This window comes from Odontesthes bonariensis, chromosome 15, assembly GCF_027942865.1.
Source record: "Odontesthes bonariensis isolate fOdoBon6 chromosome 15, fOdoBon6.hap1, whole genome shotgun sequence".
Lineage (NCBI taxonomy): Eukaryota > Metazoa > Chordata > Actinopteri > Atheriniformes > Atherinopsidae > Odontesthes > Odontesthes bonariensis.
This window is the reverse complement of record NC_134520.1, coordinates 7386628-7458716: the sequence shown is the minus strand read 5'-3', so window position 1 is coordinate 7458716 and position 72089 is coordinate 7386628. Positions and strand designations below refer to the sequence as shown.

At 42.1% G+C, this 72089-nt stretch overlaps 2 protein-coding genes and 2 long non-coding RNA genes across 4 annotated transcripts; all 4 read right to left on the bottom strand.

Moving 5' to 3' along the window:
• Positions 1–24487: 24487 nt before the first annotated feature.
• On the bottom strand, positions 24488–26098 carry LOC142400917 (zinc finger MYM-type protein 1-like). Its single transcript, XM_075486166.1, has one exon. The coding sequence runs from the start codon at positions 26096–26098 to the stop codon at positions 24488–24490; it is 1611 nt and encodes a 536-aa protein (XP_075342281.1).
• Positions 26099–36346: 10248 nt separating this feature from the next.
• LOC142400014 (uncharacterized) lies at positions 36347–37327 on the bottom strand. The gene is made up of 3 exons (XR_012772902.1): positions 37279–37327; positions 36587–36857; positions 36347–36430 (listed from the first exon to the last, which is right to left on the bottom strand). It is a non-coding gene; the product is annotated as an uncharacterized LOC142400014 (long non-coding RNA).
• Positions 37328–54412: 17085 nt separating this feature from the next.
• Positions 54413–58067, bottom strand: LOC142400987 (uncharacterized). The gene is made up of 3 exons (XR_012773027.1): positions 55733–58067; positions 54943–55323; positions 54413–54668 (listed from the first exon to the last, which is right to left on the bottom strand). It is a non-coding gene; the product is annotated as an uncharacterized LOC142400987 (long non-coding RNA).
• Positions 58068–66251: 8184 nt separating this feature from the next.
• On the bottom strand, positions 66252–69064 carry glulb (glutamate-ammonia ligase (glutamine synthase) b). Its single transcript, XM_075486154.1, is given in 6 exon segments — positions 66252–66567; positions 66641–66794; positions 66797–66839; positions 66954–67081; positions 67182–67305; positions 68990–69064. Coding segments are annotated over 6 exon segments (840 nt in total).
• Positions 69065–72089: the final 3025 nt, after the last annotated feature.

Below are 72089 nucleotides of genomic sequence, written 5' to 3'. Positions count from 1 at the left end.
CAAGAAACAGTCTGTCTGATAAGTTCTGTCCATCTATCCAATGAGACGATCAGTGTGTGCGGATTCTGATGTGACTGATGGGCCCATGCATGTCTCGGGCATGGTCCAGATGTGTTCTGGTGGACCCATGTCTGTTTCAGGCATGAGCAGTGTGTAAGGAAAAAAATAAAAAAGAATGGGAGAGACTGAGTCTCTGTATGCGCGCTCACGGCAAAACAAGGGAGAAGCAAAAAAGGCGTTTCTGACTTGGTGCGAGAGAGCTGGTTACGCGCATATTTAAGTTTAGAAAAGAAGCGCTGGAGTTTAGATCCCAAAATATATTGGAAGACATTCATTTTTGGTTAATCGGCTGTTTAATCAATACCAACGGAGAAAATTAGGAGATGAACAGCCTTAAAATTTGAGTTAAGCACATAATCTGATCTAGGATCGGCCGAGTCTCATACCAGAGCAACAAGTGCTTCAGAGGATAACAAAAAATATTTAGATTCTTAGAATACACAGAATGGATAGGAATGGTGGGGTTTAATCTTATTTTCCATGAGGTGAATCTTATCCTGTACTCTGGATTTGGGATGTTTCTGTGATTCCTCGAGTGTGTGGGGGGGTCCAAGCAGACAGAGGGGCTGCGCCCGAGCGATACAAGCTCAGACTTGCCATATAAGGCCAGTGTGATTTATCCACAGGGTCTTTAAACATCAACATACACATACACACACACATACACACACGAGCACTTACACTCCTACGCCCACATATGCACACACACATTTTTGTGCTTGCTGCTTTGTGTTTGTGTTAACAGACTCTGAGTCTCATTGAGAGAACTTTCTCAACAACTAGGTCAACCTAAACAGATCTTGGCACTCTTTCCGCCCCCCAGGGTCGGTGCTGAAACCGTGCACGGGGGAGTGAAAGAATCCTAATGAAAGACCTCCAGCTGAATTGCTGTCAAAGGCCAGCTTCCACTGGAGGGGGGAAAAGTGAGGAGATCATATTCTTTAATCAGTGGCCAGAACACTGCTGCAGTATGTTCAAACAGTAGCATCTATGGCATCAGAAACTATAATGTTACTTCACGCATTAATGATTAAGGTACCTCCTACAGTGACTGTGATATTGTTACTCAACAAAACATTTTATTTGTCTCCTTCCAGACATCTCTCCTGCATAACTGTTGTTCTTTCACAGCCACACCTCGTGGTAGAGAGATGGACTTCACTTGATCCATCCTCACAGCTGCCTGCCCAACGAGATGGAGAGCATCAGGATTGCATATCAGAAATGACTATTAGTGTCTTACCCAGGCCAGACTTGAATGCTATACCTTATGAAAATGCAGAAATAAATATGCTTGTCGACAGGTCACATAGGAAAAACCCTGATGACACAAATACTACAAAAGTTGCTGTCATAACAGAAGCTGAAGTTCTCTTAAAACGACCACAACCAAATAATTGTTCTAATCAAATAGCTGAATTGGTAGTTGTAACTAAAGTTTGTAAGTTAGAGAACAAAAAGGTTGTTAACATTTACATTAGCAATCAGTATGCTCCCTCAAAAGTATGCGGGTTAGCACAGCAAGGGAAAAATAGATGTATGATGACATACACAGGTGAATCTATACATCATAAAGACTTGATTTTAGCATTATTAGATGCTATTCAACGGCTAGTTAAAGTAGCAATTTATAAATGTGCTGGACACATAAAAAGCTTGTTTAAATCATGATGCAGTATTAAGTCATTGACTAGGTCATGTCTCAACAGGGGGGATAGTAACAATAAGAAACAAGGTTTTTACAACATATGGTTTTACTAATTACTTAATAAATAATAAATAAGTAAATAAATTTGTGTCTAACAGGTCAAATATATGCAAAACAGAAGCCACAGGGCTCTCAGGTGAAAATATGAGGATAATTCCTTAAAGCTAGAGAACCCTTTTCATCACGTTTGTATGAATTCTATTGAATTAAATAAATGGGAAGAGAAACGATTCTGCCAAGTGATAATAAATGTTTTTACCAAATGGGTTGAAGTATTTCCATGCGCAGAAGCAGATGCACTCTCAGTAGCAAAGGCACAGGGAAAATAAATATTTCCTAGATTGGGAATTCTGGAAAAAGACCTGCAGTGACAATGGAACACACTTAGTAAACAATGTCGTCTCCCTGATGCCGAAGAACTTAAAAATATACCTTAGAAACCACTAGACATATCACCATATCAGTCAGCAGGATGACTGGAAAGACACAATGGAATAGTTATGTCAAGACTGAAGAAAAATCATAGAAGAAACAGGAAAATGGTTTCACTGTTTACCACTAGTAGTCCTAAATGTCAGGTAGGGCGGATGCGAGGAAGCATGCGGATACAGAATTCTTTCAAAAACTAAACTTGGTTTATTATCAAAAAGGTTTCAAGGAAAAGCGCAGCTGGGCCGGATATCAAAAACCAAACTGTAACAAAAACAAAACATAACTAAGGTTAAACAAAACAGGACTATGACTATGACTGAACACAAGAAGGGTACTTAATTTCAGTGACTAGTGACTAGTGAGGATTTGGCAGTGAACAGGAATAAACCGGGAGACTAAATACTGTGGAGGGCGATTAGTGATTGAGTGCAGTTGATGGCAGGACAGGAGAAGGACTGAGGAAAGGTGGCATGACATGACAAAACTAAATACGAAACCTGAACCTAAACCTTAACAAAACTAAGAAATGGTAAAAACTAAGAAATAAACGGAAACTAAAAACGTGCCAAAACTCCACAGACACGACACTAAACATCCATATCATTTCAATTATTGCAAGATTAATGCCATTTGAGATAATGTATGACCATTTGTACTCCCACAGTGGAAACCATTCACCAAACACGATGAAGAGAGAGAAGAAACCGTTGCCGAATACATGGTTAAAATGTTAAAGGTGATAGAGAATGGTTGAATGGGGCATTAATCCTTGTTCTGTGATGTGATATGTAGCCCCAAAAAAATTGGTTGGGTCTGTAATGGCTCAGAACCTCCCTAAAATGCTCTCTGAAATAGCTGTTACTATGCTGGGTTTAGAATGCGTATTTTTCCCTTATTGGCGTCGTTTCAGAGCTTATCTGGCAACCTCATTATGAAATGCAGGTAGGTGTTGGCGCTATTCGGTTGCCGATGCTTGATTGGCTGCCCTTGCTCTCACTGAAAACAGAGCTATAGAGTAATACACTGACTGAAAAGAAAGCTCATCAGAATCAGAATTCGTTTTATTGCCATTGTTAGTGAACAGTGTTCACTAACTAGGAATTTGCTGCGGCGTAAGGTGCAAACATGTAACATAGGATATAATAATAAAAAATAAAGAATAAAAATATATGAATATAAAATGTACAAGGTGTGTACAACAATACACAGTATACAGAGCAACAACAGTGCAGCTTCATTAGTGCAATTTTAATGATGGTAAAGTGACTGGGCAGGTTATGAGGTGATTATGAAGTCCAACTGCAAGGAGGAAAAAACTGTTTTTGTGACGGGAGGTTCTGGTCCGAATGGACCGAAGCCTCCTGCCCGAGGGGAGTGGTGGAAATAGAGAAGGGTCAGCTGTGATCCGACCTGCTCGCCCCATAGTCCTGGAGACGTGCAGGTCATGGATAGATGCAGCCGATCACCTTCTCAGCGGAGCGTACAGCTCGCTGCAGTCTGTGTCTGTCTCTGTCGGAACTGACCCTCTAATGAGCAAAATTCCGACTGAAGCCTGCTCGGAATCGTGCAAGCTTTGTGAAACTGTACTCCGTAAAATGCGCAGCGCAAAGGAAAAGTCGGCGGTTGTATGTACTGGGGATGCTGTTAAAAATAAATAAAAGCCATTGATCGCGAACATTGCTTTCCGGGGGAAGAATATGTAACGATCGTAGTCCGCTTTCACAGCCTTGGAAGGCACACCAGTTCCTGTTTCTCGCCGAAGGGGCGTGTCTGAAACGGGGTGGCTGTGGATTTGGGTGTGGGGGGGGGGCGATTGCTGAAAAAGTGACATCACTTTTTCACAAAAACGGATTGGGGGATATTCTGGGGGATATTCAAAAAAGGGGAGTACTTGAAACAGAGGTTCTGACACTTGCTGGCACTTCGTGTGTACTCCCCACAGCAGGGAGACTCAGAACTAACACCAAAAACGTGAAAAAGACGATTTTGATTCTCTATCCCCTTTAACAAGGAGAGAGAGATCTCTTCTGCCAATTCTGTTCCAGGTGAACCTGTGGAGGAATCTCTGAAGACAGTAAAACCCGGAGACTGGATCCTCATCAAACCGATAAAGAAAAAGGGAAAAAGAACTGGCCCAGTCCAAAGGGGGAAGGTCCATATCAGGTACTACGTACAACACCCACAGCAGCTGAAAAAGCAGAAAGGACTTCCTGGATTCACTTATCACACTGTAAACTAGTAAGACCACGACCTTCAGAAAAAGGGAAAGATTAGTTACCCACCACCGTTCTCTGAAGCTTAAGTCTGACTACAAAGGGGAACTTTCTCAACAGGAGAGGTTAATCTCAACCTCAGTGAAGAAAACAACGGCTAAAACGAGAACATAGGGTGTGGCTAAAATAAGACAGGAAAATGGACAGACATTGGCCGTGGCATCCATTCAGATTACCAGGATTTTGTGGGTTAAGAGGAACTACCTGTGTATTGTTTATCATTACTCTTATTATAGTATTTCCAATTTTATGGTATGAAGCATGGATTAACAAAAATGAAGATGATGCAGAACAGAGTACCACCACGGCTCCCATGACACCGCGGGTGCCACATAGAAATTGGGTTGAGGCCTCATACACACAGAACAATATCAAGAAATATAAGAAAGACATTCATACATAGAGTCCTTGTATATACGTAAAGGCGTGATACTTGCAGCATTCTTAAGATTTGTTTGCTGCTGATTAATGAAAAAAAAAAAAAAAAGAACAGCTTAGACATAGATGTTCACATATAGGCTACTGAAGGCAGCGAAGACCTGCTCACCCAGTAAAGTTCAATATTAATGTGTACTATTTAACTGAGATCTGCAAAACCGTGAGTTAAAATATTAAGGAGTCCATAGTCAGTGTGAGAAAACTACAGAGATAAATGACTGTATGTACGTTAAAACAGAGATGAGAAATTGAGAAGAATAATTGTTTGTTCGTTTGTTTGTATGTATGTATATGAATGTGATCTGTGCATAAACTGTTTTGGGTTGTAATTATCCAGTAGTGTCTCAGTGAAACAACAGACAGGGGAAACATAACAAAGTCAGCAAAAAAAAAAAAAAACAGTGTTCCACTGATCTGATCAGTTGCTCAAGTGTACTCCATTCAAACTGATTGGCTACTAAAGGGACATAAAATGGGGTATACTTGTTTAAAAGAAAATAGGAATTGAGATGGGAATGTCAAATACATGTTTTAACGGGACACAGATAATATTAAATAGGCCATTTACACGAGATGGCAAAAGAAGTTTGGTTTTTAAGGAAATCTCAGTGCAGAAGGATACACAAAATTATTGAAAGCAATTGAAGAATGCCTTTCTGAAGTACTGTTTACCACAGATAAGTAGCTTTGTGACCAAGCACAGGGTAGATCACTGTAGGGCCCAGTTATATAATCAAATCAAATCAAATTTATTTATATAGCACATTTCATGTACAAACAATTCAAGGTGCTTTATACAAAATAAAAGCATTGCAGCAGGGAGTGGAAGAAGCATTTAAAATACATAAAAGAATATAAAGAGAAACAAATAAAATCATTTAAATGAATTTAGAAACAAGCAACAGTCCAGATAAGTTCAAAGATATCGTGCAGATTTCATGCATTGACACATGAGAAAAGAAATGTTTTTAACCTGGATTTAAAAATGTCTCCATTTGGTGAAAGTTTAATCTCCACTGGCAGTTTGTTCCACTTGTTTGCAGCATAACAGCTAAATGCTGCTTCTCCATGTTTAGTCTGGACTCTGGACTAGACCAGCTGACCTGAGTCCTTGGATCTGAGAACTCTGATAGGTTATATTCTCTGAACATATCACAGATGCACTCCGCGATTTGCAAATGACACCGCATGAATTGGTGACGGGCAGACGAATGCCCACTCCCTTTTTGCGAACAAACGGGAAAGGTCCAAGTTTGTCTCTGTTGGAAGATGAAATTAAGACATACGTTAAGTATATGGTTACTTTACATAGGAACATATCCACGTATGTCATTGACAGGCAAAGACAGGACCACGAGCAGGAGAAACTTGCGGAGCAAAAGAGAGACATTTTGCAGCCAGGGGACAAAGTGTTCGTGAAGGTCTTTAGGAGAAAGTGGTTTAACGAACGCCGGGAAGGACCATTTGAAGTTGTGCGCAGTACAGGGACAGCGGTCCAAGTGAAAGGGTCCCCCACGTGGTACCACCTGTCACACTGTGTCAAGGCAGCAAAAGAAGAAGAGACTCAAACTAAAGGTTCGCAAGACAAAGGACCGCAAGACAAAGGGTCCAACGGAGGGAGCACGGACAGATTCGAAACACCCGAGAATGCTCAATATCAAGGTCCGAGAGAGGAGACTGATGATGTTGCAAACAGCTATGATCCTGCTGTACCTGTTCCTGATGACACCGACCGGGGCCCACCAGTACAAAGATTTGGGGTCATCGATTTGCAACACGTGCCAGAGACAACGGGGGCCTCCTCTCCAGAAAGCAATCCAACAAAGATCAAAGAGAGCAACAATGACTCTTCGAGAAGTGGCACAGAGTCATCCGTACCAAGGAGGCCAAAGTCCGGCCGCAGAAAGACCAAACCCAAGAGATACGGCGATTAAGGTGATAGTGGCCGAGGGTCAGTTGGCCCAGCTTCCATGCGAGTGCAAAGTGGTGGACGTGGGAGGACCCCATCGACCACAGTGGAAAGACAATTACGGAAGACTGATAACCTACTCAAACGCCAACATCACCGCACTACCAAAGTATGTACTGTTTAATGAGGCAAGGAGGGTGAAAAAAGAAGGAGACTGTAGTCTGTTTGTGCGTCATGTTCAAAAAAGGGATCAAGGAATGTATACGTGTATATATTTTGTGCCCCCAACCCAGGGGAAAGAAGGGCGTAATAGAGCTGAACCTGAAGTCAAATATGTGAGGTTAATGTTAAGAAATGGAGGGGCGGACACAAAGACGATAAATCCTGAAGCAACACCCGTCTCAAACATCGCAACACAACTCCCTCCACCAGTACACACATCCAAAGGGGAAACAATTGAAAAGATTAAGGCAACACCAACAGATAACATCAAAGTGGTCATGTTAGGAAGGGACAAGCCTTCTAGTAAGGGGATGGACATAGAACCTGCAACCACTAGTATTTCTCGGGGGACTGTAGCAAAAATGAACTCTGCCTCCAATAACAATAACAGGATAGGGAGTACCACGGCGAAATCTGCTCCGCCAACAAGCGTGGTGGAGAAAAGGGTGGTACCATCGGACACCATTTACCATGTCAATAGGGGAATAGACAAAGAGACACTAGATTTTGAACAGCAACAAAATAATGTAGCTGCTGATGAGCAGACAATTTATAAAAGAGAAAATAAATGGAGGGCATTTGGGTTTGATTCTTCGGTATTGCAAATTACTGACCCATGGTCTAACAAGAACATGTGGTTCCAACAACTGACTCATTCCGTACGGCGAGCCACACTTGATAACTGCCCCTGCTTTATAAAGGTTCCAGCACCAAACACATGGCCGTCAATTCTGGAGACCATACCTGAGCCACTTAGTCCCTTGTGTCAAGAGTATGCGTTATCTTGGTTGTTATATAATCAACAAGCACCAACGGATAGGTGGTTGGCTCTGTCAAAACATCTATTTACACCCAAAAAGGAATGTACATGGTTAAGCGATTTGCCATATCTTAATTTACAAGATCAACAGGAGAAGGGGGCAGCAGCACGGCCCGATCCAATGGAAGTAGTGGCCGTTAGGGCCAAAGTCTGTTTTTGTTCAAACGACACTCACGGTGCTGTAGGGATGTTCGTAGGAATATCAGAGTGCGACAGCTATAAGATGCAAGTCAGGAGAGAAGCAAACAACAAGGTTGAAGGCCAGACAAGGGTAACTTTCCATGCCCCGGATAAACGAGAGAGTAGGACCCTGTGGGTTAAACATGAACTCCTCCCTGTAAATGTGACCATTGGAACCTTTAAAGACATCTGGTGGGTGTGTGGTAATAAGGTATATCTATTTTTACCATATGGATGGACAGGTTGTTGTTTTATGGCTAGTCTAAAACTGCCGTACGAGGTCGTTACAATCCAACAAGAACCACCAGCTGAGGAGATTCACCCATGGACGGTTCTGCGAACAGGAAGAAGAGGGAACTGGCACAATTTCATAACCTGGAATCGTATCACTGGAGGATATCCCTGGGTGAGAAATGGGGAATAGGGATATTTCCGTGGTATGGCGTAACACTTCTGGCTGATCATATTGATAATTTGACTTATACGATGCAGGGTTTTGCCAATGAGACTATCAAAGGTTTTGAGTTGCTGTCTAATACCCAGAGGAGTCACCGTTTGATGTTATTGAAGCATGATATGGCATTGGATTATGTTCTGGCCAAACAGGGTGGCCTGTGCGTGGCCCTGAACCTAACAAGTGACGCCTGTTATACGCTGATCCCCGATACCTCTGACAACATGACTAATGTAATAGACGCATTAAAACTCATAAGAGATGCTTTTGGTCCGTCAGAAGCTTCAGGCTGGTCTGCAAATGCGTGGTTACAAGAGAAATTGGGACCAATGGGAGCATTGTTGGTGCAGATTCTGGGGGCACTCGTTCTGTCGTTGTACGTGATGTTTTGTTTCTGCACACTGCTACTGACATTCGCTAAAGCCATGATATTAAGATGGGTTGGGGTGGTGATGCCGGAGAACCAAGCACAAATGCCATTATTGGAAAGGGGAAGGTGGAATGAAGACACGGAGGAGGTGCAAGCAGAGGATGATATCATTGATATGTATCCACTTTAAAGATACAACTAAGACAATCATGCAGTAGGAGTGGACGGCCATTTTGTTAACCCAGTTTTCTCCTGTTTATATTACTCTAGGGAGGTAAGATGACTGTATTTTGGTTTGCATTAATTTGTCAGGAAAGTCAACTATATTCAAGATAGACCTGTTTTGTTTGTTATTTTGGCCAGGGTCCACTCCAACGCGTGTTCCTAAGAAATGTGCTCATTGCGGAGTTGTCAGTTGAGTGAGGAAAGGTTTTAACCATACTAGGAAAGAGTTTCTGTTCCTAGCACCATGAGAAGCACTCCACTCCTGTGATGGAAGGCTTAGCTAATGCTTTATTACCACAAACCTATTTTATAGTTTTATACTGAGTGTGACGGTTTTACATGGTTTATCACTTATTTCTGACAGTATTCAGTCTTGTTAACCTTGTCTACATTTATTGGTCAATATCGTTACACGTTTTGGATACAGTGTTTTACTTAATGATCTGCTATTGCAGTGGCGTGGCCAGACGCCGAGGTGTTAATTTATTTTTTTTAATTTTATTTCTCTATTTATTTGATATGGACAGCAATTACATTGGACGTACCAGATGCATTGTTTAAATGTTTTAGCACAAGTGCTAATTCTCAACACTTGTCCATAGGCAGCTTTGAGAGGATAGGACAGTTAAGATATAGGACAATAAAAATAAAAAGGAAAAAACAGACAGAAATATGAAGAGAAAAAAACAACAACAACAACAACCACAACAACAACAACAACAACAAAAAATAGCAACAAGACAATGAGGAAATAAGTCAAAGAAATACAAGCAATTCACAAAAAGGAATATAAAAAGGTTCAGGGCAAAGGCAGTATGAGCAAGCAGTAACCAGTTAAGAGCTATTCATGTGTGCACTGTTGATTAGATTTTAGCCACTGTTTGAGACCTTTGTTAAAAACTTTACTATTGGTCTCTAATTTCAATTCAGTGGGTAGAGAGTTCCAAAGTTTGGCCCCTTTTACAGAGAGAGCAGACTGGCAGAAAGAGGTCTTGCATTGTGGGAGACAATTACCACCAGTGGATGCTCGTGTAGTCGCTCTGTGAGAGCTCTGACATCTGATGGCCACTTCAGAAAACAGTGTAGACATATGATTATTTAAACATTTAAAAAAGAATCTTAGAGTACTGACATTAATAAAATTTTCAAAAGTTAAAAGGTTGTGTTTCCTTAAGATGCGGCAGTGATGCCATTTCATTGGTTTTTGGTCCATGATTTTTATTGCTTGCTTGTATATGGAACTCTGTATGGAAGTTTCGACAGGTGTAAGCGGGGAATGACTATGAAGCTGCTGCTAACAGGATAAGAGGGGTGGACATAAATAGATACACATGTCACATACACACTAATATAGAAACATAAAGGGGAATTAGTAAACAACATATACAGGTATACAGGTATACACATCGTGCGACAATTATGTAATCATACAATATACTGTAGCATAAGTTAATTTTCCGGCAAGATACTGGTGGGTGTTTTCTTTTCTTTCTTCTCAGGATGACATTCTGGGAAATGGGAAACGAACTGAGCGACACTGGCTGTCCAGGGACCCCCACTGAATGGACTCAGACTCAAGACGGGATGATGAAAACGGACTGTGGGACCCTGGATAGGAGAATACGTTAAAGGAAAACGGACGTTGGATAACAAAAGATGGAAACTAAGCTGCACGGCTACTCCACTGCAAATGCATTGATATTTTTCAGTAGTACTAGTTTGCTAAAACTTTAGAATTTTTTGGATTGAGTTATAATCATGAAAATTGTAATCGTTGATGTTATAATCTTGGTTGCTGTTATGAACCATTTCAATCTGCATTGTATGCCATAATGGAGTGTGAACTTCTATGTTACTTGTGATATTGTTGTCATTTTGCTTTTGATATAGCCTATTCTCTGTAATACAGTAGGAGCCACGCTTTGTGGACATAATAGGATGAAATTGGACCAAATTGACCATAAAGGTCCTAAAATTAGACGTTAATGGTAATGGTAATTGTTAATATGAAACATGATTGCTTGCTTAGATTGGCACAAGAGTGAGATTCCCTTAGGTCATCCAATCTTTTTCCCCACCTTTTAGATAGGGTGATTTTTAATCGACTGGATGACAACTGACCTGCAGGTTCCCCACAGGGACACACAGATTGCATGGGAGAGCAGGACATGAATGTTTAGTCATGTCAGGAGAATGATGAGCTGTGTGACTGGAGGGAGACCGGTAGGCTGGTTTACTGTAGCCGAATTTGGACTAATTATATGATAGATTTAGCTTACCTAGTCTAAAATAGTTAAAATAATGTGCGCATAGACACGCAAATAGGAGTTTAACTAATCAGTTGACTCAGAAATTGAGGACTTATGATATATCAGGAGATTTAGCAACCAATAATGTCGAACAGTGAAGTCTTTGTTGATGCAGGTTCATGGGTTTGACCATCTACCATGACACATATTGGAGATACCATTTTGTGTTTCGGGACTCTAAGTAGTCCCGAAGGGGGGAATGAAGTGTATGGACTCAGTAGACAAAATGGAGGAGCAGGCCTTACTGAGTTCATTTGAGTACACAGCTACGTAAGTTCATGGAGTGCATAATTGCTGCGCGCGCCTCCGCGCCAGACACGGATGCATAGAGAAATAAACACTTAACACAACCAAATAAGGAAAGATTTGAAGCAAAAGACTTCATCGGCTACTGGTACGAATGGCCTTGAGTATGCACACACCATCTCTTGGCTAGATGCCCGGACATGACAGAGGCTGGGGAGTGTAGCTTGCTCTTCACTAAAAAGAGGAGAGAGGGTTTTTCATCGGGCTAATTGACACACACCCTGTCTCCAGGAGATGCATCTTTTCTGTAAATTTGAGACGGACCTGACGACAGAAATAAAGATTTCTTTGTTCGACTAAGTCCGTGTCAGCAGACTTCTTCACCACTCATTTCTACATCGGCTTGGCGACCTTCCCTCATATTTACTACACTCTCCCAGCATCCCCCTCTTCTGTGCTGCTGCCCTTCTTCTTGCAGCCTGTGATGGTTTTCATGCCATCCCAGACCTCCCTCATGTTGTTCCGCTGCAGCTTCTGTTCCACCTTCCTTCTGTATTTCTCCTTTGCCTCTCTCAGCCGGACCTTGAGTTCCCCCTGTACGCGCTTCAGCTCGTCTCTGTCACCATCCTTGAATGCCCTTTTCTTCCTGTTAAGGATGTCCTTGACATCACTGGTGATCCAGGGCTTGTTGTTCGGGAAGCAGCGTACAGTTTTAATGGGAACCACAATGTCCATGCAGAAGTTCAGGTAGTCAGTAGTGCAGTGGCTGACCCCCTCAATGTCCTCACCATGTGCGTCCTGCAGGACGTTCCAGTCAGTAGATTCAAAACAGTCCCTCAGAGCCTCAGCTGCCTCAGGAGACCATTTCCTGAAGGAGCGTGTGGTTGTGGACTGTCTCTGGATCTTTGGCTTGTAGTGTGGTGTGAGAAGGACCAGTTTATTGTCAGACTTTCCCAGTGGGGGCAGAGGGGTGGCCGTGTAAGCTTCCTTCACGTTGGCATACAGGAGGTCTAAAGTCCTGTTCTTCCTGGTGGGGCAGCTTACAAACTGGTGAAAGTCTTGTAGTGTGGTGTCCAGTGTGATGTGGTTAAAGTCCCCAGAGATGGCGATGAATGCGTCTGGGTGTTGTGTTTGCAGCCTGGATACGGTGTCGTGGATGACATCACACGCGGTCTCGGGATGAGCCCGCGGAGGAACGTAAACACAAACAACAATGGCGTGGGAAAACTCTCTGGGCATTTAATACGGTCTGAGTCCTACCGCCAGCAACTCGATGTCTCTGTTGCACTCAGTCTCCTTCACCTTAACATGCCCCGGGTTGCACCATCTGTTGTTAATAAACAGTGCTAGACCCCCACCTTTGCGTTTTCCGCTGCGTCTGTCCCTGTCCGCTCTCACCGTTGTGAATCCAGGTACATCCACATTAGCATCTGGTGTGTTCTGGGTGAGCCAAGTTTCAGAGAAACACAGTAAACTGCTCTCTCTGAATGTCCTGTCGGTCCTCACGAGGGCAGCCAGCTCGTCCGTCTTGTTGGTCAGACAGTTAACATTTCCCATGATGAACGAGGGAACCGAGGGCTTGTATTTCCACCGCTTAGCCGCAAGCCTAACCTTCACCTTCGCGTTGGCTCTGCGGCCTCGTCGCCTCCTCCTCAGCTCCTCAGGTATGGGGTGAACAATGCCAGCTCGTCCCGCTGTTTGGAGTGCAAGCAGCTTCTCCCTTGAATAAAAAAGTTGTCTGCTGCTGTGTTGCCGATAGGGTTGCCACCTGTCCAGTATTTTCCTGATTGTCCACGATTTTCATGGTCTGTCCAGGAAAATAAAAATAAAAATCCTGGACACTGAATGTCCTGGATTTTTGTACATGATGCGCAAAATGTGTATTTCACTTTAATTGAAGCGTGCCTACGTCCATAATACACAGCCTTATTGGCTCTACAAAAATGACGTAGCATAACATGGGTGGTGGTGGTGGGGGCACGCACCATGGAGGTTCATTAGAAATGGTAAGGTGGAGACGGAGAGTGTGTGTGCCCCCAGGTGTCCACAACTAAAAACTGTTGAAAATATAACAAAATAATAAAGGTCTGCTATTAAATAAAGCAATTAACTAAACAAATAACTAGAAATTGTCATTCTTACTAATTTTAGCTATACAATTGTCGCTTAGAATGACGGTTTTTATCTTGGGTTAGATGTGCGAAACGCGCCGTTGCTTACAAACATAAAGGTCGATTCGATGGTCAAAATGTCCAGGATTTTTGTCAGACACAGGTGGCAACCCTAGTTGCCGATAGAAAGCAATCATATCCTTAGGATATATATAAAGTACTACACAGCAAGTGCAAAAAAACAAAAAAAAAAGCAAAACAAAAACACACTTTAAATGCTAATACTACACTACACGTACAGAGCTACTGGATCAGCGTCCTGCTCACGCTGGTGCCGGAAGTGTTGTGAGAGTCACTGCTGAGAGTTAAAGGAATACCTGGCTCAACAGAACTCGGACTCTTTGTCAGCCTGGCTACAGTGCTGAAAAGAAACCTGGGATTATTTGTCACACCATTGTGAGGTCAAGTGGGTTTTTTGTCTCGTCTCCATGTCATGTCTCGTCATTTCCTGTTTTATTTTGAAATATTAACTCTCCCTCTCGTTTCAGGTCACTTGCCCTTCCTCTCGTGTTCCAGTCTGATTGTCGTATGAATGATTCCACCTGTTCCCTATTATCCCTGTGTGCATAAGAGTCTGCGTCTCCCCTTGTCTTGTGCCAGTGTGTTGTATCAGTTAGTCTTACGTGTATCACTCTCGCCTTTTCCAAGCCTGTTCATAGCCAAGTTCCAAGATTACCTTTTGTTGTATCCTCACCAAGAGAGATTTTTTGTTCCTGTTAACTTTGATAAAATAGTCGTGCTAAAGTACTAGTTTAAGGTTTTTCATAGCATTCTTGTTTTTCCTCCCAGTTGGAGTGAGTTTTTGTTTGATAAATTTTCATAGTTTAGTGCTTCCGATTTTTTAGGAGAGGTTATTTGTTTTTCCTCCGTAACAGGAGTGATATTTAGTTAAAGTTAAATTTTGATAGTCCTTTTGTTCCTCCGTTGTGACGGAGGAGCCGTCATAAGCTAGAACGTAGCACTAGAGTAAAGTCCATTCCGACACACAGATACATACATACACCTGATTTAACTTACTTTTGGTTTCAGTGAAGCTGGAGCGGGTACACACACGGTGTTCCTGCCTCAGTCGTCATACCCATCATAAGTTGTAGTTTAGTATCAAACATTTTTCATGGTTTAAATCTGTAAGATTAGTTGCTTCCGGGTGAGCGCTGCCAGAAGGGAGTCATGTGACAAAGCAATGGTGACGTCATCGGGATGCTTATTAATTTAGTTTGCATTTGTTAAACAGAGTAGATATTTTTGATTACAGGTTTTTTATTTTATTTATTTTTGTACATTTTGACTTTATTTACTGTGAGATGTTTACCTGAATTAGTAGTAATTGTTTAGGGGTTTTCTTGTCTTTTGTTTGTAAAGAGGTGGGGTTTATACCTCGGGGGCGGAGCCTATGGCTATAAAAAGAGGGCTCGGTGCCGCAGTCTGGGTTTAGACTCGCTACAAGTCATACTGAAGGTGATGGACTGTCTGAGTTTAGAAGGTACTGTTGTTTTTTCTATTTTAACCTGCCTGGATGTCCTTTGTTATTCTTTTTTGCACTGCTGCTTCACTTTGTTGTTTTTTTTTCGCCCTGCCTCCACACAGTGTTCAGCGGACCCATTGCTGACTCTAGGCGGATCCGCACATTGTACACGCTCTTTTCAAACCTCGGCTTCAGCTGCATTCGGAGTTGGGCAGCGACACGCCCCGCCCCCAAACAATGTACTGTGAAACAGCGGACGCGCTGCACACTCTAGGCGGATCCGCACCATTCTTTGTTACAGTGTCATTCGAAGTTGGAAAGCAACAGCGAAACGTCTCCTTCAGCAGATCGTACACTGTAAGTAAACTTCCTGCACTGTAAGTAAACTTCCTACATTTTAAGTAAACTGTTAATATGTGCTTGTTTATGCAGATGGAAAGTGGATGAATCTGTCTCTATGATTTAACTTTTAACTTTGTAATATAGCATAGCGATATAGCATATATAGCATATAGCATAGCGAGCGTGGTTAGCTAGCTCACATAGCATATTGCCGGTAGGTAATGTAGATTTGAGTTAACCCTGGTAGTTTTGGTCACTATATCATTCATTCATCACTCATTCATCTAAGTTGACTATACACAGGTTATTTTTGTTACTCTTAAACTGCATTTCTGCGTTTCTCTCCACAGTCGCCTCAGGCACGCTCAGGACGGGAGATTGGACCGAAAAAAGAAAAAAAAATTTCAGTGCAATCTGTTGGTTTCCTTAGCTAGGAAATTGTTTTTGAATTGGCTCTATATGAACGAATTGGATTATTTTATGAATAATTATGATTACAATTAATTGAATTCCAATTGGCTTGAATTGGATTTTATTGTCCAAGTGCCTTGAGATGACATTTGTTGTTTTTGGCGCTATATAAATAAAAATGAATTGAATTGAATTACTATATTTAGAAATTCTACATCTGAAGTATGTGACAGATTGTCTATTTTGGAGTGCATCACTATGTGTATACTGTCACATTACAAATTGTGATTATGATGGCGGATGATGATAACTTTTTTTTTTAACAATATATTTATTAAAGTTTTCAACAGATATACAAAGTACACAAACATACATACACAAACAATATACAAACACTAGGTACATTCAATAAAAGCACTTGAGTCCATGAGAGTACATACAGGTGTTATAAAACAATCTTCAGATTACAGCATATGATTGTGGTCCTGTACAGGGAGTAATTATGCTGTCCCTGTTTCACACAGTAAGTCAGATAAATCTTTGTTCTTAATATACTGGATATAGCACCCCCATATCTTCTGAAACATTTCTTGTTTATCTTTTAGAGTATATGTAATTTTTTCTAACGGTAAACAGAAAGATACTTCTTTAAACCAATGCACAATACTTTCCCAAGTTAAAGCTATCACTCTCTTTGCTTGTAGTATTCCCATATTTATGAAGAGTTTTTCAAATTGATTTAAGTTATGTCCTATAGGCATAGTAGGAAAAGTTTGGGTTCCATCACTAGCCTAACTGATAAAATCTCCTGTATTATTTCTCTAACCTCTTCCCAAAATTCCTTTATTTTTGGACATGACCATAAACAGTGAAACAATGTGCCCTTATCTTCTCCACATCTATTACAGAGGTCAGGAATCTGCATATTAAATTTGTTAAGTTTCTCTGGTGTAATGTACACTCTCATTAGCCAATTAAATTGCAGCATTCTTAGACGTGTGTTACCCATCTGTGTTTGGGCTAATTTGCATGCTTTACTCCATTGTTCCATTGTCAATTCCTCCTGTAGATCAGATCTCCATGCATAAAGCTTAGCAGCAGAGGAATCAGAAGAAGATGTCACCAGCAGATTATACAATTCAGAGATCATACCTCCACCAGAGGGGTTTTTAGTTAGGATTTTCTCTAACGCGGACATTGGGGGAATATGCGTAAAATCATTTTGATAAGACCTGATAAAACTCCTAAGCTGCAAGTATTTGAAAAAATGCTTTCTTGGGATACTAAATTTAGATACTAGTTGTTCAAAGCTTAAAAGTCTTCCATCTCCTCCAAAGGCATCCTTCATCAGTCCCAACCCCAAGTCTGCCCATAGTTTAAAACCACCGTCTGCTCTACCTGGAGCAAAATAATTGTTGCCCCAAATTGGGCTGAAAGTGGAGAGGGGAGATTTTTCTTTCAAATATCTTCGAGTGACATGCAAAATATAAATCATGTTTTTAACTATAGGGTTAAACGTAATCTTTTTGAGTTTATTATATTTATAAGAGTAGATATACGTGGGAAGTGGAAGCCTGAGGGAGAGTGACTCAATACTCCTCCATGTGGGGGGCTTTTCTGCAGCATAATAGAACATTATGGTTCTTAATTGGGCTGCCCAATAATACCAAACCATATTAGGGCATTGCAGCAAGTATAGAAGGGATAAGCAAAGTCTGGGACGCTTGTTATTCCACAATAATCGGTCAAACAATTTTTTGATTTTAAGGAAAAAATCTGATGGAGGTGGCAAGGGGATATTCTGAAATAAATATAGAACCTTAGGGAGAACATTCATTTGAAGTATATTTATTCTACCTATCAATGATATTTGCAGACTCGACCATCTCTCCAGTGACTTGGATATGTCATCCATAATCGGACTATAATTATAATTCACCAGTTCTTCTAGTTTCGGAACAATTTGAATTCCAAGATAAGTAAAATGATCTACATTTCTAAAATGGCAGGTGCAATTAGGTGGATTCACCGTTTCTTCTGAGTTCAAAAGCATTATGGAGGATTTTGATTTATTAATTTTATAGCCAGAAATAGAGCCAAATTTTCCAATTAGATCTAAAATGGCTGGAATGGATTTTCCCAGATTTTTAAGAAAGAGGATTACATCATCAGCATAAAGAGCCCTCCAATCTCTGTACCTGTGATCATAGCGTGTTCTCTAATAGCAATAGCGAGTGGTTCAATTTCAATTATAAATAAAAGGGGGGATAGGGGCAACCTTGTCTACAGCCTCTTCCAATCTCTATTGGTTTCGAAATAATATTATTGGTAATTATTTCTGCATATGGATTATTATATAGGAGCTTGACCCAGTTGCAGAATCCCTCTCCCAAACCAAAGCTACCAAGAAGCTCAAACAAATAGGGCCATTCTACCCTATCAAAAGCCTGCTCTGCATCTAATGCCAGGAGAGCTGTATCTGATGACCCCCTTTGTTCGTGCAAAATATTTAAAACTCATCTAACATTATGAAATCCCTAACGACCAACCATGAACCCGTTTTGATCTTCCTCAATAATATCTGGCAAAAGGCGCTCCAGTCTCTTTGCTAGGATTTTACAAAGTATCTTTAGATCTGAATTTAAAAGACTAATTGGCCGCAGGTTTTCGCACTTATTCATTTTTCCGGGTTTGGGAAGAAGTGTAATAAGGGCCCCTCTTAAAGTGGGTGGGAGTATCCCCTTTTGAGCAGATTCAGAAAACATTTCCAAAAGGGGTGCCTTTAATTTACACGCAAACTTTTTATAGATATCGATAGACAGACCACTTCTCCCCTTGATCAAAAACGGATTGTTTAAGTTTCAGTAAGTTAGCTGTAGCTTTTGAGGCTGAGATTTCATTGTATTGAGCTCTTAATAACAGCAAACTTTGGTGTAGCTTGGGACAGGGACTCTTAGAGTACAAATCCTCAGTGGCTTTAATTTTTGATTCCAATAGTTTCAGCTTTTGTTTAGCCTTCTTAGACTTTGAGCTCGTGAAGCTGATTATTTGACCTCTGATGAAGGCTTTGAATGCTTCCCATCTAATACATGGGGATGTTTCAGAAGTATTGAGCTCAAAGTAATCAATAATTTGTTTGTCAAGGTACGCCATTAGGTCTTTGTCCTTCAACCATTTTTGCTGAAATTTCCATTGAGGGGGATCTCGTACCAGCCCTGAATCCATATAGACTAGACTGGCTGGGGCATGATCTGAGATAAGAACGCTGCCATAATCGCAATCTTTCACTTTGTAAGATAGACTTGCTGAAATTAAAAAGTAGTCTATCCGTGAATACGATTTGTGTACGCGTGAATAACAGGAATATGTTGATACCTCAGGGTTCCTGTCTCTCCATATATCCTTAAAGGTGGGGTCTGTGATGTTTTCTGGAGCATTTTTTATCATATTGTCTGAAAACCTCCTCACGACCCCATCCCCATTGCACCCACTAAAATAGAATGTTTGGAAAAAAAAAAATCTTTTAGTCCATTGTAGAGGGTGTAGCAAGAGGAAATGTCTGACCAATAGAAGTAATGATGAGAGTTACTTCTATTGGATTCTGACACGCCAATCAACCGTCAGCCCCCCTCACCCCTCCCCCCTGCGCGTTCACAGACTTGTGACTCGTTCATGTGTTTTGAAGGCGTGGTTTCGAGGGGTGGGCTGAAGGGAGAGGCAAGGTTGTGTATTTTCAAAAATATAGCTTGCAGGAACCATTTTTCCAAGATCTCAGACCCCACCTTTAAGATTTAATTCCTTAGCAAACCGAAGAATGGTTTCCCTATATGGCTGTGTGATTTGTCTGAATGTGATGATCTATCTATACTAGGGTTGAGAGTACAATTGAAGTCTCTAGCCAAAATATAGTGGCCACTAAGTGATGACAGTGTGCAGAATAAATTATTAAAAAAACATGGTTCATCCCTATTTGGAGCATAAATATTAACTAAATTTAGAGGTTCTGTATAGAGGGTACCCTGAACAATCAGATACCTTCCCATCCTATCTGCAGTTACCTTATGAACATTAAAGGGGATGGACTTATGTATTAGAGTCATAACCCCTCTCGCTTGAGAGGTAAATGGTGTTAAAAAAAATACCTCTCCTCGCCACGTCCTCTTAATCCTTAACTCCTCTTTTCCAGTAAGGTGTGTCTCTTGTATGGTGTAAGCAATGGGCCAAAAAGATTTGTCCATCTGTGCAAGTAATCCGTGCATATTTGGGAAATGTGTGCGTCTTTGGTTGTAGTTGAGCATAAAATAAAATATTTGTGATCTCTAAAAATGAGTCCATCTGTGTTTTTACTGGGTTGTGTTGTAATATTTGTCAGAATACAAACTGAAAAGTTACGAGTTGGAAAGTTACGAATGCAAAAGTTACGAATCAAAAAGTTACACATTCAAAAGTTACGAATACGAATTTCTCAAGTGCAAGGAAAGGGGACACATATACGTCATCACTGACGTCATCACGCCACAGGCATCACCAACAGAAGAAAATTCGGTCGACATCAACCACATCAATGCGCATGCGCAGAGGTTTTGGCGCTAGAACTAAACCTCGAACAAGAAGTAGAACAAACAGAACAACGGCCACCAATATTCCAGTTACATTCTAGCTACTAGTTTGGACGACGTACACTTTGTTTCTCGCCATGGCGGATCAAGAGCAGGTAGGCGTGCAGTGCACTTTGGGTCTTGTAACTTTATTGGTAAAATACTTAATTGTTCTGATATATTGTTGGCGATATATTCAGTAGCGTAATTGATGTCTCTGTTCAGTTAAATGACATCTTGCAGACAGCAAGGAGCCTAGTGAGCCTGCTAGGCGCTATGGGTCAGGGTCAGAGCAGGCAGGTGCAAGGACAGGGCCATGTCCAGACAAGGTATGTGTTGCTTTGTTAAGGGGAGTATATAAGGAACCTGGTGAAGTAGTAATGGAGGTTAAGTTAACCCTGAGGTATTGGTAAATCATCTAATACAAGAACCCAGAGTCCTCATTTTCTCAAGTGACACCCGCTCGTGGGCTAGTTCTATCTATTAGCAGATGTTCCACTTCGTTCAGGTTAACTTAACCAGGTATATTACACAACCATGTTCTTGAAATACTCCCAAGGTAGCCCCTTTGTGTTTTGCTGTTGTCGTTGTCTTTATCAAAAAGAAAAGTATCAGCTAGCGCAACACACTAACTCCATCTACCATCATTCAGGTTGCTGGTTTTAGAACTGCAAAGGGGGTTTTAGAAGTGTGCAGGACTTTTACTTTCTCTACTCAGTTTGTCAGCCTCTGTTTAGGGTATCTAAGTAGCACCAAACAAGCAATGTAAATCAATTGTGTGTATTGCTAGCTATGGCATGTATTAAGATCATTCAATCTGTATATTGCTCTCTTTGTCAGGCAAGGAAATGGGCAGCCTTCTGGGGTTACTCAGGAATTGACGAGGTAAAATAAACCAAAAAAAAAAACCTTTCCATGTTGTTCATGTCTGTGGTCTCAATTATCTGCTATTGTTAATGTATTTGTATAGACCCTACACACATCATACACATCCTGCCCACCTTCACGTTACCTTATCTGTCTACACATGACTGCATTTAATCTGTAGTGTACACAATACATATTTGCCGCTTCCCATCTGTACATGACCCTTGAATTTCCTTTTATAAATTCTGTGCTTGTATCACAATTGCTATTTGCCCTTATTACATGCCAAACACCATGAGTAATGACAACCAAACTGAATGGAATGTAAAATCAATATAATCTTTTAACTGTCAGGTTGTTTTGACCAATTGAGTATAACATCAGTTGAAAGTTTGCAAGTTTGTCTGCCTCTGTTTAGGGTAATCAAGTAACCCCAAACAAGCGGTGTAAATCGGTACATGTGTGCTATATGACATATATTACGATCATTCAATCTGTATATTGCTCTCTTTGTCAGACAAGGGAATGGGCAGCCTTCTGGGGCACAGCCCCAAAATGGGCAGCCTGAAGGCCGTCGCTCTGTTCAGCAGGAGTTGACAAGGTAAGTTTCTTTTTGCTATGGTTATGGAGGTGGGCATCCTGTTCACAATAGCAATGATTCCAGCAATTAGTGAATGTGCCTTAGGTGCAGGTGATAAAGGGATATTCAGACCAGTGCATGCTTAATACTAAGCCTTTTTATTATGTGTGGAGAACATGGAGGTCTTCTGTCTGGACTTGAACACCTCAACAGAGCCCTGACATTAACACTCTGGGGTCTAATGCCCACCGGTGGGCATTTTTGACACATCTCCAAAAACACATCTGTAACTCTGTGAGTTTTTGTCATTGAAACATATAAGTGACACCATTAAAAACCTTGAAACTTCTAGTTTTCAAATATATATATTTTAAAAATAAATTATATAGCTGGCCCTTTTTAAAGAGAGTGAACAGAAATCTTTGGATTTTCTGTACTCTCAGACTGCAGCAGCTTCTTCGGCCACACCTATCGCTATTCACATGTAGAGTACCAGGTGATTGAGTGGCTATTCACAGGTGAGAACACGCCCCATTCAGCCAGCATGTGGGGGAAGGCAGCAATGTCCTGCCAGTGACAGACAATTATCACATGGAGAGTGACAGGGGGGTGGGGGGGAATCAGGGGTGTAAGTCATGGAGTTTCCCAGGGTTCTGTGCTTGGACCGATTCTTTTCACTTTATACATGCTTCCATTAGGTAACATTATTAGACAGCATGGCATAAATTTCCATTGCTATGCTGATGATACTCAGCTGTACTTATCTATAAAACCAGATGAACCCAATAGGTTGGTCAGACTACAAGCATGTCTTAAAGACATAAAGACCTGGATGACTCAGAACGGTCTGCTTCTAAATTCAGACAAAACTGAAGTCGTTATCTTTGGACCTGAGCGTTTCAGGGAGAAATTGTCTAGCTATATAGTTACTCTAGATGGTATTTCCTTGGCTTCTAGTTCTACAGTGAGGAACCTTGGAGTTATTTTTGACCAGAATCATTTGACTCGCATATAAAACAGGATTCTAGGACTGCCTTCTTTCACCTTCGTAATATTGTTAAAATCAGGAACATCTTGTCTCAGAGTGATGCAGAAAAACTAATTCATGCATTTGTTACTTCAAGATTGGACTACTGTAATTCTTTATTATTGGGCTGTCCCACATATTCTCTGAAAAGCCTTCAGTTGATCCAAAATGCTGCAGCCAGAGTTTTAATGAGAACTAACAGGAGAGATCATATTTCTCCAGTTTTAGCTTCTCTTCATTGGCTCCCTGTTAAATTCAGAATAGAATTTAAGATTCTTCTCCTTACATATAAAGCTCTTAATGACCGAGCTCCATCATATCTTAAAGATCTCATTGTAAGATATTTTCCTAACAGAGCACTTCATTCCCAAACTGCAGGTTTACTTGAGGTTCCCAGAGTTTCTAAAAGTAGAATGGGAGGCAGAGCCTTCAGTTATCAGGCCCCTCTATTGTGGAATAAGCTGCCAGTAAATGTCCGGGAAGCAGACACCCTTTCCACTTTTAAGACCAGGCTTAAAACTTTCCTTTTTTATAAAGCTTATAGTTAGGTCTGTTGAATCTGATAGTGTGTCTGCTAGTGTGTCTTGTCCTGCCTCCACCTCTGGCACCCTCTATACTTTCATTACCCCCTACCCGAACCAGGGTTTGCATCCCCACCCCGCTGTGACTGGTGTGCAGTTGGTGAGAGTGAGTTGTATGGCTTTATTTTTGCTGGTATTTTTAGTGATTATAGGACTGTTTAGGTGAGTTTGTCTGCTGAATCTGCTAGTGTGTCTTGTCCTGCCTCCACCTCTGGCACCCTCTATATTTTCATTACCCCCTACCCGAACCAGGGTTTGCATCCCCACCCCGCTGTGACTGGTGTGCAGTTGGTGAGAGGCTGAGGTAGCTTGTGGCTGTAAAAAGATGGTTGTTGCAGTGTGAGGAGCAGATCTTTATAGGGAGTATAGGGAATTACTCACTGAGTCTGGTCCTTTATTTTATTATTTATTTTTTCGTTAGCACAAGTTTCTTGTGTTTACCTTGAATAGGGATGGCTCAGGTAATCCTGAAACATCCCATAGTTAAGCTGCTATAGGCCTAGACTGCTGGGGGGCCTCATCTGTCACACCTTTCCTCACTTTACTCTCTTTGTGTATATGCAGGCCCGTTTCTAGGATTTTGGGGGCCCTAGGCAAAGGGGTTGTTGGAGGCCCTAGGGCTTTCTTTTTTACGTGGGGTCTGGGGGTCCTCCCCCAGAAAATTTTGTATTTCCTACATGCAATTTCGTGCATTTTAATCACAAAAGAGGTCAAACATACTCTGGAAAGTAGTCTTTATTTTTTTTGTGGCTCATTTTAAAAGGGAATGACAAACCACACACACACACAGCCAAAATGATTAAAACTGCTGCTTGGCCTCAGCAAATGCAGACACAATCCCCTCCAAGTCCAAAGACCTGCGGACGTCACTCTCAATTGACATGAGTGCCAGTCCAGAGAGCCTCTCTTGGGTCATGGTCGACCTCATGTAGTTCTTTATGCGCTTCAGAGATGAAAAGCTCCTCTCTCCGGAGGCAACAGAGACAGGAAGGGTCAGAAGTAAGCGCAGTGCAATGCTTAAATTGCTGTACAGGTCCAACAGCTTCTCACTGTATATGTAGTCCAGCATTTTAAATGGGCACCTGGATACATCATCTGGAAAGGTGTGGACAGCAGAGTTGATTTCCAATGCCAAGTCGTCTGCATCAACATCATGGAGGGTTTGTTCCACTTTCTTGCATCTCTCATGCAGTTTTCTACTCTTGATTGTGTCCCTCATGTTATCAACCGTGAACAGAAAGTCATACAGGGCATACACACCTTCCAGTCTGGAAAATCTGTCTGTCAAGCTTGTAATGGCAGTGTCAATCAAAGGCAGGAAGAATTCCCTTCTGAAGGCCTCTTCTGGGGTCGATTGTGTTTCGTCTGTACTCTCGTACAGGAACTGCCTTTTCTTTTTCCGCTGCCTTTTCTCAGGTAATTTCCTCTCAATTTCCAGATCTTCTGCAATCTCCATTGCATCCGTTTGGCTTGATGCTAGTCCATTTTCCCTGAAATCTTCTAGGTACTCTGTCACTCCCTCGGTTTCTTTTTTCAGTGTTTGCATTGAAACATCCGGGCTCTGGAGGAGCTTGCTCACATGGTTAACCTGATACAAAACGTTGTACCAGGTTATTGTGCACAGAAGAAAGGACCATGTTTTAAGCTCACCATGTAAGCTTTTTGCTGAGGACATGGTCTCTGAGTCCCCCTTCTCTGTAGCAGATGTCTGCAGTGCTGACAGTGCGTCTAGTATTTCAGGTAGCTGGTACCGCACTACTTTCACACTGTCAATTCGGGCCTCCCATCTCGTCCCTGAAAGTGGCTTAAGGGTGAGCTGCTTCACATGCTGCTTCAAAATTGCCCAGCGTTGCACAGAAGAACTGAATAGGTTGTACAGTCGTTGCAGCACACCAAAAAAAGACATGGACAACACTGAAGACTTGGCAGCATCTGACACAACCAGATTTAGTGTGTGACTGCTGCATGGGATGCATAGCGCCTTGTTGTTCAGCTCTAAAATTCTTGCCTGCACACCCTGTTTGTGGCCCATCATATTGCTGCCATTGTCGTATGACTGCCCACGGCAATCTGAAATGCTGAGGTTGTGCTTCTCCAACTGGTCAAGCAGGATTTCAGTGAGCCCTTTACCAGTTGTGTCTTCAACATGTACAAATCCAAAAAAATGCTCAGCAATAGAAACAGGTGTTTCACAGTTGACAATCCTGAGAACAACTGAAAGTTGTTCCTTGTGGCTGATGTCAGGAGTGCAATCCATGATCACGGAGAAGTATTTTGCTTTGTGCACTCTTCTTGCAATCTCCTGTAGGATTTTGTCTCCAACCAGCTGAATGATTTCGTTCTGAATGACTCCACTCAGGTAATGCACCTTTGTCTCTTTGCTTTGTATTCGTCTGATGTGTTCATTCATAACCGGATCAAACTGTGCTAGGAGTTCCACTTGAGCCAGAAAATTCCCATTGTGGCGATCATACAGGGTACTGGTAGTTCCTCTCAAAGCCTGGCTGCGTTCTGCGAGATGGCAAATTATGGCAATCACTCTCCGAATCACGCCTTTCCAGTGTTCAACTTCAAGTTGCATCAACTCCTTCTGTCTTTGATCAATCAGTGTACTGGTTTGCAGTCTCCTCTGAAGGTCGTGCCACTTTTTCACATTGTCACAGTGCACCTTTGTGCACTCGTGGTTTTTTAATAGATAGGAAAGGTTCTTCCATCCACTGTAGCCACAGGTCGTTAAGGCATTGTCACGCTTCCCGAAAACAGTACAAGGGAAACAGAACACTCCATCTGTGTGGATGGAATACACCAGCCACGATCGATGTATATTCTCACCATTTTTCATGGTTCTTTTGTAACTGTCCTTTGTGAATCTTCGAGGAGGATTGTCTAAGTTTTGCGGGAATTCAATGTCCATGATTTGCACAGGTCCTTTTTTGACTATTTCACAGCACATACTGCTTGTTATGACACTGGGCCAACATCCTGGGTCATCACTTAATGTGGTGCTTGCAATACCGACAGGTACCTCAGTTCTGGATAGTGGGGTGGTCTCTGCCATGTCAATGTCATCTTCCTCTTTGTCCTCCTCATGAAGTGGAGATGGAGTTGATGGCACTGTTGAAAACATATAGTTACAAATTAATTTATAGCACAATTGTCATGTGGTAAGTACAGCAACTAGGGAATGGTGATCTACTTGTATGATGCTTTAAAAAGAAATGGTCATTTTAATACACTTTCACAGCACATGGGTATGTTAGGTGATAAGTTGAAATTGTGAGGCTTAATGCACCTTCTGTTGAACCACTGTTGGGAAGTGGTGTGGATGCTGTAATGTTTTCTTCCACTTGCTCCTCCTCATAAAGTCGTGATGGAGTTGATGGCACTGCTGAAAAAATATGTAATTACAAATTAATTTATGGCACAGTTTCATGTGTGAAGTACGACAACTAAACGCTTAAGGTATGGTGATCTACTTGTGTAACGCTTTATAGCAAATGGTCATTTTAATACACTTTCTCAGCACATACTGCTATAACTTTGGGTCACTATGTTAGGTGATAAGTTGAAATTGTGCGCCTTAATGCACCTTCTGTTGAACCGCTGCTGGGAAGTGGTGTGGACTCCGCAATGTTTTCTTCCACTTGCTCCTCCTCATAAACATGCGACGAAGACGATGTTGATGGCCCTGGTGCAAAAATAAATAAACAAACAAATAAATAAATAATATTCTTTTTATCTATATTTCACATTTAGCATGCATTGATCTCAACAACTCAGTTATTCATTAACATTAGTGAATGTCCCACATTTTAATATTTGAAATGTCCAGAAGACTCTGTGGGCAAGTGGATTGAATACACACAACTATGACTTGAATTAGAAAAATTTAAAGTCATTTTGATAACATCAAGTGTGTTGATAGAAGGCACTAATAATAGGTAGAAAAAAACTTTACCTTCAGTAGCACCAGAGACAACACTTGGTAGAGCGGGATGAAGAAATTTCAGCAATGCCCCTTGGAGAAAAAATAAGTATGATTAGCTTGGTTATTTTTCAAATGCTTTTGTTGAAATAGATATACACCATGTGCAGAATTATGAGGCAAAAAAGTATTTAGACCATATATTTTATCAACTCTACCACATATTTTACAACTCTAAACTGTATGAACATGAAAACCTACTGGATTTAAGCATTCAAGGTTATGCAGATTCATTTGTAATAATGAGAGGCAGTGTGATCTAAGGAGATAAACACCCCAAATCAGGTGGGCATAATTATTGGCCAACTTTGTTGTCCCCTGAGACAATGGGTCACAAAAGAGGTCAAACATACTCTGAAAAGTAGCCTTTATTAAAAAAAAAAAAAAAAAGAAAAAAAAAAGTGTTTCATAGGGATGTGTCTTGAAATTGCCGAGATATTGGTCACATGATCCCAGACGCACCATTACAAAGCCAACGGGGTCACAAAGAAATGTGTTCACCAACTGCTAAAGACCTTACCAGAAAACTATTAGCCGACTTAGTTCCTATTGACATTTTTGTTAAGCACGTCCCATGCTACAAGTGCATGAACTTTCCGACGCTGTGGGACAGCTGGTAAGCTAGCTTCCACAGTTCCTAGCTAGTCGTCGTTACAACCTCGCTATTCTTGCAAAATACGGTAATACCCTGGCACAATTTTCATGTTGATTGTGTATATTTTACTTACCGGTGTCTTGTTTTTTTTTCTCCTCCTCTTCCCTTTTCTTCTTCCTTTTTTGGTTCCCAGAAAGATAATTTCGCTTCATTTTCAGTTTTAGCTATTTGCACTTGACTTGATGCTGTCACTGATGCAGCCAACCAATGGGAAGAGGGGGCCCCCTCGAGCTGGGGTATTTCGACTACACTGTTGCGCTTTTCGGCCATCGCATGCTCGGGAGGCGCTCTTGCTGCCCTCGCAGCAGAGCCCTTCATACAGATGACTGTGCATTATTATGAAGCTATTTAAAATCGTCATTGCTGTTGAATACATCACCTGTCTTATTGGTATACATGTTGTTTGATTCATGTTGCATTTGTATCAGACTTTTTTTTCAATAAAAAAAAAAAAAAAATTAAATTAAAAAAAAAAAAAAAAAAAAAAAAACTGTCGTCCTTGGGGGGCCCTCTCCTACTCGGGGGCCCTAGGCAATTGCCTACATTGCCTACCTTAACGCAACGGGCCTGTGTATATGTGATATTATTGTGGTCATTAACTTGTGTTTCCCTGTTCCAACAGATATCCTTTGAATGGTGTTACAGTGCCGCCGCCGCCCCCCCCCCCTTTCTGTCTTCTCAAACCCCAGCTGGTCGAGGCGGATGGCCACCCTTCCTGAGTCTGGTTCTGCCAGAGGTTTCTTCCTGTTAAAAGGGAGTCGTTTCTCTCCACAGTCGCCTCAGGCACGCTCAGGCCGGGAGATTGGACCGAAAAACAAAAAGTTTTCAGTGCAATCTGTTGGTTTTCTTAGCTAGGAAATTGTTTTTGAATTGGCTCTATATGAACGAATTGGATTATTTTATGAATTATGATTATTATTAATTAATTGAATTCCAATTGGCTTGAATTGGACTTACTATCTAAGTGCCTTGAGATGACATTTGTTGTATTTGGCGCTATATAAATAAAAATGAATTGAATTGAATTGAATTACACACCCATCTAATTAGTATTCAACTAACAGGGACACTGCCTGGAGTTACAAAAACTTTTTTAGTTTGTGTGAAAACAAAAAAACATTTCTGACTGCACTTTTTACTTTTATGCAGCCAACACTTTTGTTTACAAGGTTCAACCTTCAAAAGTCTTGGCTAGACATATTTATAGTGTGTTTTCTTGCACTGTTTGAAGACCTCTAAAACTTGTTTTTTTGTACAGTTGTGTTTACCCTCAATTTAAATAAAACTTGTTTGTATTACATTCACTTCACTCTCATATTGTTTTTTTGTTAGGCTTTTCAGAATACAACCATATGTGTCACTTTTGCATAGATGTTTACAGTTAGTTGAAATACTTGAAAATGTCAAGGTGGTGACAACTGCCTCAAAGTCTCTGAAAAGGCCTTAGACCCCAGAGGGTTAACAAAGTTCTTCTATTTTTAGGTCTTTTCCTGGACTTTTTCGCAGAGAGGCGAGGGGAAAAAAGAGGTTCGTGCCCTACACAAAGCCCCAAAGAAGTTACATGGTCAACTTCTTCTTGCTGGACGAACAGCGTTCCAGGACCCCCAAGGGTGAGGAGGAAATAGAGCTGATGCTGGCTGGCCTAGGGAAGCGGTCTTTGACTGTAACAGAGGACGCAACACACTCCAAGGTATCCATAGTGTTTTGCTACTTTGGCTGTTTCTGTTCTCCTACGTCCACCAAGGACAAGGTGGCAAGATGATTTAAAGGTAATACGGGTCATACATTAATTAGTATTTGGTAATTAATGTACTGCAATCAATATGCTTCTTAAATATGACTCAACAGTGGGCAAAGTGGATTCATAGCCAGTGTAGCTTCCTGACTGTATTGACTGGTTTCAGAGAAGTATGACTTGGGAGTTGCACTGAGATGTCTTGGTGTTCCCTTTATTGTTGAGCAGGGTATTAAAATGCCATGCACTGTTCAGATGCAAAGCCTTTACATGTTGAAATGTGTTCTGCAAGTTGACAGATTTACTTCTGGAGGCCTTTCCGAAACTTGCCGGAGTCTCTGGAGGCTGGATGTTGCATAAATCCTCAGGTATGAGCTGCTTGTCTATGTTCAGGATAGCTGTGGACTGAATGGATTGGTGTGTTGTGTGTGAGCAAGATATTAACTATGTTTCTATCTTAATGTATTTATTTTTTAAATGGTTCTTGTGTATTTTTTTAGTAGTTTACTTCCAGAATGCATGCTTCCCATTCACAAATGTTATGTTGTTTTTCAGTATTTTCCAATACCATTAATTTCTAAGCATTCAGTATGAGTTGGGAAATGACACTTTTCATTCTCAAAAAAGGTGGATCTTCTCACGGCTGCCATTTTAAATATAAAAGCAGATATACCATTTTGCAGGTGGAGGTGGGCAGCGGAAATTAGTCGTGGTACCGCCGGAATCGGAAGGGTACAGTGGGCAAATTATTAAAGCTGCAAGCAACAGTGGGAGGTACACCCTGTACATTGCCCCGATACAGGAGCAGCTAGATGTGACACCCCTCCCTCCAGATGCGAAGGAGTTTAGGGACATGCCAAAGGCTGCATGCGGAAAATGCGGCCTCATGATTCCTCTTCAGGGCCTACCGAGCCACATCAACAACTGCACCATCGATGTGGATTTATGCAGTGTCTCGGAGGAGGTATTTTAAAACTATGGAATAGGTTGTGCATTATTAGGTCTAATAATTGTAGACCTTATTGAATAATTAAATGTTTTTTCATATGTAGGAAAATGAGAGTGTTGACCATGATTCTCCTGACAGTCCAGACAATCAAACAGAGATGGTGAGATTTGTTTATTTGTATACTGAAAGGGTAAAATGGAAATGGCCAGGGAAATTTCCTTGTTGTAAAATTGCATTGTCATTACTTGCCATGCAGACATTTTTGTTGTTTTATTATTTTTAGACTGCAGAATGTCCAGTGTGTGGCATAGCCTTCCCCACACACACTATCGAGGCTCATGCTGCTGATTGTGGAGATGCCACAAGTTCCACTGAAAGGTAATACCCTTGTCTTGTTTACGCTGATGACAAGTGTAATGATTATAGCCCATTTTTGTACCTTCATATTTACCTTCTATAAGTGTTTAAACATATGTACGTATGGAGGAAGGGCGATGTAGGCAAAGAATATAATGCTGTATTTTAGATGATAGATGATATTGAGCTTTCAAAGTAAGACTGTCTCTTTGTGATAACCTTTTATGTTTTGCATCAAATGTAATATGTGCCTTTTTGCATGTGTGTGTGACTACATAAGTGTGTTTATGCAGCAAGGGAGCTGAGGAGAAATTTGAAAAAATTAAGACAGTTGCCCCATTCTGTTTGTAAGGCGTGATTTGCGGTTAAACGGCAGCTCTGTGAGTAGGTTTTCTTAAAAAGTCAGAAAAGTGAAACGTGCAGTCCAGGATTATTACATTATATACCAGCTTTACTGTCAGCCCTACACAAAGCCTTTTTCATTTCTCCTGTACATGCACAAAACTTAAACATGCCTTCTGTTTTAAATTAGGTCTTCTGACCTCGTCCACACGTTTACCACAGGGGCCAACACTGTACTGAAAAGGTGTGTGTGTGTGTGTGTGTGTTGGTATCATTTTTTAAGTGTAAAATTCTACTGTACATGCCCCAAACATTCATTGTCCCTCTTTTTTTTATGCCATGGTTTATTCATTTCCTTTTCAAGTGCTGAAGATGTGCTTCAGTTCCTGGCCGATTGCGTTGACGCCGGCAAAGAATTTAGACTATTTGCATCGATCGGCAAAATTTGTTGGAGAGCACCCTGGATCAGTGGCAGAGGAAAAAAACAGCATCTCCTGTCAACATTGTTAAGGTGGTGTTCCTGGGAGAAGCTGGAGTGGACACGGGGGCACTCCGAAAGGAATTTCTTACAGGTAAGCCTATTTGGGGGGGGGGGGTGTCAATGGTGTATTGTTGTGCTGTGTCGAGCGTCTCGTACTTTGTTCACAGGCCTAATGAAACTTGTGATTTTCATGAATTAATGCTATAAAGTTTGTGTGTGTGTTTCTGTGTTTCTTTCATAGACGTGATGTCGGCAGTGGAAACTCGTTTTTTTGAAGGCCCTGGGGATCAGGGGAAATGGCCGAAGTATTCCACTACCGACTTGGAGAACGACAACTTCCGGTTGGTGTTACATATTTTGGATGATTAAAGTGTCCGTTTGGAAAGTGTTCAAACCAAAATGACAGTCAAGTGTGTGTGTGTGTGTATTTAGAATGGTAGGGGAAATTATGGCGATGAGCCTGGCCCAGGGAGGACCGCCCCCAGCTTTTTTTAAAAACTGGTGCTACGACGTCCTCTGCAATGGGGAAATGCAACATTGCAACCTCACCGTAAATGATCTGGCCGACTGCCAGTCGGCAGAGCTTATAAAAAACGTAAGTATTTTGTGTAACTTTAATAGCGGCATTCGAACCAAAGGCAGCTATCAGTTCTTTTTCGTCGACAGGTTTGGGGATTGTGCTGTACAAATGTTATTTCTCTATGTTCTATTTAGGTTGAAAACTGCACAGATGCAGGAACTCTGCTGGAGTGGACGGATGAAATCGTCAACTGCGGCTACTCCAGAATTATAAAGTTGGAGAACAAGACAAGCATCATCCGGTTAGTGTTTTTAAATTTATTTTATTTCGAGCACAGACCTTCTACTTTGTTGAGTTCTTGAGACTGGTGCTGCCTTGTCCGTTTTGTTTTGTCATATTGGTCCGACGATTTGATTTGGTGCTTTGGTTTGGACTCCAGGGGCCAGGACTGACGGATCAGTGGCAGCACCTTCCCCCAGCCCTTACAGCCACAGCTTCTTACTTGCATTCCTACTTGCATTTGGCACCCACACTACACACATCTATCAACAACCAACATGCACTCACTACTGATGGCTGACTTTGACCCCCCTCATTCTTTATGGTTTTGTTAGTTAATTTGTGCTTCAGTTTTTACTTTGAAAATCCAACCTCTCGCCTCCCTCTTTTGCTGTGGCCTTTACCTTGGACCATAACACTTGGACCATAACACTTGTAATATCAACAATGTTACTTTAAAACGGAACATTTTTGTGTGCTTCTCTTGTAAGGGCAATTGTGCTTCATTCCACCATGAGGATCATGCCCATGCTGTTGCAGCTCCATAAAGGCCTACAGCTGTATGGTCTGCAGAGCCAAATGGCCGCTTACCCAGAGGCATGCCAGGGACTCTTCCTCCCTGGAAGAGTGGAACAGGTAAATAGTTTAACATGTTTTGGTTTTTTTTTTTTTTTTTTTAGAAAACAAGCTGGTCCACTTCAGAGAGACTGGGCCAAGGATGACTGCAGCACACAGGATACGTTTTTCTGTTATTTTATTGTGGTGCAAGCATGACTAACGTTTCGACGCAGTGCGTCTTCATCAGTCAAACCATACTGGTGTCACAACATAGAATATAAAGACATTATTCCCTCCTCCTTTTCAAGCATTGGCTACTAGTGAGGGGTGGGTCTAAAGCAATCAGCCAGTAAGGGCACTCATGAATAGGTAAATGAATCTCTTGCAATTTACATTTGTGAATTAAAAAAAACAAAACACAATGAACCAAAGTGAAAGTCCCCTCCTTTGGGGAGGTGTGATTCTGGTGCTTCCCCACACTTTCAAAGATGCGCATGAGTTGTGATTTGCCTGGATGTAGTGGTTTGGGGGTGGTGGTTGATCAAGTGTGTACCATTCAGATAAAACTAGGTGTTTCCCAATTTTGGCCTATATGGTAATCTTAGCCTGAAATGCCATATTTTCTGTTAACTGCCTTTACTCTTTACAGCCTGACAGCCTTTTCATATTAATGAACTCAAAAGCTGAGTACAGCGACAGGGGCACTCAAAAGGAGCGAGAAGAGAGGAAGGTCATGAAGTTCCTCCAGGACTTCCTGGAGCAGGTAGAGGAGAAAGGTAATTAACATCACACTGAAATGCATAAAGTGTTTTTTATCCACGCATTCATTCAAGCAGGGATCTAAAAAAATATATATATATGTTTTTCATCACCATCACCAGCCAAAATTGCTAGTAGCTGTTAATCTTACTAGCTAAACACACACTCACTAACAGTGTTGGTTATTGTTACTTTTGAAAGTAGTTAGTTACGTTACAATGTACTATCAATTAAAAGTAATCCGTTGCGTTACTACGTTACCTATGAATAAAAGCAATGCGTTAGAGTAATTTGCCCCATATTTCTACAAGACTAATGTTGTTGAATGATTGTTGTGATCTTCTTATCACAGAAGTCTGGGAGGAGTCTGTGGGCTGTACGGAGGAGTCAACAGCTGCAACAAAGGCTCTGAGACTGACCATAGGGGACGTCCTTAAATGGATGACGGGTCAGTCTCATGTCCCCATCCTCCCAGCAGAAAAGAGGCAATTTAGAATAACCTTTCAATTTGACCATAACTGTACCGAAAACCTGGGGGAGCACAGTGTGTGCTACCCCACAGTGAGTGCGTGCACTCAAACGGTCACTCTGCCGGTGCAGCATCTCAACACTTTTGAAAATTTCACTGTGTTTGGTCGGGCCATCTGTGGCAGTGGTGGCTTCTACAGAGTCTAACCTCCAATGAAATATCACACGGTCAATAGAGTGTTATTTTTATAATGTTCTTATTAATGTTTTTATGTTATTATTTGTTTTTCTTGTTCTTGTTCACGCACATTCGGGCCATTTTGAGGCGGTTGGCTTGGCATGAATCAAATCTGGATTTGACTTCGCACCAGGGTAGGGTGCGGTCCAGGGAATTTTCAATGTGTTGTAAGATAACAAAATTAAATTATTAATTAAAAAACAGGAAATGTGTCACCGATTCTTTTTACAGAGTTACCCGAGCTGTACAACCTCACAGGTGTGTGTATATAATGAATACAAACATTTCTACATGACTGAAATGGCAACCTGGTATAGTGCCACCATGTGGCAGATGAATGAACTGCTAGAAATGTGCAATTTAAAACACTAGACCTAAACAATACACCAGATCTGCCTCATTGTGGTTATACATGAGCTCAAGACATTATAAAAGAGGAATTCAAGGGATATGTTGTATGATGACGAAATGACGGCTTGATGAATTTAGATATCTAATTTAAAAAAACAGGAAATGTGCGACCAATTCATTTTACAGTTTCCCAAGCTGTACAACCTCACAGGTGTATGTATATAATGCACACAAACATTTTTATAAGATTGAAATGGCAACACGGAAACTTACCTTTACTTTTACTTATGACACCTCTGCTTGTTACACGCATGTTTTAGCCATGGGTTCGCCCTTATAGACTACTGTACTTGTTACAGTACTGTAACATAAAACAGGGTCTTTAGTACTGCACTACAACTTGGTCATTGCCATTCTGGTAACAATAACGTAACAGTATGTTAGTGAGTTGAAAGGTAATTTAAGTGATCATGACGTTTAATCACCTTAAGTCTCGGATTGGATTTGGTGACAAAATGGAATGAACTGTACTTAATTAAAATCATTCAGTGTGAAAAGTTGATTTACAATGAATTTATATGGAAAGGGATTCAATGGTCTTTGTAACATGTATGGTTCAAAATGAGTGAAATGACACCATTACGGTTTTGTAATTGCAGCTGTTGCTTTAATAAACTAGAAAAGTGCTCAGGCCGTATCTTCGCCCTCTGGTGGTCAGAAACGTGTGAACAAACATACACACCAACAAACTTGGACAATCACGGAACCTCTTTGACGGAGGTAAAAAAAAAAATGGTATGGGCATGGGTCCTTCCAGTTTCAAATTCATGACAGTTAAGGTAAGGTACATCACTATACTCTTGATGTAACAATCTGCAACATGGTGGCATACAGGTCTTTACCAAATGATGCAGAATCTGCCAGAGGATTGATTGCAGACATCACGGCTTCCATTGCAGCTGGAGCAATGGGGCATTCATATTCTGGTACTTGAACGCCAAAATCATTTGTGACCGGACCAAATGACTCCCAGTCTGTCCCGAACATCTCTGGGTTCTGTAAATACTTAAAAACACAATACACAAATGTTTTTAATATAACCAGAAAACATAATACACAAATGTTTTTAATATAACCAGAAAACAAGTGTTTAACAAAATGTCAAATGTTGGATCTCTGAACACACTGAGAAATGAGCCCACTTGGTCATGATATACAAACCTCAGATTCTTCAGTTTCCGTATCAGACATGTGTCCCAAAACCCAGAGTTGGTTGGGGGTGAGGCCACCCTCAGTCCTTAAAGGGTGGTTATCCCATGCCTCTGCGAAGGTATGGAGGTTGTTGGCCAAACGAGGGATGAAGATGTGATGGGCACAGAACAGGTGAACAACGTTGGACAAATCCAGCAGGCCGTCTTCCTCAAGACTGTGAAGCACCTCATAGAACAGCTGAGTGGCGCTGACCCAGACATCTCGCCACAATCGCTCAATTCTGAATTGAAGACAAAATAAATGCATGACTATACTGACTGTTGTAACTCAATTAAAAATAGACATATTTGCTTTATTTTTTCCACGTCAGTGGCTCACACTCCTCTCTGTAAGACTTGTACAGCAGTTTTGCCCACAAAGCACACAGGTGTGAGATTAAACAAACCCAACTTGTCCAGTACTGCGCTCTAGGAAGAGGTAAAGGGGTCTTTGGTATCAGACTAACAAACAGCTTATTACGTCAGGTCTTCAGGATGCTGGACTCTGTCCTATCTGTCTATGCCTTTGCATGGCAATATGAGAACCATAAGAACCATCATTTCAATTCCTTTGTGTGTCCAGTGCATGTGAACACATTGATAATAAAACTGACTAATGGGTAATGATTTAATAACTGACGCCAGAATTAACTTGTAGTTTACCTTTGGTTGTGGACGCTCTTTCCAGCTATGAAGCTACCTCTTCCAGTGCCTTTCACGCTGAACATAGCTTCAGCTACTGCCACATTTTCGACACCTTCATCACCTCTGACCCTACAGAATGTATATTAGTAGTTTCCATTAGAACACTTAGTTTATGCATGTATTGAATCAGCAGTCAAAGGTGAAAAAAGTAAGACCTAATGTCAGTAACAACACAGTTTATTCACCTCATTAGGTACAGTGGAATAATGGTGTAGCAACTGTGTAATATGTGTTGTCCTTAAACCATTCGTTTACCTTTCCTTTCACCACCTCTGTATAGAGTTGTGTGAAGTGAGTTGGCCTTAACCTTTGCATTTCTGCAAATTCTTTTATCTTCTCGTGGGACAATACTTTATATACAAGAAATATAAAACCACAAATTACCTGGAGGGCCAACCATATTTCTCCACTGCTTCCAGAAAGAATGTAAGAGCTGTGCTTGATCTGTTGTTGGTTGCTGGCTCCAGGTACATGATCTATGCACCCAGATTGACACAAATGCTTGACAACTAACCTCATGCTGATGCGCAAAATATTTCACAAGTAGTTTTCTGGATGTTCAACAATACATTCCACTGAAATAATTACGCCTGCACAATGCCAGTATAACAAAAAAGGCGCACCTTGCATCAAGTGTCTTTATTTTTGTGTGCAGGCCATGACTCAAATCCTGAAATCAGTTATTTATGGCTAACACAGGCCCATCACCCGGTATTATAAATTATATTGATGCGTTTCATTTATATCATACCTTTCTAGAATAGCCGTCGATTGCCCCGAATATCACAATGTTGTACCTAAAAACAGTACAAGGATATCAGAATTTCTTATGAATCACATGCATAACATTTAGAGTATAACAGGCAGTCACATTTCAGTTGTCTGTCAGTAGTGTGCTTTGGTATGGTTTCTGATGATGACACTTCACAAAGTTTACCTGATCAGCTTGTGGTTAGTATCCATGTGGACCAAGGACAATGGGCGGCGTACACAGTATGTTCTTCTGACAATGCACCCAAGCTGCATCATTCGGCGGAACACCCCGTCAGCATCGACCCTGTGCATGGACTGAGTCACCCACTCCCATTGGACTCTGTGTCCCTCTGCTCGCAGGCAGCCTTTCACCATTCTGTACCCTGCAAAGTCAAAATGTTTAAGTCAACTCTTTGACACTGTTTGTGTATTGAGAATACTGAGGCTAGTATAATGTGATATTATTACTATATTATTATTAATACAACTATTATATTATATTACTGTATAATATGTTATTTCTAACCTGCATCTGGCAGTCTTGTTTTTATTCTCTGAACAGCATCATCAAGCTCATCATTAGTCATTCGGCTGTATGAGGCTCTGGCTCCAGATAATCCAAGATCGTGCATTCTCCTGGTCACTGTTTTCCGACTCACCCCCAACATGCTTGCAATAGTAGTAATTGGTAAACCCATATCACTAAAATGGGCCAATACGTTTTCAGAAATGTTCATTTTGGGGCGTCCGCTTCCGTGTTGTTGCGTTTCTAGTACAACTACAGCGTGTGGGACAGGAATAAGGGCCAAATTCAGCTTCTCCTGGAGGCTTAGGATGCACTCCAGAACATCCGTGGGTACCGGGATGACGGTCGACGCGGATGTCAGTATAAACGCCTCCTGATTTATAATGAACTGGAAATAATCCAGGTCAACATTAGGCTGCCCCAGTACGCCATTAAGCTTGGCCAACAGACGGTCCCTTAGCTGTGTCAGCAAAGGTTCCTGTAAAAATGAAATTGTTTATTAGGATAGCCTATACATTTGATTTCGCATGCACTTGTCAACTTAATCCTTTCCGCGTACGTAGGACTATGGCCTCTTCATGTTACGTCTGATGGTAGTTTTGGGTTTTAACTGGTTACCACCATGAACCTCACACCTAGATAAACGTGCCGAGTTTATTCACAGCGCATTGCATACACAAAAAGGCAGTTCAATGGGTAGAACAATACAGGGTAGGCTAAGGGATGAAGAACATGGTCACGGCAGAAGGCTAGAGCCTACTAGAAGCTAAACAACAGCAGATGGCTGATAACAAATTAACCCTACAGCCGTTAGGCTATAAAACATAAATACACATAAAACGATAAAAGACTAAACATAACAATTATTAAGAGAAATCTAGAAGATAGGATCATTACACAAATACTGGTAAAATATCTTTAACTTACAGGTTCATCAGCTGTCGAAGCCCCTTGTTCTGCCATTTCCTCTCTGCTTTAAATCACGTAAATTAAATTTGATTAAATAGTTAAATAGTATTAAATATTAAATAGTGTACTAAAACTTTACTGGTATATCTCTCCGGCTGTGACCGCTGAGGGGTTTGAATTCGATCTATGTTTCCTGTGTTCTGTTGGTGATGCCTGTGGCGTGATGACGTCAGTGATGACGTATATGTGTCCCCTTTCCTTGCACTTGAGAAATTCGTATTCGTAACTTTTGAATGTGTAACTTTTTGATTCGTAACTTTTGCATTCGTAACTTTCCAACTCGTAACTTTTCAATTTGTATTCTGACAAATATTACAACACAACCCAGTAAAAACACAGATGGACTCATTTTTAGAGATCACAAATATTTAATTTAATTTTATTTTATTTTATGCTCAACTACAACCGGATTACTTGCACAGATGGACAAATCTTTTTGGCCAATTGCTTACACCATACTCTTGGAGAAAAAATATTTTGGAATGCATATCTTTTAACCTTCCCATCACTTGTTTAACTTTTTAAAATTTTTGCAACCCTCTACAGTTCCACGATGTCATCTTAATTTCTAGAACATTGGTCATAGCTGCTCTTTACAGATGGTCTTCTCATGCTAATATATAGAAATGCACCTTTAGACAACCAAAGCATTACAAATAACACAGATGCTTCTAACTGCATCAACTTGTGAACACAAACCCCCTGGCCTGGAGGCCAGTTTCCCCTTCTCCCTACTACACACTCCGGCAGTGCTAGTGACCAGTCCTCACTTATTGAGGACTGATCCCACATTTTGATCTAGTCTTAAACTTAAACACTGTAAAAATTGGCTTTGTTCTTAGACATTAGGAATGAAATAGTCTCAGTACTTTTCCATAATGACCTAAAGTGATCCAGGAATAGGAAGACAAAACAATTGGGAAAGCCTGGGAAAGCAAGGGCAGATTCACACACACACATTGTTTTGGGCTGATCCAGAGAATATGACGAAGCATGTTGAACTTACTCATGTCCAATCATACTCGGTCTAGTGTGAGTCCAACCCATGAGGCTATAAATACAAATGATAACCGTAAGTCGAGGTTCAGTCTGACGGACTTCCTGCGGGAGCTCTGTTCCACTGAGCCCAGCGCTGATATGCTTTGACGTGTGACTACAAATAAACACTTAATTTTCACTTGAATTACTCCGGTCCGTTCTTGAGCTTCCAATTAAAGAACCGAATCTAACAACACTCACTCCAATGTTAAGAATCAAAGAATCAACAATAATAATTGTTTGCCAAGAATATGCTGCTTTACCAAATATATTCATACGAATGTAGCAGCATAGACCTGCTGCTCTGTTACAGCTGCTTGCCATGAGTGCTGATTGCAGCCAATCAATGAGGTGGCGACTATAAAAGCGCCGGTCCTCCCACAGGTTCTTCCTCTGTATTGCAGGGCTCTCAAGTCTCACGCAATGAGCGTGAGACACACGCATTTCAACAAGTTCACACGCTCACACGCCACACATGCCATTTCTCACGCTGAGAAATGATCAACTTCGTCGCACAGAAATTCTAATGGCCTATACTATAAACGAGTCAATGGCAGGTTACTGTGCGCTCGTACAGCTCAGAACTATAGCTCCAGTACAGCTGTCTTGATTTAGCAACCCATCGGTAAATCACAAAATAGAATTTCTCAGCCAATCAGAAAACAGAATTTCTTGTTGCCGGGTGAGGTCTGAAATAGCTTTCAGCTGCAAGCACGTGTGCAGAAGTTGTAGACGAGCTGGAGGTGGAAGAGAACCGTCAGGATCATGAGCAGGTCATATCTTTATTTATTTGAATCTTTTATTAGTTACTATAGTTTTCCTACTCTTTGTAAAAGACCAACACCTGCCGATTAAAGTGTTCGTTTGAGTAGTAGGTCTAAATATTCAGCACACACCCTTTGACATGAGCAACTTAATGAAAAATTAAAAATATGTAGGAGTGTAATTAGGCTTCCGTGGTTCATTTTTTTCAAAGGTGACTGGTATGAGCAGATTCCCAAGGCTATCTACAATTGCCAAACTGGTATTAGTTCTGCCGCACTGAAATGCTGATGCAGAGAGGGTTTTTTTCCATGGTGGGGCTCAATAAAACCAAGAGCAGGAACACGTTGGCTCTGAATGGAACTCTGTCATCCATCATGACTGTGAAAATGGCTGTGCTTTAAATGGGAGCCCCCAATATCAGTCATCAAGCATCAAAATCTGCCACAAACACTTACAACAACACATATTTTTTTTGTTTGTTAAGACTTTGCATACCTTAAACAATTTCTTTTAAAATATAGCAGAATTTAGTGTAAAAGTGAAGATTTGTGATTTTGGTATAAATAAAACAATTTCTTTGTTCCTTAAGTAGCTAGTTTATGGCGATGGGATACTGCAAGGGACCAGCCCCCCACCGCCCAAAAAAAAAAAACGAAAGAAACCCCGCCGCGCACACGGCCCGGCCCCTGCCCCGCCCGAATCTCACTCCAAGCAAACTTGAAAACTTGAGAGGCCTGGTATTGTCACCAGACTCACTTCCAGGTCAGATCATTTGGCCTGACAGGTATGGCTGCCTGATGCTTCATCTCGGTGCTGGTTGTTTTTCTGTGTGCTCATGGTGCTTGTTGTGCCATAGGGTGACGGCTTAGGTGCTGCTCCCTGCCCTTGTGTATGCTGCTGTGTGGGCTGCATTGTTGAACGCCAGCGGTGGATTCCGAGCTCTCTCTCGCCCTCCCTCCGTTGTTGTGTGTGTACGTGTGTTGCGGCTACAGGTATGTTTGTTTTTAAATACACACCCAATACGCTGATCATTTAAGTGCTGCTAATAGCGTTTTTTTTACAGGGTACCGCAATCGGCTCACTGGAGCTGCTGCTGCTTTGCTTGATGTTTTAATTGCTCAACTTCACCGCTCCGTTTCTCTGCTGCTCGTCCGAAGCGGCTGCGTTTCGCCGCTGCCTCGCAGTCACCTTGTCTTTGTCTGCCTGACAGCTGCGTTTCGCCGCTGCCTCGCAGTCACCTTGTCTTTGTCTGCCTGACCTACCAGATGATTAAGAAAGACATAAATACCTGGAGTTGGTTTTAAACTTCTTTTATAAACTGTTTGTCCTGAGTTTGTAGTTTATTTTGTTTCTTTTACTTTTGTTAGTTGTGTTTTGTTATTGACTCAGTTTATTACTTTTTCGTTTTGTTTTATTGTTTGCATTTTCTAATTTGTTTTTCTTTTGCAGTTGCTGGTGGCCAGTGGTGCTGGTGTCTTGGTGGTTGCCCCCCCTTTCCTGTTTTGTTTTGCTGTCTGGCATATGGGTGATTTTGGTTGGTTTTGCTTTCTTTTGGAGTGCCCCCTTATTTACACTAGCTCTTGTCCACTCACTTGGCCCCAGCATTTATTCAGTTTTACTTTTGTGTGAATTCCTTTTTAACCAAGTTTTTATAAATTAATAAAAATTGTATTTTAAACCTTGAACCACGTCTCATGCTGCCTGAGTGACGAACCTGTGTGCCTTTACTATCGTGACCTAATTGTCTGGGTGAAATTCCCAGGGTTGCGTTGTTGGTTTTCCTTGTTTTCCCGTTAGTTAAGACTAGTTTTATTTAGTTCCTCGCCACACAAATAAATCAAATACTAAGGATCTCCTGTACTTTTTACTCTATTGAAATGTATCTATAACTCAGAATGACCTCCTGATAAACAAAAAGTGATTAAATCCCCAAAAATAAAAAAAAAGGGGGGGGGGTCATATCACAGTCATCCGTTGATGTTACAAATCTCCTCAACTTTATAATATAATAGTTCAGTGTCCGTAGCTCCACCAGCAACCAGATAACACATTTGAGTCCATATATTGTTCAGAGTCAGTTACATGGTGGAGTCTCTCAGACTCACCGAGCTAGTGACTTTAACCCCCAAATAAATCTAACGGAGGAATGTACAGGTGCTCAGTATAGGCATAGTCCAATGTTCAGTTCACAGTGACCCCATATAATATCTGCCAAGCGAGACATCTATTTATTTATTAGACGTGAATTATTTTACCAACTCTATCCATACCATTATTCATCCCGTCTCAGTCTCCTCTCGGATCCGCCTAACGAAAGTCTCTGCGTCCTCCGGTTTATCAAAAGTCAGTGTTTTATCCTTGTAGGTCCCCATGCTGCGGAGCTGTTGTTTCACGGAGTCAAATTCCTTGTGTTTCTTGCGTATTCCGGCCGCCATGTCCGGGTAAAATCGTACCGGTTTGTCCTCGTAGTGCATTTGCTTTTTGATTTTGATCGCTTTCTGCACCATTGCCTTATCTCGGTCGCTCAGGAATTTCATAATAAGTGTTCTAGGGGGGGCGTTTGGGTCGCTTCTCGCGCCGATTCTGTGAGTCCTTTCCAGGAACGGCTTTGACTTTAACAGAGGGATGTCTAGCGTCTCCGGGATCCAAGTTTCCAGAAAGGAGCAAGCATCAGCTCCCTCCACCTTCTCCGGTAGATTCACCAGCCTCAAATTAACCCTCCTGGCCCTCGTTTCCAAGTCCATGACTTTGTCCTCCATGTCCCTGTTTTTCCTTTCGAGACTCTGGACTTTTGCTTGCAGACTGGCAACCATGTTTTCGGCGTCCGAAATGCATGTCTCGGCATTTACAATACGCTCCATGCATTCTCCGACCTCATTTCTCATTCCCTCAATTGCAGCCAATACTCCGTCAAATCTGTTTGAGAAGTCGGCTTTCAAGTCTTTGATAGCTTCGAGAACCGGAGCGTGGCTTGGTCCTTCTTCTACGGCGTTAATTGAGTCTTCAGCCATTGCGCTAGCATTAGCTTTAGCTTCTCCACTTTGTTTAGCTGGACAGAAATCAATTTTGGGTTTTGCGGGTTTGCCACGACCCTTGCCCGCTTTACCTGGTGCCATAAGACAGTCTTAAGCGCGGATACTAACAGAGTTTAGTGTCAAAACGTTTACTTTACGCTGGTTATCTTGGCAAAAATTCACAGGGGAGGGAAGTGTGAGTCCACCTAGTGCGCCGCCATACCGGAAGTCCGGATGATGATAACTTAATTGAAAATCTCCTTTTGTGATTACAGATTCTGTCAGAAAAAATCCTGTCGCTCGTGCTTCCACTGAACATGATGTCTGCAAGCATGCCATCCGGTGTTTCAACTTGGCAGCAGATAGGGGAAACTCAAGGAGACGCAGTACACACGAGGTTCACCCTGCTGACGATGTCTAAGCACAGCACATCACATGTTATGCCAGTTCTTGTTTATTTATTTTTTTTCATTTAAATGAGTATGTGAGTATTCATAAATAAATTTAAGAATTTCCATCACGTTTTTTTTGTGTCTATTATCTTATTAGCCACTTGTAGTGATGTGTTGGTCAATCTGGTGTTTGTGCCAGTTCTTTTAAGTGAACTCAATTCCACTTAATTGGTTGTATCCAACCAATCATATGATCACAAGGATCATACTATAATGTCCCATATATCTCCAGGGAGGTTGGTGGAGGTTACTGTCCTGGTATGGATGATGAGGGAGGCAGGGAGAGCAGTACAGCACAATGGATAGCAGATGAGATGAAGTACCCAGAGAGAACCCATGCATGTACAGGGAGAACATGCAGAAAGACCCCTGGCTGGATTCTAATGTAATGGTTATAAATATGTTTTCTGGTGAACACAAAGAAAGAATATATTATTTGGTTAAAAAGTGTTTTGTTTTCATTCATGGTGGTGCCTGGATAGAAGCAAGAACACATTGTTATTTGTGTCTTTGTGGAAGAGAACTTGTGATCGCATTATCACACTGATTTGCTAATCGAGTGATCCATGATCAACTACTCTGGTCTTGCAATGACAGCGGTAGAAAAATGCATTAAAACAATAACGTGTTTAAAATGCCAATACTTGAATATTATTTTGTTTATTTTTCATTGTACATTGTTTACATTTAGAGTGATTTCTTCAAAGTTTGTTTTGAGAGTCTTACCTGCTGATCGAGTCTCATTTGATTATGTCTGAGTTAGCGAAGGGGAAACGGGTTGCTGCTGCTCGTTCATTACAACACTGGACGTGACGACAGTAACATCGTGTCTTGTGTCTGTTCTTCACTATTCCCCTTTGAAGGTAAACTCTTTGCTTATTAATATATTTTATGTCTGTACTCATGTTCTCTGTGTTTTCCGAAATAAGGTTGAAGTTAAATCTGTTTAGAGTAACAATGTTGGCTTGAGTATGTGCGGCTTCACCTAACTTTTACTCGCCATAGTTTTCTTGCTAGCTGTATCACGTGCTGCGAGCAGCGGTGCAGTTGACATAAATGTACTGTGTATGTGTAATGTTTAGCACTCAGGAAAGATAACTGTTGAATATAAGAATATTTTACTAATGTTTGTAAATGCACAGTGCAGCTTGTCTTAATATTATGTTATTGCTGTAATAATACAGTTTGTTGTCCATATTAAGGGTACACCACTTAGATATGTGTATTGCATTGAGATTTTGGCAACTAATATAAAGTTGTAATTTAGTCTTATTCATATATGTTGTACCATTTTATTTGATGCTTTGTCGCTAAAAAATATTGTTCTTGTGAAAAATTACATTACAACACTGGACGTGACGACAGTAACATCGTGTCTTGTGTCTGTTCTTCACTATTCCCCTTTGAAGAAAGGGAAGGTGTAACATTTTCTGGAGGCACCGCTGGGATTGAGTGAGGCAACGTCCAACTCTTCTGCCAAGAACAGACGTCCCCATTCAGTCCCCTTCAACTTACCCAGGTAGACAACATCTAGTGGACAATACTGTGGCGGTCCAAGTGTCTTCAACATTAAACAAAAGCAATCTGAGGTAACCCAGTATACCAGGAGCGCTTCTGCCAAGTTTAAGCACACAAGTTACCGCTGCTTTAAGGCACTAAGTTGTTGCTGCAAGGAAAATGGAGTCAACTGGAGTAGAGACTTTGCAGTTGGAAATAATAGGACTTTTGTGCACACTGCCAGTAGAAAGCTTAAAATAACTGTGTGACTTTCTTCTCATTGCTGGGTCAGAATTGGAGCATGTGGCAGGAAAGAACAGAACATCACTCATCTTAATGATAAGTAATCATCTACAAAGTGAAGAGTTACAGAAACTTGAGGATTTGGGAATGTCGACGTTCCTCTACCTCAGAGACAAAATAGCTGACCTCCAGGCTGAGATAGCAACTGACCACATAAATGAGCCACTTAAAGGTAGGGTAGGAGATCCTGGATTTTGAGTCCAGCGAAGCTGCATTTTGAAAATACACAGGTAAAAAGTCCCAACCCTTTTCTTCACTTTCCCCCCGAAGGCACGCCTCTAGAGTACATGAACGAGCACGAAGGTGCACGAGCGCTGTTCTGACAGCAAGCATCGATCGTTGCCGTATTTAGTATTTAGTTTATGCTAACTATACGTTTAATAATGCTAGGTGCTAGCCAAGCTGGCTCTAGTTTAGCTTCCTGCCAAGCTTCGTTCACGGAGCAGGGTACGCGCACAGGGGGAGGGAGGAGCAGATTGCAGTTTGATAGACTGCATCAGTATCCAGTCATTGTGAACGGTCCGTTCACAATGATTGGATACTGTTTTTCCTAGATTGTACGTCCTAGAGGCCACTAAAACTTTTCATATTTGTGTCAAAACTTTTAATTAATTGGTTGCAATGAGGGTGTGAAGAGTATTTCAAGCAATATGTAAAAAAATGTTCCAGAAAAAGATCCCCTACCCCGCCTTTAATGAGGAGCAAAATGAGACTGACACTCAAGCCTGTGCACCAAAAGAAAGCAGACTTTCTCAGTTACACCCACCACATGATGTTGAAACTGCACGTGGGGAGAGTGAACACAAGGTCCCGGCCACCAGACCGTTCCACAGAATGCCAGCCTCAGGCTTATCACCAGATCACACCCCTTCTCCTTGGCACAAGGAATTTAAAATAACTGGACAAATTGGGGAACCAGGGCAAAAGGACCGTCTCCCATTTTCTAGCCTAGCACGGCAGATCGAGCATGGTCTCCTCAAAGGCTTCCCGGAGATTGAAATTGTTGATGCTGTCATAAGAGCTATTGTTCCGGGGATGCAATTGCGCAGCTATTTAGAGGGGAAGAGTGATCTAACACTGCCCATCCTGAGAAGGATACTCCGTTGTCACTACCAGGAAAAGAGTGCAACAGAGCTGTATAAACAGCTGTCATCAGTGGTCCAGAGCTTAAAAGAGACACCTCAGAGCTTCCTCATCCGTGCTCTAGATTTAAGACAAAAGATTCTGTTTGCCTCACAAGAGTCAGAGTCAGGCCTACAATATGACCCAGTACTAGTGCAGAACATGTTTCTCCGCGCAGTTATGACCGGCCTGCAGAACGATAACATAAAACGTGACCTCCAGCCATTTCTGGAGCAAACTGGCGTCACTGATGAACTCTTGTTTGAGAAACTAAATATTGCATGCGCCTATGAAAGTGAGAGGCAGGATAAGAAAGAAATGACAGCACCACAGCGGCCTGTACACTGTGAACCCAGATAAGTTGAATCAACTTTAAAAAATTGATGAAACTGGTTGCACTTAAACCTGTTAAGTTATGTGATTAAATAACTTGAGTTATGATGGACTTAAACTATTTAAGTTAAATCAACTAAATGCCAAGTTGACTCAACTTAAAATCCTTTGTACTATAACTTAAAAATGTTAAGTTGATTTAACAAATCCTTACTACTATAACTTAAAAATGTTAAGTTGACTCAACTTAAATTCCTTTGTACTTTAACTTAAAAATGTTAAGTTCCATCCATCCATCCATTATCTTCCGCTGGTCCGGGGATCGGGTTGCGGGGGCAGCAGCTTGAGCAAAGAAACCCAGACGTCCCTGTCCCCGGCCACTTCCTCCAGCTCTTCTGGGGGGACCCCAAGGCGTTCCCAGGCCAGCCGAGAAACATAGTCTCTCCAACGTGTCCTGGGTCTTCCTCGGGGCCTCTTCCCAGTGGGACGGGCCCGGAACACCTCACCGGGGAGGCGTCCAGGAGGCATCCTAACCAGATGCCCGAGCCACCTCATCTGACTCCTCTCGATGCGGAGGACCAGCGGTTCTACTCCGAGCCCCTCCCGGATGACCGAGCTTCTCACCCTATCTCTAAGGGAGAGCCCAGACACCCTGCGGAGGAAACTCATTTCGGCCGCTTGTATTCGCGATCTCGTTCTTTCGGTCACTACCCACAGCTCGTGACCATAGGTGAGGGTAGGAACATAGATTGACCGGTAAATCGAGAGTTTCGCCTTCTGGCTCAGCTCCTTCTTCACCACGACGTGATGCAGAGCCCGCATCACTGCAGACGCCGCACCGATCCGTCTGTCAATCTCCTGCTCCATTTGTCCCTCACTCGTGAACAAGACCCCGAGATACTTGAACTCCTCCACTTGGGAAGGATCTCATTCCCGACCCGGAGAGAGCATTCCACCCTTTTCCGGCCGAAGACCATGGTCTCGGATTTGGAGGTGCTGATTCTCATCCCAGCCGCTTCACACTCGGCTGCGAACCGCTCCAGTGAGAGCTGAAGGTCACGGCCCGACGACGCCAACAGAACCACATCGTCCGCAAAAAGCAGAGACCTGATTCTGAGGTCGCCAAACCGGACCCCCTCAACGCCCTGGCTGCGCCTAGAAATTCTGTCCATAAAACAGAATCGGTGACAAAGGGCAGCCCTGACGGAGTCCAACCCTCACAGGAAACATGTCCGACTTACTGCCGGCAATGCGGACCAAACTCTGACACCGGTCATACAGAGACCGAACAGCCCATATCAAGGAGTCCGGCACGCCATACTCCCGGAGCACCCCCCACAAGAGTCCCCGAGGGACACGGTCGAACGCCTTCTCCAAGTCCACAAAACACATGTTGGGCGAACTCCCATGCTCCCTCCAGGATCCTGCGGAGGGTATAGAGCTGGTCCACTGTTCCACGGCCAGGACGAAAACCACACTGCACCTCCTGAATCCGAGATTCGACTATCCGGCGGATCCTCCTCTCCAGTACCCCCGAAAAGACCTTACCAGGGAGGCTGAGGAGTGTGATCCCCCTATAGTTGGAACACACCCTCCGGTCCCCCTTTTTAAAGAGGGGGACCACCACCCCGATCTGCCAGTCCAGAGGCACTGCCCCCGATGTCTACGCGATGCTGCAGAGGTGTGTCAACCAAGACAGCCCCACAACATCCAGAGCCTTGAGGAACTCAGGACGGACCTCATCCACCCCCGGGGCCTTGCCACAGAGGAGTTTTTTGACCACCTCGGCAACCTCAGCCCCAGAAATGGGAGGCCCCACGTCCGAGCTCCCCAACTCTGCTTCCTCATCGGAAGGCGTGTCGGTAGGATTGAGGAGGCCCTCGAAGTATTCCCCCCACCGACTCACGACGTCCCTAGTTGAAGTCAGCAGAGCCCCGCCCCCACCATACACGGTGTTGACGGTGCACCACTTTCCCCCCCTGAGCCGCCGGATGGTGGACCAGAATCTCCTCGAGGCCGTCCGGAAGTCGTTCTCCATGGCCTCCCCGAACTCCTCCCAAGCCCGAGTTTTTGCCTCAGCAACCGCCGAGGCTGCGTTCCACTTGGCCTGTCGGTACCCATCAGCTGCTTACAGAGTCCCACTGGCCAAAAAGGCCCGATAGGACTCCTTCTTCAGCTTGACGGCCTCCCTCACTACTGGGGTCCACCAGCGGGTTCGGGGATTGCCGCCACGACAGGCACCGACCACCTTACGGCCACAGCTCCGGTCGGCCGCCTCAACAATGGAGGCACGGAACATGGCCCATTCGGGCTCAATGTCCCCCACCTCCCCCGGGACATGGTTGAAGCTCTGCCGGAGGTGGGAATTGAAACTCCTCCTTACAGGGGATTCCGCCAGCCGTTCCCAACAGACCCTCACAATACGTTTGGGCCTGCCAGGTCTGACCGGCTTCCTCCCCCACCAGCGGAGCCAACTCACCACCAGGTGGTGATCAGTTGACAGCTCCGCCCCTCTCTTCACCCGAGTGTCCAGGACATACGGCCGCAAGTCCGACGATACAACCACGAGCTGCGGCCTAGGGTGTCCTGGTGCCAAGTGCACATATGGACACCCTTATGCCTGAACATGGTGTTCGTTATGGACAGTCCGTGACGAGCACAGAAGTCCAACAACAAAACACCACTCTGATTCAGATCGGGGGGGCCGTTCCTCCCAATCACGCCCCTCCAGGTCTCACTGTCATTGCCCACGTGAGCATTGAAGTCCCCCAGCAGGACGAGGGAGTCTCCCAGAGGAGCACTCTCTAGTGCCTCCTCCAGGGACTCCAAAAAGGGTGGGTACTCTGAACTGCCGTTCGGTCCATAAGCACAAACAACAGTCAGGACCCGTCCCCCCACCCTAAGGCGGAGGGAGGCTACCCTCTCGTCTACCGGGGTGAACCCCAATGTACAGGCGCACAGCCGGGGGGCAATAAGTATGCCCACACCTGCTCTACGCCTCTCACCGCGGGCAACTCCAGAGTGGAAGAGAGTCCAACCCCTCTCGAGGAGGCTGGTTCCGGAGCCCAAGCCATGCGTCGAGGTGAGTCCGACTATATCTAGCCGGAACCGCTCAGCCTCGCGCACCAGCTCAGGCTCCTTCCCCAGCAGAGAGGTGACGTTCCACGTCCCAAGAGCCAGCTTCAGTAGCCGAGGATCAGACCGCCAAGGTCCCTGCCTTCGGCTGCCACCCAATGTTAAGTTGATTTAACTTAAATCCTTACTACTATAACTTAAAAATGTTAAGTTGATTTAACTTAAAGGTAGGGTAGGAGATCCTGGATTTTGAGTCCAGCGAAGCTGCATTTTGAAAATACACAGGTAAAAAGTCCCAACCCTTCGTTCACGGAGCAGGGTACGCGCACAGGGGGAAGGAGGAGCAGATTGCAGTTTGATAGACGGCATCAGAATCCAATCATTGTTAATGGTCCGTTCAGTATGATTGGATAGTGTTTTTCCTAGATTGTACGTTCTAGAGGCCACTAAAACTTTTCATATTTGTGTCAAAACTTTTAATTAATTGGTTGCAATGGGGGTGTGAAGAGTATTTCAAGCAATATGTAAAAAAATGTTCCAGAAAAAGATCCCCTACCCCACCTTTAAATCCTTTGTACTATAACTTATAAATGTTAAGTTGATTTAACTTAATTATTAATAATATTTATTAAAATAATTCCACTCCTAAATAAAATAAATACACAGCATTCATTACTTTCAAACATTGAACATTTATTTTCAAACAGCATCTCAACTTCCACTTACAGAATGTTTGCTTTTTTCTAGCCAAATGTCATGTGTAAAATTACCATTCAGGTCCAAGAATTACACTTCCAAATTAACTGATTGCCAGACAGCAGATCTACATCTACAAGGGTGTAGATATTTGAAAAAAAGTCATTGGCATGAAATAGTATGAGGATCCCCTCAAATAGAAAGTTCCCCCCCCCAAAAAAAAAAACTTGGGGATTTAAGACTTGTAAAATTGGAACAATGGCACCAACAATTTACACCAAATACAAAGTATTCTTATACACAGTACGCTGTAGCCTTATTTTCCACCTAAGAGCCTAAGGGAATAAGGCAAGACATGCACAAATAGTGCACACAAGACTTCTGTTTATGTTAAATTGTTAGTTTTGGGGTACTTGCATTTTGAATTTTAATACATAGATCATATTCTAATTCGACAGTGGATTCGACAAGGATTTTCATATATTGTACTCAAATCAATGTGTATGTATGTACAGCACTGTAATGTATAAGAATATAGTGCATTTGGTGTATAAACAGAGTATGTAAAATAAAGCACTCTGCACAATAAAGCAAAAAAACATTCTACAGATTTAAGAGTATAAACACAAAGTGCTTCATTCAGAACTATTTACAAGCCCCATTACAATGCCTTTGAATAACATTCATCCCATGTAAGAACATTGGGCCTCATGCAAGAACCGTTCGTACGCACAGATTTGTTCTTAAATCGTCCGTACGAGTGATTTAAGAGAATTTGCGCATTCACCAATCTTTTCGTATTTTATGTTTTCTTTCAGGTACGAACAGAATTTACGAGTGATCCAGACCTGTCGTAGGAGTTTTCAAAAATAGTCCGCTGTTATTCAAATCAAGTTGGCTTGACTAATGGATTGTATATTTAATTACTTTGAAGAAAACATAAATAAATATACATTATACCCCATAATTATGCTGACATTATTCTGTTTGACTTAAATTGTGCACTAATTGAAGGTTAATTTGAATCTGTATATAACAAGGTCAATGGGAAGCGTAACCAACGGCTGTCTTGCTACTTTTGGATGCCTTAGTGCGTCAGGCTCTTGAAGAGAACGTGTGGAGACAGACGAATGGCTGACATCGCGATTAAGATTCCCAAGGACTGTGCTACTGCAAATATGCAGCTTGCTAGAGCCACAACTCCAGAGAAAAACACGCCGATCAAACCCAATTCCACCACACGTCCAGGTCCTCACCACCCTTGGATTTTTGGCCACTGGAACCTTTCAGAGCGAGACTGGAGACAGATCGGGTGTGTTCCAGTCCTCTGTGAGTCTTGCGCTCCCCTTGGTCATCAAAGCTCTCATCAGTTTATCACCCATGGTACATCAAATTTCCATACACCGCTGTCCAACAAGTACAGATTAAGAGGGACTTTCATCCCGTGGCTGGACTGCCAATCATAATTGGAGCACGAGACACATATACGCATCAAAACACCCGTGCTGTCGTGGAGCTCACTGAGCTGAAGGCCAGGTGGGTGTGTCTCGATACCTCGTTCATGGCGCAATATTGCCATGAACAAGGGTCTCTTACAACCTGAACCAGCCCAGGCAGACCAGAAGCTGTAGTGCCAGAAGACCCCCCTCATGGACCACCCCATCAAAGAGCCATCATGATGAGGCAACAACTGATTGCACAGCTTTAGTTGCAGTCATCGATCGCCTGCCCATGGCGAGACGTTTTTTTTAAGCCATTTTCATATCAAACCATTTATTTTTTTATTTCGGTGACATTACGAACTACAGGTGACACGGTATCAACAGCACTCGTAATAACTTCCCATTTCTTGGCTTTAGCAGGTCCCGTAATTCCACTGCTGACTCTGCTAAAAATGACAGATTTTCCTTTTTGGATCTCTGAAAGCAGAACTTCAATCTCAGAGCCCGTAAAGTTGTCCTTTTTGTGCCTTGATGCCATTCTCATGACTCAACACTTCCTGGCACAGGAGAGAGGAAGCACAGCCTTATATGGTATCATTTAGGGCGTGGAGTATGCAAATCTACCACCTCGTGCACGTGAACTTAGATACGCACGATTGGGATTCATCATTTATGCAGGTCGTTTACACACTTTTTCCCAAGTTAAGAGCGTTTGTTGAATCTGAGGTGGCGTGTTCGTACGAGACCTTCGTACGAAAAAAGTAAGAAAAATTTAGAATAAAAATACGAAAATGTTCTTGCATGAGGCCCATTCTCCTTAAATAAAGTACTGTCCTGCACTTTTTCCGGAAATGGCTTCATCTCACATGTCACTTCTGTTAAGAGACTTCTGGAGCATGGGGATACTGGGGACATTTCCACAACCTATTGTATAGGGTCTACCAGCAAAATTCTCTGCACACATATGATTCTCTCCTTTTGTTCCTAAAGGTTTATTTTTACCACAAAAACACATCATGTTACTTTTGACACAGCACTAGCACTACATGTCATCAATGTCTGCATAATATCTCTTCAACAGTCTTCACTCTGTTATGTAGAAGTGGCTTTAACAGTTTATTGTTTGACATAGCTGTTCTACCATTTCGTACACAGAAATCTCTGGTATGTGGAATGTAGTTTTCATTCCCAGCGGGTAGTCCAAGGGTAGGGCATAGATGAGGCCAAAGAGGAGACAGAAGGCCTGAGGCAGGTCGGCCACCTCCATCACCACTTTATCCTCCAAGATGATCCCCACAGATGGGTTGGGCTGAGGACCTCCTGGTTCTGGCAGTGCGATTCCCACTGGTGTCTTACTGAAGTCCTAACAGAAAGAAACAAATGGAAAAAAGGACACGACAAAATCCTACCGTTAGATAATGCTGTGAAAATATATAATGTAAAGTTTTGCACAAAAGGCTCAAAAGGCTCTATTAATACTGATTTTAAAACCATACTTTTTCTGCAATGCCATAGATATGTAATTATACTGTACTTGTAGCAAAACAAAGTGTTCTATAACTTGATATCTAAGGAACAGATTGTGAAAATTAAGATAAATATGCAACTGCAGCATTTACAAACAAAATGTTACTTACAGAGGATGTCTTGAAAGAGACAGCTGGATCATCCCCCAGGATGATCGGCAGTCCCTGAAGACAGACGGACCTGATCGCTGTTGGCTCTGTGGTCTGGAAGATAAAGAATATAAGGATATAAGATAAACAGAATACCAAACAGATCGCCAGCCAGCCATCATGAGAACAAAGTTCTTAGATCATAAGGGAAAGGAGATAAACAGAGATGGAGGGAAGAGAGAAGCTCCCCTTGGTCTGCAGTAAAAGCTCAGACAGCCGTTGTCCCGCAACACCTGTCTTCTTCTTGAAAAGGTCGATCAGCCTGGAGGACAACTTGTCAAGAGCTCCAAAGAAATGGTCCCTCAGATTTGTCCCCACCACCCTGTGGAACTCGCACCAAATCTGAAACAAAGCAAACAAATAAGCCAGGTGTGGGAATTTTTTATGATGGAGAGGGCTACTATATCACTATATTTCAACACTCACTGCAGAGGCCACATTGCATTTAGTGTTGGGCAGAAACCTCTCATCTCCATTTTTTAACCATTTTCATAATGAATGCCTTTCTTCCTCATTCCATGTCACACAGAAGTTACAACAATAGCCAATCCATACGCTCAAAACGCTCTGCAGTGCGACGCGTTTTCAGATTGTATCTGCTATTTTTGCTGTTTTTGAAAAGGGATGCTGAATTATTCTGTTCTATTCTGTTTATTAATTGGAAACCTGAAAAATCTGCACAAGCACGTTACCAATAAAATTAAAATAAAACACGGCCACAAGTCCTATTATGTTAATACTCGAAACTTACCTGGCTTTCGGTGAAGAGAGCTGGCCATCGCTGTACCACCAGGTTGATAGCAGGTTTTTCTGTGACAATTTCCTTTCTCCTAAGAGCAAAGGTCATGTCCATCTGTTTCTTAACAAGGGGTCCATTTGGGTTTGTCTTCATCATTTCATTGACCAGAGCCTGACGAGCTTCTTCCATTGTGCGGTCATCCATCCCATCTGGGTATTGAGGCAGGTAATTCAACTCCCCTTTCCGTGCCTTCTTGATGCCTTTGTTGGGAGGTTCACGGTCAACACCATTGTTTCTGCACGTTTACCACCGTTGACAGAGACATCAAGTCGACCCATCCGTACCAATTTCTGTCTGTAATTTCCCATCTTCCAGTCCAGACTCATCCTCCATGCTAGCCATTTACACTTGGCAGATTTTGAAGCAAGGCACGGGTGTTTTTCTATTAAGGCTTTTGCAACAGCCTCACGCTCTTTCTGTCCGGGGTATGGATCAAATGCATACATGGCCTGAGCCAGGTTCTCCAGGATAGTGGATTTCAGCTCCTTTGTCACTTTGAGGAAGGTTTGATCCTTCATATAGATCAGGTTACCTTGATTGAGTCTATACTCAACATCGACACCAAAATGAGGAATCTCAAATACCTCTGGCCATGGCGAGCTTCTATCTAGAGAGGAGTTGGACAGGATCTCTGTGTCTGCCTGGCTGCCTGTGTCAGAAATTTCAGAATGATCCAAGTCGGGTGCTGTTGTGGTTGAATTATTCAAGTTAGATTCTGCACTGGTTGATGGTATTGGTTCCAGCTCAAGTAAAGGGATGACGTGGAGGGTTGGCTTCTCTGGGAGCTTCGAGAGATCGGTGAGGTTGCACATTTGGTTGTTAAAATCAGGATCTGCATATAGTAAGGTGAAGGAGTAGCTTGCTTGGAGAGTTGACTTGAGCCAGCCAATTAAATCTTCGACTGTGCCTGGTCGTGGTGTCATTGTCAGCTTCCTTATATTTGCCTCCGAGAGCATAACCCTCATGATTAATTTCTCCAGTGCAGCCATCTGGGAATAAAATATAATAAAACAAGTAATTTAGCCCAGGGTTTCTCAAACCCACAATATTAGTTAGTATACTACAGCACACTGAGTTTAACCAGTTTAGCCCAAAGGACTTTCAAAACTGTTAAAATTGCAGTATTTGCATGACCAAATCATCTCTGAAACACTTTTTAATGTTTTTTTTTTTTTTTTTTTTTTGGCACTAATCTAACCCCATAACTGATCAATCAATCAAACAGGGAGTGAGTGACCAAGGCAACGCAGCCCACGGGCTCACTTGCATCAAGTAGCCCACAGGCGCCGCCAGATAAGAAGGAAGGAACAACATTGGGTGAGAGGAGAAAAAAATCATACTTCACACTTTACCCTTATCAGGATACGGTTTGAGATCGCAAAAAACCTCAGCACAAAAAAAAAAAAAGCAACACATACACACAACATCATTAAGCAATGGGACTGTGAAGAGGTGAGGAGTTGCGTGTGTTATCAATGAGCATGTGTGTGTGTGTGCGTGTGTGCTTGTTCAATAAGTCTGCACAGTGTTGTATCAGGCGATTTGTCCTTGACAAGTTGGAATATGTCAGCCAGTCCAACAGTTCTCACAGAGAGAAATCAGGAAGGGGAGGGGGAGCACATGGGAAAGAGTGTCATGTTTCCATAACAAACGTGGAGAACGATTTTGCAGCTGGCTACAAGGCCAGTGTGGGGCGCCGGATTGGAATAACAATTTAATTAGGTCAGACAGACAACTGATATCGCTCTCTGTCTTCTTATCCATAGCTGGGTATCTCATGGCGAAAGTCCCGAATTCAGCCGAATTGTGGGATGTGGACCCTTTCCGCCCGGTCCAAGTGATCAATCAACCATTCTCCCAGGTTAATCCATTTTTCTTCTGAGTCTAGGAATCTCAGCCAGCCTGCGAACCTGCGCAAGGATCGCATCCAGCTTCCGATTCTGCTCACGTAGCATCTCAGTCTGAGCGTTGATTGCTCTTGTGACCCCATCGAACGCCGTCCACGTTCTCTTAATTTCGTAAAATACCAGGTATCCTCCAACTCCAAACAGCAGGAATCCGAGTATCATAAATCCGAATATGTACACATCTTCTGCGTCCTCCACAGCCAACAACGCTAAACACACGATACGCCACTTCCCCCAGGCGTCCTCCGAATATCCAGCGAAGAATGTGCCATCGGGGCATGAGGGTTCTCCTTTCCCCAACTTTGCATTTGAGAAAATTTGATCAATAGCGTTGAGAGACCAGCTGACCAGATCCATCTTACTTGAATTCGTCTGATATGTAAAAAGATGCTCCACAAGACACACACACAGACACGCTGAGCAGGGCAAAAAAAGGGAGGGAGGAGCAGAGAGAAAATGTGACCTCTTCCACCGAGAGCAAGAACAAAAGGATACTGCATCTCTGATACTCACAGATGAAGCGTTCAACACACTGGCACGCCGCGTTCTCCCCCGTGCTGTTGTAGCGTGCTCGGGGCAATTATATATATCAAATATAAGGATTTATCTTAAACCTTGAATTAAGGGCACCACCTACCGATATCTTAACTTTACGTTACAGTCAGGTAGGAAAACTGTTGGAATATTACGATCCTGGTATGTTAAATTAATAATCAGTTAATAATCAATTAATAATCAGTCTCATATCTCGCTACTTTCGTGAAGTTCTCGTTTGGTTGGACAGACATTACGTAAAGAAAGCATACGACACAATCTGTGATTATAACATATATATAGATATATGAACTATTTATTAAAATGATATGACCAAAACATGAACCTTTAAAACAAACAGGAGATGCATTGAATATGGGTGATTATATAAAACACTTAGTGAATGGAAAATAAAATATGGGGAATGGGGAGATACTGGATGTATTCAAATAGTTTGGGTTGGCTGACTATTTGACGCTAAATACTGACATTTCGGATTAATGTATCATTCTGTGAAAGCCTCGAGACATCCATCAAACCCACTTTAAGGTGAAAACGGGTCGGTCTTACTGTGCTGAAGTTCTGCTTAGTCAGCTCGGAACACGGCAGCGGCCACGCGGGGTCCGAGGGGATTTCTCTTCCGCTCTCTGGGCCTTCCTGGTTGTGGTGGCTGACTTTAGCGGACTTCTCAGTTGCTTCTTTCACTGGGAAACGGGAACGATGGTGCCGAGGGCTGTGGTTAGATGATCGAATCTTTCGAGTGTCAGTGGGTCCGTTGCTTCTCTGATGAAGTGAACTTAAGTTCACAGAAGATTAATAAAAGGTTGCTTGGAGTTGGTTTTCTTGGTAGGAAAACTTCATCCTGTTCTTATCTTTGTTCGGGTCTTTCTTTCTCGTCTCCGGGGTCTCACTGGGTTCTGGAGGGCTTCCTCCGGTCGTCCTCTGCATCGCTCATCCTCTGTCTTTCCGCTCTCTCCTGAGATTATGGGAAAACTCCCAAACTCTGGTGAGCTCTTCTCTTCTGCTCAAACCATCTCCAAATCTCTCTGAGCAACTGTTCTCTGCTCAAATCTCCTTCTGAAACTCTGGGTTGGAACTCTTTTGGAACAAAACTAGAAGCAAGAGGGGAGAGAACGAGAGCGAGAGACTGTGTTTTTCGCGGGCTCCGGGTTTTGACTCTCGGAGGCGGGGCGTGACGTAAGCTTACACTACTCTTTCAGCCAATGATGTGCCTGAACTGTAGTGAGTGTCTGCCTGGGTGTCTGTGTAAGATGATCTGTGCTATATGGGGATTTCTGGATAGAACAAAGAAAACTCTTATTTCTCCATTACTCCCATCTCATAGAACATTTGTCTCGGTGATTCTGAAAACACCACATCTTGTTAAGATATGCAGATTAAAGATATAACATAGACTTGCAATATAAAGAGATCAAAATAACACACAACGTAATTGATGATTATGACTTTCAAAATTCAGATGAATATCTATGAAATCGTGACATATGAATAGTGAACCACACAATGTTAATTTTCTGTGTTAACAATGGGGATACCAAACAAATACCAAATAGATACCGAAGGGACATCGTTAGAAGTTAATAGTTGCATATATCTTGTCCATTTTACTGAGTCCTCTGGGATTTAAATGTTCAACTAATCAACACTGCAGACCACTAGGGGGCAATGTGGTTCCATCAGCCAGGTTGGGCATTTTCCACCAAAATCAGTTCTTTGTCAATATTTAAGCCAGAATCGTACAAATTGTCTCTATATGCGTCTTGTGATCAAGCTGGAAACCTGAAAGAAATTGTATACGGTTATCAAACACATTTAATATAGTTTTAAGATTCGACTAAAAGTGAGTCTTAGTGAAGTCTTCTCAGTTCGTATGTAGCCATCTGGTCTCTTTCTCTGGTGGGAGAGGGTGTTAATATGTCAACCGCGATTCATGGTGAAGATAAGATAGTGAGGCCTCCAACATCTCCAACAGAGAGATCCTTTGTTCATTCGAGTTTTCCAATTTTTATGGCAAGTGTCTGTTGCTTATTTTTCACTCCCAAAAGCTCTTAAGAGGGTAGAAGGTTAACGTAAATTAGGCAGTTTCTGTCTCTTTTTCCTTTGTGGAAAGAAAATGAAGATCAGGTTTATATCCACATACGTAAACATCCCCCACAGGAATGTTGGTTTTGTCAAAGTTTGAAAAACTCTTAATCCACCCGGCACTGTGACTGCTACACTGTTTAGCGTCTGAGCAGGACTCCCTCTTGTTTTTAGCCGACAGAGCAGCAGCACATTGCGGTCACCACACCCCGCCGATTTTCGGGCTCTCCCGACGCGTGCAACCCGTCAAACAACGGCACAAACACGGCGCAGGTCCGCGGTGGATGTCGGGCTCTCCAGTCTCCTCCACACGAGCACAAACACGACCGTCGCTGTGCAACTTTCCCCGGGCAGTCCGACGTCTCCAAACAGCCACAAAATACACAACAAATGCTGTGTTTTTCTCCACACTTCTCCTCCACGTCAATTCTCTCTGCAGCCCGCACCGCTCTCTCTCTCTGTCTGTCCCAAAGGGAGCGCGCCACCTCCAACAATTACAAATGTCTAAAACGTTAAAACAACCTGTACTGTTAAAACAAAATGATATAGCCCACAGCTTCTCTGAAAGAGTGTACACACTATGGCTGCCTCAGTGCCTCGGCGCGCGTTTTCTGTCTCTCTTACCCAAAATTCCCTGCGGTCCTCTCAACTTAATAATTTTAAGTTTATCAGAAGTAAAACTCAACTTTTTTTATGCTTTTGAACTAAAACATATTTACATATGGCATTACTATAAAATGTTAAGTACATTCTACAAATGGATTTGTAGAATGTACTAGATTGTTTTTAGATATGCAATTCAACTTAACACCATTCAAAGGATATCTGTTGGAACAGGGAAACACGAGTTAATGACCACAATAATGTCACATATACATAAAGAGAGTAAAGTGAGGAAAGATGTGACAGATGAGCTCCCCCAGCAGTCTAGGCCTATAGCAGCTTAGCTATGGGATGTTTCAGGATCACCTGAGCCATCCCTAACTATAAGCTTTATCAAAAAGGAAAGTTTTAAGCCTGGTCTTAAAAGTGGAAAGGGTGTCCGCTTCCCGGACATTTACTGGCAGCTTATTCCACAAGAGAGGGGCCTGATAACTGAAGGCTCTGCCTCCCATTCTACTTTTAGAAACTCTGGGAACCTCAAGTAAACCTGCAGTTTGGGAACGAAGTGCTCTGTTAGGAAAATATCTTACAATGAGATCTTTAAGATGTGATGGAGCTCGGTCATTAAGAGCTTTATATGTAAGGAGAAAAATCTTAAATTCTATTCTGAATTTAACAGGGAGCCAATGAAGAGAAGCTAAAACTGGAGAAATATGATCTCTCCTGCTAGTTCTCATCAGAACTCTAGCTGCAGCATTTTGGATCAACTGAAGGCTTTTCAGAGAATATGTGGGACAGCCCAATCATAAAGAATTACAGTAGTCCAATCTTGAAGTAACAAATACATGGCCTGGTTTTTCTGCATCACTCTGAGACAAGATGTTCCTGATTTTAACAATATTACGAAGATGAAAGAAGGCAGTCCTAGAAACCTGTTTTATATGCGAGTCAAATGATAAATTCTGGTCAAAAATAACTCCAAGGTTCCTCACTGTAGAACTAGAAGCCAAGGAAATACCATCTAGAGTAACTATATAGCTAGACAATTTCTCCCTGAAGCGCTCAGGTCCAAAGATAACGACTTCAGTTTTGTCTGAATTTAGAAGCAGACAGTTCTGAGTCATCCAGGTCTTTATGTCTTTCAGACATGCTTGTAATCTGACCAACCTATTGGTTTCATCTGGTTTTATAGATAAGTACAACTGGGTATCATCAGCATAGCAATGGAAATTTATGCCATGCTGTCTAATAATGTTACCTAATGGAAGCATGTATAAAGTGAAAAGAATCGGTCCAAGCACAGAACCCTGAGGAACTCCATGACTTACTCTGGTGTGTGAGGAAGATTCTTCATTTACAAGAACAAACTCAAATCTATCAGATAAATATTACTTAAACCAGCCTAATGCAGTTCCTTTAATCCCAATAACATGTTCAAGTCTCTGTAATAAGATACTGTGATCGACCGTATCAGCGGCACTGAGATCCAACAGGACAAGCACAGACACAAGTGCGCTATCAGTGGCTAAGAGGAGATCATTGGTAACTTTCACCAGTGCTGTTTCTGTGCTATGATGCACTCTGAATCCTGACTGAAACTCTTCAAACAGATTATTTCTGTGTAAATGATCACAAAGCTGAGCTGCAACTATTTTTTCAAGAACTTTAGACATAAAAGGGAGATTGGATATAGGTCTATAATGAGCTAACACTTCTGAATCAAGAATAGGTTTTTTTAAGTAAAGGTTTAATTACAGCAACCTTAAAAGGCTGAGGTACATATCCTGTCAACAAAGACAGATTGATCAAATCCAATATGGAAGTGTCAATTAATGGGAAAACCTCCTTGAACAGTCTGGTTGGGATTGGGTCTAAAACACAAGTTGATGGTTTAGAAGAGACTATTGCTGTCGTTAGATCAGAGAGATCAACTGGACAGAAGCCATCTAAATACAAATCAGGTTCTAAAGATACTTCTAAAGCTGCTGTACTTGATGATACATCACTGATAATAGTGGGAGGGACTCCATCAATCTTCTCTCTAATAGAAACAATTCACATCAATGCGTGCAGCCACCTGACGATAACCGCACCTGTCAACGGTATTTACTGCTCGGAAGCAGGGTACTGCTTGGTCTGCACGGTCTACACAGCCCGTAGTGATAGAAGGTAGAGAGAAAATAGCGCCAAGCGATTGTGAGGTCTGACTTTTTCTGGATGAACGATTTTGTGATGCAAATGTATTACTCTTTTGAACGCATATTAATATATTAAGAAGCAAAACGCTTTATTTTTGTGGCCCCAGCCAACTAGCCAGACTACCTTCGTCAACGCCAAAACGAGGCTAGAACTCGGCTCACAGGACGCAGCAGGGGGTAAGTCAAATTTAATAAATGATATTGCTAGTATGGGATGTAATACAGCTTCATGTCAAAAGAGGCAAACTATCCCTTTAAATGCACCTATATACACACAGTTCAGTGGGGTTAGATAACAAAGGAGGAACTGAGGAGGGACTCACCTTGTTATCCAATAGGACCATTTGAATATATTGTGTAACAGTAAATAAGCAGCAGAATAATGCACAGCCAAGAAAAAAACTGTTCGACTGGAGGTCATCAACTCAGGCATCACTAGAGTATGTGCTGATAGAATTAAATCCATTCAATCCACCTTGTTTGTAGAAGGGAATTTTTTAAGTCTTTTTATGTTTCGCAATTCTACGAAAGAGGTGAGGAAATATTTTGTTTGTCAGTTGCATCTACAGACTGAATGTTTGTGATTTTGTCTGAAATGTATCTTTGCAAGTGTAGGGACCTTTCCTGAGCTTGGCTGCTGGACTTGATTAAAGGAGGCAGATACAGTGTGATTTGGACTTCTTTCCTTGGCAGGCAACTCTGAGTCAAATTGAATTAGGTGGGTTCTAAACTCCTGTCAAATACAATGCTGCAAGCAAATACTACTGCACGCACCATGACTCCACTTTATGTAAGGGCAGTCATGCCAGATCAAGAAGAACATATAAGGCTGTTTGAGGCATGTTATATACCAGCACAAACCCACAAAAACACATAAATTTGTCACTTACCAAAAAGCTTTGCATTAATCTGTTTATGAAAGTAGGATAGTTTTGAGGGGATTTTTTTCAACTTTATAATTAGAAAGTAAAAAGAAATGTAGGCCTCCTAATTTAGAAAAAATGAAATTTGGTATGAAGTTCCAAATTGAAGATGGGTTCTTGATAAATTGTTTAAGCCAATTTATTTTGAAAGTATTATTTAAAGTGTAAAAGTCTAAAAAGTTAAGGCCACCATTATCATATGAGTTCATTATTACTGATTGTTTGATATAGTGTTTTTTGTTCCTTCATATAAAGTTAAATAACATCTTGTCAATATCTTTTGAGACCTTTTTGTTAACATCGAGAGATAAAGCAGCATATGTAAGAAGGGATATTCGCATCAAAATATTCTTTAATAGCAGCGCGTACGTTGTCACGCGCAGCGCTCATATTTTGTAAACATGTAAACTATGTCCTTCCGGACGCATCACCGCCAGTCCAACCAGCAACGATTTATGTCGCCTGAGGGTACCTACCTTTTCTGGTTTGGTAAATGTTGTTGTCGTTTCTGTTTGCTGTTGAGTTTTTTTATTTGCCGTTGTCGTTTCTGTTTTGCTGTTGTGTTTTCTGATTTGCTGTTGTGTTTTCTGATTTGCCGTTGTGATTTGCACTTCAGGCCCACCGTTCCTTACTGACACCAGTGATCCAAGTTGTCAGCCCTTGGACCAAAATAAACTCCAATACACATGTTTAGTCATGTTAAATTTAAGCAAAATTCCCTAATGATAAGAATAAATTGCCAGAAGATAGACCTGTGTAAGATATGTTAGCACTGGCTCAGAGTAGTAAATTGGACATGTCTGCTTTCATTCTTGAGTAGAGGATAACCTGTCTAGTCTGCTCAAAAAAGTTTAAAATAAAATCCTCTGTGAGGATAATTTTCTCTAATTTTGGCAAGAAAACATCTTGGGGCTGTGTGTTGGGACTGACTTGCCCTCATCAGCTAAGTACATACTGTACACGAGTGGTTATCAGATATTGGCTTTGGTCTTAAGTAAGCTGACTGACATTAGCCTCATTATTCCATCACCACACCTTACTGATATTCACAGGTTGTCAAACTGTCTACAAGTTTGCTACAGTGGTTAAAACATGAATGTACAAAAGACTTCAATACAAGACCTTGAAAACAGTCATTATGAATTGGACTGATTTTGAATTGGGTTATAGTTGGATTGGACTGCATCTTTACTGAATTGAAAGACATGTGCAATATGGTGGAAAGCCAGTCAAACCTGAGGCAGACACAGAGTTTAAGTGGAGGTTTCAAAGGAGGATTCTGCACAGTATGCTTTTGCCTTTTAATGTAATGATGGAGAACAAACTGTCATCACTTTTCCGTGAGCTCTCAGGTCTTTGGACAGATTTTTGTTCTTATCCTTCCTGGGGCTACTTCAAGACATTCGAAAACCTTATCAAGACTTATGTCAAGACAGTATGCCAGATAGACATTTACACAGCTGTGCCAAAGTACATGTGCTCTTACAATCTTTACAATAAACGATAAATGACTTAATAACAGCACTCTGGTGCGTTTGGCTGTTTTAATAAACAAGAGGATGTGCATGTAACTCAACTAAATTAACCACAGCTTGTTAAACATTACAGCACATTTGTCCTTTAACGGTAGTCACATTTCAGACATTAAACTGACAGACCAGTTTCTGTCAGAACTCGAGATTAAACTGTGTTGTGGAGAAAAAGGAGTCGAATCCGCGTCGGTCAGCCCTTCATTGGGGAAGTTTATTTGAACAAGCCGTCACAGCAAATGTGCGTACAGAATGTCCGAACACCTCCACCGACCTCATATTGTGACAACCTTTTATGCATAGTGGCCAGGCCCAATCTTCTTTGGAGGCGCCTAGCTTTCGCCGTAATCATAAACAAGCTCATTCTAACCTTCAACAGTATTCATATGAACCGAACAACAAAGCACACGATGTAATTAGGCCATGTCATGACATTTCTCTCCCACAACTGCAGATGAGTCAAATGTAAAAATGATAGCGATTTGCAACAGAGTTAAAATACAGACAAAACAAACACTATCTAAAAAGAATTGATGACTGAGAATCTTAATCAACACATTACCGTAATTATTATTTCTTTAGTCATAAATTTAAAAAAGAAAAGACCTCTATATTTGGACTTAAAATAGACTCAAGGCTAAATACAGTACTGATGGCACTTCGTCTGAGACAGTTCATTTGTTGAAATTTGTGGGCTCGTCTCCTTCTTCTATAAGCAAACATGTGCGCACCACAGCCTCTGTGACAATGTACGGGTCACAGTTGGCTGATGAACGGCGGTCCTCGAAGTAGCCCTTTTTCTCGTGTCCCACCGTGCGAGGGATACGGATGCTGGCACCACGGTTGGCAACACCAACGGAGAACTCATTGATGCTTGAAGTTTCATGATGAACGGTGAGGCGCCGGGCATTGTCAAGCCCTCCTTTTGGATATGCCTGGATGTGATATTTGTGTCTCTTTGCCAGCCTTTCAATGGATTCCTCAATAACTCTTTGAGGAAAAGCAGAGGTTAGAAAAAGCAATGAAACATGAGTTGAATTAAGTAGCTTAGATTAGTCCTTACTTAAGTCCTCCCTCCACGCGCATCTCTTTAGAGCTGAAGTTGGTGTGGCAGCCAGCGCCATTCCAGTTCCCTGATATAGGTTCGGGGTCAAATGACACCATCACACCAAAATCCTCACAGATTCTGTGAAGGATGAAGCGAGCAACCCAAAGATGTCCCCCATGTTGATACCTTCACAGGGTCCAACCTGGAACTTCCACTGAAAAACAGCATTGTTTACATTTTAACTGAACAATATTGATAGTTATAACATTTATAATAATATAAACCAAGTAACGACACACTTTGTTTTGTTTTAGTAAAAGAAAAGTACCTGTGCTGGCATGACTTCAGCATTTGTTCCACAGATCTGAACCCCAGCGTACAGGCAGGCTTTGTAATGGGACTCCACTATGTCTCATCCATACGCCTTATCTGCTCCTACTCCACAGTAATAAGGCCCTAATATGGTGAAAAGAAAAAAACTATTAACACTCAGATGGCCATTCCGATTCAAGTAGAGTAGTACAATAAACAATATGTTAAAGAACCTGACATAAACCTTGTGGACCTGGGAAGCCATTAGAGGGCCAGCCAAACGGATGTCCGACTGTGCCCAGGACAGTGTACTCCTGCTCCATACCAAACCATGGGTATGGATGCTTGACATTTCTTTTCTCATGTGTCTATGCATGAAATATCTTTTAACTTATCTAGACTGTTGCCTGTTTTTAAATTCATTTAAATGATTTTATTTGTTTCTCTTTATATTCTTTTACGTATTTTTAATGCTTCTTGCACTCCCTGCTGCAATGCTTTTATTTTATGTAAAGCACTTTGAACTGTTTGTACATGAAATGTGCTATACAAATAAATTTGATTTGATTTGATTTGATTGACTCAGAGCGCGGATCTCGAAAACACATGAGAAGCAATACAGAATCATACGCGGCGGACAGCACAGCTTTATGCCAATTACGCACACAGGCTCCACACCTCCACACACGTATTGCGTCTGCAATCATAACTCATTAGGGGAAATCACATTTTGCCAATATTTTAGAGACCCCCCAACATTTCCCAAATCATGTTTTTGGGGGGTCTCGGATCCCCCGAGTCCCCCCGTAGTTCGAACACTGACATATAACCAATGTTGCAAACATGCTGCGCAACACTCACCAATAAGCCATCCATCTTCAACAGCTCCTTCTTGTAAACGAAGGCCCACGGAGCTGTTCTGCAAAATAAAGGAATCGTGCGTCCCCCCTGGCCATCGGGCAACGACATTGAGAAGCAGCATATCACTGTCGCATATAAGCTGTACATTAATGGAGTGCTTCCCCTTCCTACTCACAAAGTTGTATTCGTGCTGTGATGGTGCTTTTAGTGCGACATGAGTGCAGTCTATTGCTCCTATGACGTTGGGGAACTGCGCGATACCATAAAACCCTCGCTTAATGTCTGCCTGGCGTGGACCCCCATAAGGGAATCGAATGTAAGTCGGTGCCAAAGAAATAATCGCATCCAACACTGTGGGCAGAATTCGGCTCATGGACGGCTGAGAAATGCCGCATCGATCTCCTACCTCGCGCTGAAACGTACCTGTAGCCAAAAAGCCCAGAGTGGACAGCACCTGTATATGCACAGGTATGGCTTGCGTGCGCTTAGTTTCTCGCTCGAGAAATGGCCCCAATTCACGGCAGATCATTATATGATTTGGAAATCTGAACCTGCTTAGAAGCCACTCACTACTTTCTGCCAATAAATCTGCACGCTCCCTAAACACGCGCTCCCTCCGTAGCGCACGGTTTTCCAGATCCTCAAGCAATGCAAGATGGGCCATGTTGCGTTCTGAATGGCATGTCCTACGTGTGCCTTTTATACCCATATCAATTAAACTAGGCTGATTATTGTCAGGTCTTCTGGTGAAACAATTATTGTTACACTCTGAATGAAATGCAATGAACGCCAGGTAGGTCTAATGCACCGTGCTTTGGAATTGCATAGGCTACACGGACCCAAATGCCGTCAGACATACTGTAATGCAACAATTGAATGAACATTGTAATATTCCCCTGTGCAGCAATCAACACCATTTGCAGTTTCGTAATTCTACCACTAGGCAATGTGCGTAAGCATGGTCAAAGCTGTGCATAGATTTAGGCACATTTCTAAGTTCAAGTACATGTTCATAAATCCCACACTTTGCTCAGGAATGATTGCACGCACGCTTTACGCACAGATCTGTTCCTAAGAACGCTTGATAAATGAGGGCCCTGGTTTTGCATCGTAGTCCCTCTCCAGATCCATCTACCCAAATGTACATGGCTTGGACCTTGTCCCCCTGAGGGAGCTCTACTGCTGCTTTACAGCTTTGTTCAGTTTTGAACTTGCTGAGGTAGCCATCTTGCTGACCTCAAAACCCACAAAGTGAATGGGAGACATTATGAGCCTCAGTGCCGAGCACTGCATCTGAATAGTGTTAAAATGTTTTAAAAAACGGTCCACACGAGGCTAAAACATAACAACACATAACTGCATTAAAGTGTTGATGTGTATCTCATACAACAGCAACATCACAGATGATGTTCATGTCATTATTGATCAACTATTCAAATTTAAACGACTCATTTAAACGATTTCGATGACTCATATTCGAGAAGAAAAAAATAAACATAACATCAGTAACATGAAAGTGCGTGTTTGTATGAGAGGAAAGTAAACACCAGTTTCTGCAGCACTCACTTTAATACAAAGCCAGGTGCAAATGAACAAAACAACCTCCTGTTTGTGAAAAAAAGTCCCACCTACCTTATATTAAAGCTGCAGTCTGCAACTCTTTTTCAAGCATAATGCCTGGAACTGTCCGGGGATTCTGAAAGTAGTACATTAAATACCCCAATACAAAAAAAAAATGAGTTCTCTAGGTCCCCTATATGTCCCGCTAGGTCCCTCCAAAGCCAGCAGGTTTGTTTACAAAATTGCAGACCGGACCGGTAAAAGGTAACCAATCAGGTTACGAGCTGGGCTCTGCTGCCTGTCAATCACCGATTGTGCACGCGCGATACAAGGTAGGCTTGTGTAGCGTTACCGGGTATTTATATACCTATTAAATATAAGGATTTATGAGATGTTCTTACAGTCTCAAATAAACCTTACCTCGAATTCAGGGCACCACCTACCTAGGTTTTGACTTAATTTAAGTCACAGTCAGGTAGGAAAACTGTTCGAAATCTTACGATCCTGGTGTTAAATTAATATTCAATTAATATTCAGTCTCATATCTCGCTACTTTCGTGAAGTTCTCGTTTGGTTGGACAGACATTACGTAAAGAAAGCATACGACACAATCTGTGATTATAACATATATATATAGATATATGAGCTGTTTATTACAATGATATGATCTTAGACATGAACCTTTAAACAAACAGGAGATGCATTGAATATGGGTGATTATATAAAAACACTTAGTGAATATAAAATAAAATATGGGAATGGAGAGTTACTGGATTTATTCAAATAGTTTGGGTTGGCTGACTATTTGAATCTAAATACTGACATTTTGGATTAATTTATCATTCTGTGAAAGCCTCGAGACATCCATCAAACCCACTTTAAGGTGAAAACGGGTCGGTCTTACTGTGCTGAAGTTCTGTTTAGTCGGTTCGGACCACGCGGGGTCCGAGGGGATTTCTCTTCCGTTCTCTGGGCCTTCCTGGCTGTCGTGGCTGACTTTTTAGCTTCTCCGTTGCTCCTTTCCACCGGGAAACGGGGACGATGGTGTTGAGGGCTGTAGTTAGATGATCGAATCTTCTGATGTCAGTGGGTCCGTTGCTTCTCTGATGAAGTGAACTTAAGTTCACAGAAGATTAATAAAAGGTTGCTTGGAGTTGGCTTTCTTGGTAGGAAAAGGTGATGATGGCGTGAAACAGCGGAGGTTAGGACGTGCGACGTAGAAGGACAGGGATGGCGAGGGACGAACAAAAACACGTAAAACGTGCATCTTCAGAGTATTTCAATCTGTTTCTTTGTTCGGGTCTTCCTCGTCTTTCTTTGGGTCCTGCTCCGTCCTTCTCCTTCCTCCCCTCCGTCGTCTTCTGCACGGCTCATACTCTCATCTTTCCGTGCTCTTCAAATCTCTCTGAGCAACTCATCTGATCAATTCTCCATTGTTCTCCCTCTGAAAAACAAGAGCGTGCTTCTGGAAAACAACGAAGAAGAGACAAGACGCCTGAAGCGAGCCAGCAAACGAGAGAACTAGAGAGCCCTAGAGAGAGTGTGTTTTCCGCGGGTTCCGGGTTTTGACACTCGGAGGCGGGGCTTACACTACTTTTTCAGCCAATGACATGCTTGAACTGTGTGCATGTCTGTGTAAGGTGATCTGTGCTATATGGGGATTTCTGGATTTAGACAAAGAAAACTCTTATTTCTCCATTACCCCATCTCATAGAACATTTGTCTCGGTGATTCTGAAAACACCACATCTTGTTAAGATATGCAGATTAAAGATATAACATGGACTTGTAATATAAAGACATCAAAATAACACACATGATAAAGACAATTATGACTTTCAAAATTCAGATGAATATCTATGAAATGTTAATTTTCTGTGTTAACAATGGGGACACTAAACAAATACCAAATAGATACCGAAGGGACATCGTTAGAAGTTACTAGTTGCATATATTGTCCATTTTACTGAGTCCTCTGGGATTTAAATGTTCAACTAATCAACACTGCAGACCACTAGGGGGCAATGTGGTTCCATCAGGCAGGTTGGGCATTTTCCAACAAGTTTGTTTCTTTGTCAATATTTAAGCCAGAATCGTACAAATTGTCTCTATATGCGTCTTGTGATCAAGCTGGAAACCTGAAAGAAATTGTACACGGTTATCAAACACATTTAATATAGTTTTAAGATTCGACTAAAAGTGAGCCTTAGTGAAGTCTTCTCAGTTCGTATGTAGCCATCTGGTCGGTTTGCTGGTGAAAAGGGGTGTTAAAGTGTCAACTTTCGAGTTATGGTCTAGATAAGATAGTAAGTGTCCCACTTTTCCAAGAGTGAGTTCTTTGTTCGTTAGAGTCTATCCCAATTTTTATTGCAGGCGTCTGTTGCGAGTTCGACTCCCCAAAAGCTCTTAAGGGTGTTGTAAATTAGGCAGTTTCTGTCTCTTTTTCCTTTGTGGAAAGAAAATGAAGATCTGGTTTATATCCACATACGTAAACATCCCCCACAGGAATGTTGGTTTTGTCAAAGTTTGAAAAACTCTTAATCCACACGGCACTGTGACTGCTACACTTGTCCCCACGCTTATTTATCTAGACTATTGAACTTCATTACGGGCTAGTCTACTTACTGTGTCTTCCATGATCGCAAATGACAGGTGAGTTGATGAATGAGGAGTCGTGTAAGCGCATCTGGCGTGCACGTCTACGTGCACGAGTTCTCATGTGTTTTGATGGG

Excerpts from the sequence above, each read along its gene's own strand:
- LOC142400917 (XM_075486166.1), bottom strand. The coding sequence starts at position 26,098 with ATGAATGAACACATCAGACGAATACAAAGCAAAGAGACAAAGGTGCAT.